Source organism: Coenobita brevimanus, chromosome 63 (genome assembly GCF_032717465.1).
Source record: "Coenobita brevimanus isolate Jiangsu-jjx chromosome 63, ASM3271746v2, whole genome shotgun sequence".
Taxonomy (NCBI): Eukaryota; Metazoa; Arthropoda; class Malacostraca; order Decapoda; family Coenobitidae; genus Coenobita; species Coenobita brevimanus.
In genome coordinates this window covers 37,518,109-37,570,734 of record NC_137016.1, presented here as the reverse complement: position 1 = coordinate 37,570,734, position 52,626 = coordinate 37,518,109, and the positions used below count along the sequence as shown (strand labels likewise).

Genomic DNA, 52,626 nt, shown 5'->3' with positions numbered 1-52,626 from the left:
CACACACACACACACACACACCAACTCTCTTCCTTTTATTCATCAATGATCTTCTAAGCTGTACATCTAACCCTATCCACTCATACGCTGACGACTCCACCCTTCACCTTTCCATTCGGTTCCCGCAACGCCCATCTCAACAGTTACTTCAACAAGCAAGGGATGAGGCTGTGGCACACCTAATGTCTGATTTGGCTCGTATCTCTGATTGGGGTAAAAATAATATGGTTGTCTTTAATGCATCTAAGACTCAGTTCTTACACCTATCAACCCGACAAAATCTTCCACAGGTATACCTCCTAATGTTTAATAATATTCAGCTTAATCCTGCATCATCCTTGAACATGCTTGGGGTTTCATTTACTCGCGACTTATCTTGGAAAGATCATATTACATCTCTTGTAAAATCTGCTTCCAAGAGATTGGGTGTGCTAAGCCGACTCCGCTCTTTCTTTACCCCTGCACAATTGTTGACTCTATACAGGGGTTTTATCCGCCCCTGTGTGGAGTACAACTCTCATGTGTGGGGTGGCTCCCCACATACAGCTCTTCTCAATAGGGTGGAGTCAAAGGCTTTTCGTCTCATTAACTATCCTCCTCTTACTGACTCCCTTCAACCTCTGTCTCTTCGCCGCACTGTTGCATCTTTATCTCTTTTCTATCGCTACTTTAATGGTCACTGCTCCTCTGAACTGTCTGCTTGCATTCCTCCACCTCTACGACGGGCGCGTAGCACCCGTCTGGCAGCAAACTCTCATCCTTTTTCTGTCCAACTCTCTAATGCAAGAGTTAATCGTTACTCCCAGTCTTTCATTTATGCAACAGGTCAGCTCTGGAACTGTCTCCCTCTGTCTGTATTTCCTGCTGCCTATGATCTCCAGTCTTTCAAACGCAGTGTGTTCAGGCATCTCAAAATGATCGGATCTTGAATTTGGCTCTATATTGTATTTTGTTTTTCTCTTGGAGGGAACTGTTACTGCGGGCTCATGGCCTTTGGTTCCTTCTTCCTCGCATAAAAACACACACACACACACACACACACACATGAAACACGTATAATTAGGCACAATATTTACTAGAAAATAAGCACAAACAGCCACGCGAGAACAATTTCACACACACACACACACACACACACACACACACACACACACACACACACACACACACACACACACACAGTCACATGAGAATAATTTTAACAACACACACACACAGTCACATGAGAATAATTTTAACAACACACACACATACAGTCACATGAGAATAATTTTAACCACACACACACACACACACACACACACACACACAACCTCATTGACTGGACCTGCTACTCAAAAACCAGTGGTCCCAGCATACTCGGACTCATACGCAAGGACCAGTTATGTACAGATCACAAGCTTCACCCTCACTTAAGGAGCAAGAAAGCACAGAAAAAAGAAACGATGGGGGTGCAGAGCTGCTTGTGAATCATCGGCCCTATTAAAAAGGTGGCAAAAGTACACATGATGCCACACAAACATGCACTACAAAAACCACCACCACCATCACAAAAGCATCCTTACTAAATGAGGCAGCACAAGCATGTACTCTATGGACTGTGGGTATTGGTGCAAAATGGTGGGGAAGGTGTGTAGAAATAGAAGGACCGCTGAGCCTCGAGAACGACTGTGTTCAATGTCAAGAGCCAGTTTCATTATATACACACATACCTATACAGTACATACACACATGCATGCATACGAGTATACACACACATACCTATAATGCCTACTTACACGAGTACACACATACATACCTATAATACCTACTTATACAACACACATACGATATGCATACATACATAATAACGGTACATATAAATGACAACCCTTATTCCCACCTACTCTTAACCAAACTCACACCACCACGGCCACTAAACGCAACAATGACAAGAAATAACGTATACCTTTTGAAAAACTAATGCTTCCAAAAATCATAAAATCTGTCAACAGGATGTCAACGGATATTTTTTCCCTGTTTTTGGACCCCACCCATCCCATATATGAGTGGGTGACAGAGTTAGATGATGATGATGATGATAAACATGGCGTTAATGGTGATGATGATGATGTAAATGATGTTATTAATGACGGTGATGATGATGCTAAACAAAGGTGATAACAACAATTACCTATAAAACTCACCCAACACTAACTGTTGTTGAATCTTCTTGCATAATCAAAGCAAAAAAAGTATAAAGAAAACTGAGTACCTATTATTACGTGACGTCAGTTTTCAAAGTCTGGCAGCCTAACCTTTGTCCATATTGGATAGGAGGAAGGGAGGGTGGGAGGGTATGTGTTTAACCCTTTCAATCCGACAACGTATTTTATATTTAATTCTTGCTACCAGTCGATAAATAATGAACTTTAAAAAATGACTTCCACACCCATTTTACCCTAACTTGGCCTAAAATTGCCATCTCCATCCTGACTGCTGAGTCGTAACAAGAAATTAACACTCGAATATTATGCCAGTGAAGAAAGTACTGTGGAAAGGATGTACAGCTGTAGTACTGTTTTTTTCTGCCGCAGTGTTACGTGAAACGGGATGGAAAAGGAAGAATCTTTAGGCCAATTTAGAATAAAAACAGTATAGTAGTGAATAGCTCAAAGGAGATTTTACAAATAAATTCCCTCCTTTTCTAAAACTCTTTCCTGAGCTGAATCCAACATTTGAGAGCAGAAAAAATATAAAAATTACGTCCTCGACCTCCAGTGGTTAACAGAATATCCGTGTTGTTTACGTCATATTCGCTTACAAACTGTCGACTTAGATTCCTAATTGGTTACCTGGGCGTTATATTAAAACATTAGGGGATTTGAAATTACAAGAGGCGGAACGCGTGACTCAATGCAACTTTCCCCTGCCCCTACCTCTCTCAGGGCAAGGATATGACCCCTACTCCAACACCCCTTCCCCTTACTACGCACCAACCACCACTACCATAACCACCATTACAACTACTGTCACCATGCACCACCATTAACACCACTGTCCATTTGGGGCGTTCACGGTAATTTCCCTAACCATGACATTCAAAAACAATAATTCAACGAAGGTTATAAACACGAAATGCATGACACGTGCAGCAGTAATTATTATATTTTTTCTTTAGTTCTTGCTGTCATGATCATTTTCAATGAAATTTCTGGGAAAACACGTCAAAAGTATTGAAGGCGTTGTTTCAGGCCGCTAACCCATCAGACAAGTTAAACCTCCCTCCCTTTACAATGCCACACCTCCCTCCCTAAAGACTGCCACACACCCCATCATAAAGACAGTGCCATACCCCCTTCCCTTTAGACAGTGCCACACCCCCTCCCTAAAGACAGTGCCACACCCCGTCCCAAAAGACAGTGTCACACCTCTCCCTTTAGGCAGTGCCATCTCCCTCCCTAAAGACAGTGCCACACCATTCCCTTTAGGCCGTGCCAATGTAAAATACTTTCACCCTGAAGCACCATACAACTTAGGATTAAAACGAAGATTATTCTTACGCGGAGGCAAACATCACACTCTTTCTAGCCCTTGAAGACATGACAACTTTCTCTTCTATTCATTCAAACAAAAGACCACTTCATTTAGCTATCGAAAGAGTCTTCCACAACAAGGACTGGCCACAATACTCTTTTACTCTAACCTGGTCTAAAACTGCCATCAGTCCACCTTGAATGCTGAGTTATAACTGCTGATTAAACTTGAATACGATGCTAGTCACGAAGAAGTATGAAAATAATGTAGAGTATTTGCCAGATCGTCCACCTTGAATGCTGAGTTATAACTGCTGATTAAACTTGAATACGATGCTAGTCATGAAGAAGTATGAAAATAATGTAGAGTATTTGCCAGATCTGCAAGTGAGATACGAGAAGAGGCAGAATTACGAAAATCTGGGCCAAGTTAAGGTAAAAGGAGCAAAGTAACTCCCCTCAACACCTTTCCTATTATAAACCTGCTACTTCCAGACAATTTTATCAGCTCGGGAGAGATTCCCGGTGCAAAGAGATTAATTCCTGATCACTCGCAAAACTCGTTACTGATCGCCAAGCAATGAATGGATATACAAAATTTGGGGCAAGTTACAGTGAAAGAATAATAGTCAGTGGCCGTAGAGGGCACAACAAACCTAGCCCAAGTGTGGTCACTTCCGGCATTGGCCCTGCGTGGGGGAGGAGGGATGACATTGGAACTAATCACCCGCCTCACCTCACTATTATTGGCATGATAGTAGGAAGGAACAGGATCAGATTGCGCCACGGGGAGCTAATCAAAATAATAAGCCAGCCTACTCACTGCATGTATCAATGTGTTCTGGCTGTGAGTAAAGCATTGTATTCTTTTAATTATTCCGTATTAATTAATAATTAATTTAAACGAAAAATGCACGTAAAATATATACCTGCTTTGGCACTGCTGTATATGAGTGTGTGTGTGTGTGTGTGTGTGTGTGTGTGTGTGTGTGTGTGATGAGGGATGGAAAAAAAAAATGCCCAACTCAAAAGAAGGATGCCAGGAAGGTTAACTATGTAAGACAATTGAAAGAAAACACGGAAGGGGAAGGGAGGGGGAAGAAAGAGGGAAGTCTGAAGACAATGGAGAGGAAGCAAGGAAAAAAAAAAAAAAAGGAAGGAGGAAGGTCGAGTAGGATGACAGGATAGCATGGAAGGAAGGAAGATACGGAAGAAAGCATGTTAGGGCGTAGGTACGGTATACGAGTGGGGAGGCAAGAAAGCAGGTGGGTAGGTAAGGTGGAAGGAAGACGCCCAGGTGGGTGTGGAGGGAGGGAGGTAGGCAGGCTGGTAGGGAGGGTGGGCAGGAAGGAGCATAGGGAGGAGGTTTGGAAGATAGTCACACGACCTTACACACATGCCTTGCACTGAGGTCACACACACACACACACACACACACACACACACACACACACACACACACACACACACACACACACACACACACACACACACTGAAAAACTGACCTTAGAAGCCACCTCAGGACTTCACTGCTCATTTTTGTTCCTTACCTGTGTGTGTGTGTGTGTGTGTGTGTGTGTGTGTGTGTGTGTGTGACCTCTTCAATGTTATGGCGTTTGTATTCTTATTATCGTTAAACTACTATTTTTTTCAGCTTAGAAGAAGTATTTATAATGGATGAACTTTATAAATTAACTTGTATTTTTTTTTTTATTCCACAGAACTTCGTATTGAGAAAAAACAATATCGGCATCGTAATGAAGGGGTTAAAACCATTCATGACCGCTACAAAACGAGAGAGAGAGAGAGAGAGAGAGAGAGAGAGAGAGCGCGAAAGCACCTTTCCACCCTGAGCCACATTCTCAACCATCCATACACACACCCATCCATTCATTCACTTACTGACCTCATCCATCCTTCACCATTCCACTTCAGCTACCCCTCCCCCCTCTCTTTCCCCTTCCTCCTTCCCTCCCCCTCCACCCTCTAACCATTCCTCCCCCTCTACTTTATCTATCCCTTCCTTCACCTATCTCTCCTTCCATGCTCTCGATTTCCCCCATCATCCCCTCCATCCTCTCTCCCTTTGCACCCTTTCTATTCCTCCTTTCCCACTTTCCCTGTACCCCTCCCCTCTACCCTATCTATCTATCTATTTATCTAACTAACCCCTCTTGACTCAATTTCCTCTACGTATTCCTCCCTCTCCTGGACAAATCAAGGAAGCATCTGAAGTTATAAACCCATCCCTGAGGCAGAGGTGCGGTGAGATAAGGGAGGAAGAAAGCTTGAGGGGGGAGGAAGAGAGGGGTGGGGGAGGACACAGAATGAAAAAGGGAAGGGGAAAAGAAAGCGAAAGAACGGAGGAGGAGACAGACGAGGGAGGAGAAAGTGACAAGAGAGAAGAGGGTGAAGGAAAGAGAGATGAGTGGAAGAGAAACAGGAGAATGGAGAGAGGAACATGAGGAACAGCGGGGAGGAGCTAGGAGGAAGGAAAAATAGACATCAAGAGAGAGAGAGAGAGAGAGAGAGAGAGAGAAGAAAAAAGAAGTGGTGACCTTGCCTGGCTTCTTACAAGGGTTGGAAAAAATAAACACAGATCTGGTGAACTCGGCGCGCTGTGACATTTCGGTGCAGAGGTCTGGGGGTATATAATGGGAGGCGCGGGCAGAGTCGGCATCAGTTTCTCATCAACTCTACAACCATGAAGATCATAGTAAGTTGCAGGGGGAAGTGAAGGGAGGGAGGGAGGGGGAGTGAACAGAGTGAGAGGGAAGCTGGAGGAGGGAGTGAAAGATGGGTGGGAGTTGGCATCAATCCTCATAACTCCACACCATGAGGATCTTGGTAAGCGGTAGGGGGAGTGAAAGGATGAGTGCGTGAGCGGGAAGGTAATAGGGAAGGGTTGTAGTTTTTTAACTTGCCCTATAACTGTTGTCTCCCCATCTTCAGTGTTGAGCTACAGTAAGAAATTAAAACTAAAGGAGATAGTCACCATGAAGTGCTATGAAAAGAATGTAAAGCCGCAGTATTATCGGAAAGTTGCAGAAAGACGAAAATCTGTCAGCTTAGTGTGTGCGTGCGTCATTAACACGAAGAGTTCCAAGAGTTCCAGATGTTTTAAGTAGTAGTGGTTAACGTGGCCCTGACTCATCTGAACGTCAACCCTGCCTTTCTCTAGGAGTCCCTCCTCCTCATTTCGAGGGATGTGGAGGGAAATGAGACATGGCTTCAATAGAACCCTCATATATTGATGGCACCTCGTAATGGCGTCCCTCTCTAGTTCTACCTTGGAATCTCGTGACGTGTTTTAAAATCTGTTCTTGCTACTATACCAAGATGAATAAATCACCAGGACACAAGAGTGAAAAAGACATCCCACGGCTCACTGGCTTAATAATTTGGTCCTTGGTGTTGTTGTAGTCCAATGGGCAACCTCACAGACGCGAAAACCCAGGGTCCAACACTTGCATCTTAGCGAAAAAATAAATAAATAAAAAAAATCCCTCGACCCCCAGACTATAGTGCATTTACTCTGAACTGACAAAGATCTCAAACCCTTCTGCTTCGTTAATGACCAAGTGTCGTCAGATTGAAGAGTAAATTTGACTAGTAACCAAAGACATGCATTCCTACTTCACTAAAGTTCAAGTTTTTCAGTATAGGTTGGGGGGAGGGCAGCGAAATGGCAGGAGGCAAGGCGACATGAAGGCGATTTGTTTGTGGCCACCCCTCATGGGATTAAGGCGTCTGGCTATAAATACTGTAGATTGTTTCATGCAACCACGACAAAGAATGCCAGTTGTGGGAGTGGCCTAGTTCTCTCACATGAAAATGTAACTATAGTCTACCACAACGACCTGAAGCCAGAAGGCAGAGTAATGAGACTGTCTCTTTGTAGAGTCTTTTTCCTAGCTTGATGAAGAGCCCTGACTCCTTTCCCAGTTATGTGCGGTAAAACTGGAGGGCCCACTTGACCAGTAACACAATTCCTGCTTTAAACCAAAGCCTCATCAACTTTCATGCAACCACGACCTAACATTCAAGTTGTAGGAATGAACCAGTTTTGTCAGACGAAGACAATTTAGCGTAAGGCAGTGGGAGCCAATTTCTGTAAGTACTGTAGCTAATGCTATGAATACCGTACTACTGTATTATACTCGTATGCACGGTAATTAATCAGAGGGTAATTTATTACACAAGATTACTGCTGTCAGAAGGTGGTGGTGCTGATGCCACTGATATTATTACAGTGGTGATACGGATGATGATGGTGTGATGTTTATGGAGATGGTGCTGGCAACAACAAAGATTATGACTGCAATACAAATTATTTTTTTTTAATAAGAAATAAATAAGAAAAGGCAAGGGAAGAGTACAGAATTGCAGATGAGAAAATGATGACACTAAAGGCGACTGTGCCCCATGCAGGTGTGCCTGTTGGTGGTGGTGGGTGTTGCCTATGGCCAGTCTGCTAATGGTGGGGCTGCTGCCCCCGCCGACCCTGCAGCTGCCCCAGCCGACCCTGCAGCTGCCCCCGCCGACCCTGCTGCTGCCCCTGCCAAAGCCGCCCAAGCCGCTCCCAAGCCCACCAACCCATATGGACTTAACTTCTTCGGTCCTGGCCTGAACAACCCCAGAGCCCTGACCCCCAGCCCTCTGCACGTCACCAGGGCACAGACCATCCTCACACACAGGCCCAACCTCCGTGCCGTGAGTTTCGTGGCATTGACGTTGTGTTCTTACCACACCCACGCACACTTCTCCCAAAATACCCACACCCACACATTCCACCCATCCACCACACAGCTCACCCCACAATCCAACCACACCCACACTCACTCCTACCCACCCACACGCTCCCTCACTCCCTCCCACCCACCCACCCACACCCACACACTCCCTCCCACCCTCCCACCCAACCACATCCACACACTCCCCCCCCCCCACCAATTTGACATCAACCTCCCCATACACACTCAGCCACCATAGTAGTCCCACATACATGACCATGCCTGTCACTTTCTACTTATGACTGAATAAGATATTTGTCATATTATATCTTCCCCTGGCCACATCACTCCTCCTAACAGCTACGATTTTCCCTTTAACTTTCTTGGCATAAACAGACATAAATGAAGGGGAAAATACACACAACAAACCAATCACATCAACGTCAAAAAAGTAAAAAAAAATCAGCTCACATTTGTATCCTCTTATAAAACCATAAAATGTTTTGTGCAACTAGAAGGCAACCCAACTTTTTGCAACACTATGCACCTCTAATGACTCTCTTAACCTGCAGCTCGTCGATCAGTTTGGGCAGATCACCATTACAGACCAGTTCGGACAGAAATCCGAAGCACTTGACTCCCTAGGCCGAGAGCTCAACAGCTTCTTTGAACCAACCCCTGCTCAGAAGATCCAGATTGAAAGACTTGAACAGGAACAGGAGAGAGCAGAGAAGCTCCTGGAGGCACGCATTGAAGCTCAGCTGGCAACTCTGTCCAACGTCCAGGCTGGTGATGCTGTTTTCGAAAGGATCAGGCAAAATCCATCAATGCTCGAACATCTGCTCCGTACCCTTGGTGGGGCAGGGGCTACAGGCGCTGGTGCTACTGGTGCTGGGGCTACTGGTGCTGGGGCTACTGGTGCTGGAGCTACTGGCGCTGGGGCTACTGGAGGTGCACAGCCCGTTGCATCCCTCACCGACCCAATATTCTAAGTGTTGTTGTGGTTGGGTGTAAGTAATCTATTGGCCATCATGACTAGCCACTTGCCTTGTGGTTCTATTCACTCATACATCCACTCACTCCTCCCAAATGTTCTAGTTTCCTTCTTCAACTTTTTCAAGGGCGGCCACGGGTGTATTTAAGGCCATTATGTAAAGACTATAACTTATTTAATAAATGAGATAAGTGACGATGATTCTCTCTATCCATGCAATTATCCAGGTGTATTTTCCAACACATACACACACCCACACAAAAAAAATGCGTTTTGTGGCTATGTGAATTTTGTAGGCCAGAGTAACATTCCAAATGATTAACTGAACAAAACTCGAGTCTGCTGGGGCCATTTGGCAATAATTCCAAAAGAGGGGTGGGAAAAGAAATGTAACTATTGAGAAACTACAAAAAGAATATGCACACCGGTACACAAAAGAAGAAAAAATCAGATTTCAAAAAGGGTATCCCAGTGGGTAAGAAAAGTTGTGACAGTCAAGGAAAAGTGTGACAAGATTTATACTGAACACCAAAAACGGAAGGAGGGTGACCAGGCTGAGACAAAGAGGAACGGCATGTTGACATGGAATGGCACTGAGTGGGCAGTCAAGTAAATATGATGACAAACGAGACTGACAATGAGAACAGCAAAGGGGAGACACTTCCCCCCTCTCCCCAACATATAGGTAAGGGTAAATCTGCAATGACCAATCTGAAGACGAGTCAGTTTCCCACCACCGAATACAATGACCTGGGAGAAATAAAATGTCGACTGACTGCAATTGTCGACATCACTCGAAGATCAACGGGACAATACAACGATGGGCTCAATGACAACTGACAAAGACTCTTACTAAACACTGTCGTTTCGGTTGTCTACTTTCCACACAGTCTGGGTTCACCTGATAGCACTCCACCTTCAAGCGTTGCGTCAGCTCTCTAGTATTGCTGCTAGATCTGAAGTCAACAGATGTACATGCATACAATGCTGAAGTCACGCCAAAACTGTCGTATCTTCTCAATAAACACGTCCTAGTTGGGGACACTTTTCTACCTCAATAAGTAATGGCACTGCAGAAGACACAGCTTTGATATTCTATTGACTCATACACAAGCAATGTAGATTTCCTTACCTGTATGATGATTAAACCTTGAGCTGCAGTCTAAGCACTGCTACATTTCTCTTTTTACAGAAGTTATGTGCAAGATCCTCTGTCCTCTTAAGGCACGTGACAAACGGCAGCAGTTGAGATGACGTAGCTGAGTAACAGGCTACCAAGCTGAATGGAACAATATTACTGGTTAGATAAATAATGATGAAAAAATTTAACTTATTTGCCAAACATGGCGGGGATCATGTCATGATATCTATATTCGTTCATTCATCACCTAATCCAGTGTTGCCCCATGAGAAGCGTAAGAGGCCGGGGTTAGGCAAGATGGTCCTGACATTTGAGTGACCAGCCTCTCATCCCTGAGTGGCATTACGTGAGCAACAGACCCCAACCACCCCTTGGTTGTAAGCCTGCACTGCCTCAATCCGATTGGAGCACTGTACTTGCCCACTAAACCACCAGGCACTGAAATTTGGTTATATGGTTACCATCCAGCATACTAAAGGGTTTCTTGGTGTACAGTACAGGAAACCATTTGGCTGGTATCTTTAAATTCCTCATTTCCCAAATACCGAAGACTAATTTCATGTAATCAAGAAAATCTGTCACTCAGCTATTAATATCCATATATTTTAACAGTATGGACAACATTACATCAATGCTGGATCACTAATTTCATTAATGCACTCTCAAACACGTGAAGTTATTATGCAATCCCTTTACTTCCTTGGAATATTCTCTTGCATTTGATAAATTTTTTTCCAGTATAGTATGTAAGTCCTTTAACACTGGGGAATCACTGGACTAAACACTGGTTTGTTATTATGATGTGAGAAATATCAAAATTATGATAGGAATCATGTGTAAAGAAGACTGTGAAAGAGATGATGAACAGTAACATAGCAGATGTTGAGGTGCTGTATAGGCAAAACTGGTAAAAATGTGATGTAATAACCCACCTAAGAGGAATAAGAATGCAAATTTTGATGAATGGAGTTGCAAATGACTGTGACTGCACCCCTGTACAAAAAATGAAGTTGGCTCAAGTCATGAAAATTAGTACAGCAAAACTTCATGTCAAAGAAGTCATGAGTATTAGTGAATTACAGTACATCTAAGTTACTGATGTTAATAGCATCTTTGGTGATAACTGTTATTGTCATACATACAGGAACACTACACTATATTGTTCTTTTTATATTGGTCACCTTTAACCTACTGGACAGTCTTTTTTTACATTGGGCTCCATGCAATATTACTGAAAAGTCCAGGTATGTAATGGAAAACTGTAACACTGTATTGCTGGTACTGATTTTTCTAAGCTTCAATAACAAGCATATAATTCCTTTTTGCATACAGCACAATGTTAGTACGCATGCTTTACTTTGTTGTGTCTCATAGGCTATGGCTCAACTCCCAACCCCCCAAATAGTATACTGTATTCAAGTGTATCATGAAAAATGTCCGTGCATGTACAGTGTAAGCCTGTTCATACGGAACTTAAGCTTTTATAACTAGGTCCACCCACAAAATCTAATATAGTGAGATTTTACTGTATTGTAACTATTCGGTGTAGGCTACATGCTGTTAGTAGTATTAGTAGGTTAAACAATCACTAATTTCAACTAACACTTTTTTTAATCAGAGTGTAATCTCACAACCACTTCTTGAACACCTGACCCCATAAATCCCAGCAGTACTGCCACTGGGCTTGGATGCACCACCATGCCACCTCCTTAGCCCCGGATACATTGGGTTAGATTTGATCAGGGTTAAGTAAAATATGGCTCATGCAACCCCTTCAATTTGATGATGTACTGTATTTTGTATTTTATTCCTCCTATTACTTTTTTTTTTTTTTTAACAGGAGGTTAGTATTCACCCCTTCACAGTAAGATCCTTTCCAAGTTGAGTTAAAATTGCCTGATATTTGCAAAAATAAACTAAAAAATATATATTACCATATTCAAGGGGTTAATATGTAACAAACAAGGTCAAACAGGATCATCTTATGACACAGAGAGGAGGATTGTAAGTAGAAAATGGCAAGGTAAGTTTGGTCAGGCAAGGATAAAGAAATAATTTCCATGGAATTATCTTCTTACAACACTTACATATATGTACACACACACATCTTCAACTATGAACACTAATGAAATACTGAACTGACATTCATGAAATATAATCTTTCACGAACTACTAACTCTAAGCTCTGCCCATCAGTATTCTATACTTAGCACACAGCTCAACATTCAGTATATATCGAAGATATTAAACCCTCCAACCCGAAGATGTATTCATTGTAGCTACTGTATTTTTACTACCACCAAATGATTTTATTCAACTTCAAAAGGTTCCTAAGGGGCAAAGGAGTTAATGCGATCTCTACCATATCTAACCACTTCAACTCAGCCTCTTCTTCCATCCATCCATCAGTCAATCCTACGTTGCCCCAAGAGGAGCGTAGAAGCCCGGGGCTAGGCAGTTGGTCCCGATATTTAAGATGAGAGTGACCAGCCTCACTCATCCCTGAGTGGCATTACATGAGCAATCAACCCCAACCACCCCTTGGATATAAACCTTCACTGGCTCAATCCGACTGGAGCGCAATAATTACCCACTAAACCACCAGGTGCCAAAATTTGGTTATATAGTTACCACCCAGCATAGTAAATGGTTTCCTGGTGTACAGGAAACCATTTGGTTTGTTTACTCAGTGTAGAGTCACCCACAGGCTGAAGGAAGAGGAAAAAATGAACGAAAGAAAGACAGAAGAGGGAGAGTCAAGTTACCCATAGACAGAAGGACAAGGAAAGAATGAAGGAAAAGAAGGCAGAAGAGGATGGAACAAAGGAAAGGGCAGACACCCAACAGCAGCACTACATTGAGTGTTCTTAACTAAATAAAATCACCTGAAGGTAGCAAGAATACAATATAAATTACATAACCAGAGTAAAGGGGTTAAGCTCCCTGCATCACTAGTTCTCTAACAGAGTTTTACGTAACAAGAGATCTGAAAATCAGGGGGGGATTTACTACACATGTATGGTACAGTTAAAAAGGTATCTTCACAGCCAGGTATAATGGACATCAGAATTAGCATCATGGCCCTCAAATTCCCAACATCTGCTTATTATTTACGAGTACATTATGTCATCAGTATTACAACAAGGTCTGCTTTTGTTTAGACACCTAGTAGGCTGGTGGTAGGGCTCCAGGGTTGGAAAGGTTGTAATGCACATACAGTACTATGGTTCAATTTCTCAAGGTGCCCTGAGATTTTTTATTATTTAAAATACTATTGGGGTATAGGTCTGTCTCCTACTCTTAAAATATTTTGGACTACATTGGTCTAAACTTGAACCCCTACCCTGGCTGCATCTTTTTTTTTTTTTTTTTTTTTTTTAAATGATGTGTAAAACAAATGACAGTGAAAATCTGACAGCATTAATTATGCTTCTACTAAGAATAAGCATCAAAGTCACCATTAAAACCATACTTTTCAGACAATGAAGAAATACTCAGAAAACAAAACTTACAAAATCTTCATGAGCTGTGTCATACTATATAATACTGATAGTATTGTATATTTTTTCTTGCCATGAGTGCTTCACAGCATATTTCTTATGCTGTTTACATTCTACAAGCTCTCATATCTAACTTGTATGCACCTACTCTACTGTCTTTTACTTTCTACTCTCCTCCACTGTTTTCTTTACATATTTGGTAAATCATAACCTTAGTTTCTTAACTTCACCTGGTCATATCTAATACTATACTAACACTAATCTATGTACACATTAGTTCAAAGGATAAAAATAGTTAATGTGCTTCTCCTACGCTACTTTATACACAGAATCACATACAAGACTACCATTACCAATGGTGAAATGACAATAACTGCTCTAAGGAAGGTTGACTGAGAGGAACTTCATAAGTTTCAGCAATTTTTTTTTTTTTTTTTTTTTTTAACTCAAGTTCTTGATCCTTACTTCTGCACAGACACACACGCAATTGAGAGTTTCAACAGGACATCCATACATTCACAGAGAATATGGGAATATTATTAGTTATTCCCAACTGCTTGTTTCTAACGAATGGACCAGATAATTAGTTACATGAGCAACTAAGTCTCGATATGTTTAGGATATGCATGTTTACTTAATAAACAAGTACAGTATACAGGATGTCCAGTGTAACCTTTCTTGTCATCATCATAATCATCATAATCATCATCCTGTGTTGCCACATGAAGAGCATTGGCTATGGAAATTGGTCCTGATCTTTGAGACAGTGACCAGCCTCACACATCCCCGAGTGGCATTATGTGAGCAATAAACCCCATCCCTTGGATATAAACCTACACAGGCTCAATCCAGTTGGAGCACCTTAATTACCCCCTAAACCACCAGGTGCCATAATTTGGTCATATGGTTACCACCCAGCATAGTCAATGGTTTCCTGGTGTACAGGGAACCACTTGGTTTGTCAATCAGTGTAGAGTAACCTGTAGACAGAAGAAGAAAGAATGAAGGAAAGAAAGACAGAAGAAGGAAGGAAGGAAAGAATGAAGGAAAGAAAAACAACTTCAGCTTAAGCAAAACAGAAGCTGAATTACGAACACTTACACTCTTGCAATTTAAGGATAAACCCTGTTTTCACAACCACACAACACAATATCAAGCACACTACAATATAACTTCTACTCATTTCACATCATTATGTAAGCCAACCAGACACACTAGTTGTTTTAAATAAGAATCTGAAAATGAAATGACTACTTCAGTTACCCCCATGACCAGATGACAAATTTTCTTTTTATTTTGTGCTGTCACCAGATGATTTTACACAGCTTGCGACTTGCTAAACTTCAGGGGTTTGAGATAGCATTTATGAGCCCCTGCAATACAAATGTGAGAGGTCTTTCTCCATCCAATCCTTCAGAGTGCCTTCAGGAACATAGGGACCTGGGGCTAGGCTTCTCAGTTCTGACATCAATGGTTATGGTGAGGGTGACCAGTCCCACCTGCCCAACTGGAATTCCATGAACAATATACTTCAATCATCCTTTGACTATAAACTCCTGAAGGTCTCATCCTGTTGATACCTGGATACATGGTTATCACCAAGCACAGTAAATGGTTTCCTGGATTACAATAAACCATTTGCCTGTCACTCAATGTAGTAACCACAAGTCTGCACTACATCAAGTGAGTGGGTAGTGGGTATCCCCAACTACCACAGAAGTCTGCACAATATCAAGTGAGTGGGTAGTGGGTATCCCCAACTACCACAGAAGTCTGCACTTTATCAAGTGTGAGTGGGTAGTGGGTATCCCCAACTACCACAGAAGTCTGCACTTTCATCAAGTGAGTGGGTAGTGGGCATCCCCATCTACCACTATTGGGCTCTATATAACATAAACCCAAGGATAGCATTAATAAAATTCAAAATAAATCCTGCAACTGAAGGAGTTAAAAGTAGCATGCTATGGAACTCGTGAAAAGCCACCAATCAAGATATCTTGGAGTAATGTTCCACCATATTCCAAATTGCATGAAACTGTGTGAAATCTTTTGGTGGTCACACACAGAACCTACGTTTGCTTTTATATTTAGCAGAAAAAGCTCACTGAACCAGCCTCAAACTTTTACATCCAAGCCAACATCATACATTTGTTGTCCCTAATGACATTTCAAGCTGCCCTTAATGACATTTCATACCCAGTCATTAAGTCTGGTATACAGTGCAGCATTAATTCAACTAATCCCAGCAACCCTACACAAGTTACACAGTAGTAGATGAGTTGACTGCACCTACATTCAGTCCTGGCTACATCAACTTAAAGATTCTGTACATGAGAAGTTAGATAAAGATTCTGTACATGAGAGGTTAGATCACATCTTACTTCCTACAGCAATGTAACATGCAAATTCATGAGAAATCCCATGAATGAGGACAAAGTTTCCAAAATACACAACAGATATAGAGTGCTCTTGTTCCTCAGTACATCATGTATTATTCCAGTGTTCTCGTGCAATTAAGTACTATACTACAGTTTCACCATCTGCACCCTCAACTGTTTATGGTTAGTAAAGTACAAGTTTGCAATACAACATTCTATCCTGCCACTCTACCCTCCTTCTCTTCTAGCACCTCTGAACATTCCACCTGGCACTACACTCATCCACAACATTCCTTCACTATGAAATAAATATATTCAGCACAATCACTGGGACTGCCCACCTGGCTCTCTTTGTTATTAAGCTTACAAATGAACCTTTAACAACTGTCGTTAGCTGGATGTCTGTAGCATCAATGTAGAAGAATAATTTATGTTAGTTGACTACCTGTACTGGATTGTTAGTGTAATCAGAATACTATATATATACGTTCAAGAAATCTGAGTGAGAGGGAGACACAGGATGCTAAGCCTTCTTCAGAACTAAACTCATGTAAAACATCTGATATCATAACATATTTGCTAGATTGCTGTATGTCTCGAACAGATTACTGCATATACCGGCACAGTATAAATGTAATCAGTCATTACATATCATACATTATATACATGAAACCATAATACCTTATAATACTTTATACTTCACTTTCTCCAGAAGTATGATTCAACTGTTTCCCATGTAAATGCCAGAAAATTCTGTGATGATAGTAATATGGTCAGAAAGAAAAGCATCCAGTAACCTCCAACTCTCCTCCATTTCTCCACTATCATGCTTTGGTGTTTACAACCTTAATAATACCTACAGAGTTCTGTGGCTGGCCGAAATGGATCATTCTTCAAATCACAATGACGGCAGCAGGTTCATTTCTGGGAATCCTTTTCAGGAAAGCTGGCAGAGTAGTCCAGCATCTAGTGACAGGTTCTCTACTTCCTCTTGGATGCACTTGCACTGTAGTAATGACTGATACAAATTTTACTTTCCCAAATTATCAGACTAGTTTTGTGGCAAAAGAAACATAGGTCACAGCAACATCTGAGGCTTGCTTAGGTCCCTACAGGTCCAGGTACACCACTTGCGTTGCAGTGAAGGAGCCACAGGCTGCAAGCAAACTGGCAGCACACACAACAGCTGTTGTAGACCCAACTGCAGAGACAATGGAGCCCATACATGAGGAAAGGATGAACTGTGCCAAGAATACCATCGAAGACACAATGGCCACATCTGTTCCTAGGCCTCGTACCTGGTGCTCTGGTCCAGCTTTGGATAAAACATTGGACCCCTCACCAGGCTCACTCTCAAACTGCCAAAAATAGAATAAGAAATGACTTGGGTGAAAACAAAGACGATATCAGTACAATAAATACAGTATTGTAGCAGCAAAAAAGAAAAAAGAAAAAAAAAGACATACAAAAAAAATTCTACCTCTGCTTAGTTTCTTCTTAAATACTAAATTTCCAGGATGGAAGCTACATGTTAAAAATGAGGTAACTCTTCTGAAATGGGACTCATTCATCCATCATCTAATCCTACATTGCCCCATGAGGAGCATAGAAGCCCAACTCATGACCAATAATCAGACCCAGACATTACTACAGCTGCAAGAAAAACCTTTAAGACAGTGTGGACTACTCCACAAAACTGGGGATGATAGCATCCTGAGAAATTATTACTCGAGTTTTACCCCATAAGTATATCCTGTAAAAATATGGAAGGGTTTACTAGTTAGTTCCAGTAGGATATACATTATGCTAACAGGTTAACAGTAAACTATACAATTGTATTTCACTTCGGTATGCTGCTAGGGCATCTGCCTGGCTTAGGGAAGATGGATTCCCCTGCTCTGCATAGTCCCAGGTCACCCATGGGCAACGTGTAGCACCATTTAGCCCACCAAAAAGATAGTGGGCAAATGGTTGCCATTGTCCAGGGAGGTACTATCATGCAAGTGATGTGGGACCATGGCCCAGTAGCTGGCCTTACACAACACAGCCAGGCAGGGACCTCAACAACATTTACCAAGCAGTCAAGTCCAGGTTGTAGACTAGTAGTCATATATATATATATATATATATATATATATATATATATATATATTTCTCCTATACACTGCCCATCCTCTTAGGGACTATGCCTCCTCCATTTTCCCTGCAACTAGTCCTGGGGAAGGACCCTGTTTGGACCTGGCAAGGTGCTGTATGCCACAGGAAGATGGCTGCTTGCTTGTCGTCGATGAGACAAACCAGGGTGGAGCAATAATAGTAGTGATTTCCCTATAATCCTTTTACCTTAACCTGGCAAAGATTTCTCCTTTTACAGCTTATTTCTGTCGCTTAATGGCAGAATACAACAATGTTATGGCTCTACTGTATATCTTTTCCATAAAACTTCATGATTAGTCTCATAATCCAGTACTAATATACGATTACAACTCAGCATTCGAAATGGAGATTTGACAATTTTTGGCCAGTATTTAACTAACACAATATCATGTATGAAGATTTAATAAACAAGAACACTTCAACATCTACTCTTTGCTCCTCCTCCACTTTTACCCTCTATTTGTCCCTCCAGTAACCTATTACAGTATGCCACAATAATGACTTTCCCTCAAGTTTTCCCTCTTTCTCTAGTCCACCAATCTCACCTTGTCAGCAGAGCGGCCACAGCAGTATCCCCACAGCTGCCTCACTTTTGATATCAGCCAAACGTCCTCACACTTGATCTACAGGAAGACATAACTACTGCAGCAGCAAGAAGGAGGCGAGAAAAAAGTGGACAAGAAGCAATAGGTGGGACGTGGAGTACAGGATGTAGCAGTTAAGAATACACAGCAAGTTTACAAACCAGACCCAATAAATGGAACATACGGGAACAAAGCAGGCTGAATATAAGGAGAAAAGGCCAAGGACAAAAGAGACAAAATTTAAGTAACAGTATGGCAAAACACTGATAAAAAAGACAACTGAACGTAAAGGGCATGAAATCCGGGACAAGGATGAAAGCTAAGCATAGAAGATAAAAGACTATATACTATACAGGTATGGATGGATAAAAACAAGAAACCTTATGAAAAGGTTGGTGGAATGGAAAGCAATAATTTTCATAGTAATACACTGTACTGTGGTTGAACTTAATGAGTAAAACTACTTAATAAAATATTCCAAAAGTATCAGCAACAGAGACTTGATAACAGACTATCAATTATTGTACAGTACTTTACTGTTTATCTGGCTAATGCATCTGGCATATTAATATTTTTGTGCTATGCAAATTCAATAGCTACATTACCTTACAATCATCACCACTCATCCAAATCATCTCTACCATCACTATTATTCACTTTATCCATCATTACAATACACCCTTTTTACTTAACTGTGGCCTAGATTTTCATCCTTTAGCTGCTTTTTTGATGTACCAAAGCTCAATGGCAGAATAATATAATGCTAAGACTCAACATCCATTCCACAGCAGTTCTTTGTGACCAGCATCATATTTACAGTGTTAATCATTACAGCTGAGCAATAAAGATTCAGAGATGGCAAATTTAGGCCAAGTTAAAGTGACATGAGTCTGGTTCTCTACCACCACTATCATCCACTCTCCTTATCCACCTACCATCTGCTTAGCATGGTAGTGTGCAACCAGGAGGTATGGCATGGTGAAGAGTGTTGAGTACATGACACCAGCACAACAGGAAAAGATGATGACAGCTGCAGGATGTCTGAAGGCTGCCATAAATACCATTCCAATACTATACACTAGTTGGCCATAGATGTAGACTGGTCGTGCTCTGAAGATGGGAGAGATGTTACAATAATGAAGAAATCAGAAAATACATAAACTAGGTAATGAATACTGTAGTGATTATAAAGATGTTAGGATGAAATAATGATTATGATGATGATAACACTGGAGCAAATAGTTATGATACAGAAATCAGTGAGGTAGAACTACTTTTACTGTATTAGGATATGTGTGGATACACTGTTAAGCTGACTAAATGTAGCTATATGATGCTGAATATTCTATTCAGATTAAGACCCCTCCAACCCACTTTATGAAGACTGCAAGGTGTAGATAAGACAACAAATAGAATAAGAAAACATCAAGATTTGACAACTAGAACCTATGAGAGACTATAATACCAATTAAGTCTAGAAATAGTGTTGGACAGATAAATTACAAGGACCTGTAAGAACTACCTGTAATGCTTTCACTGTACAGTATATAAATACATGGACATAACAAATACAGTACAACTGCCTACCCAAAGCGCTTGACAAGCTTTTCGATGATAAATGAGTAGAAGGAACAGGAAAGTGAGTAGAGTGCCATCCCCCAGCACCCAAACCTCACGCCTTCCTCATACAACTCCTTTTCACGTGTGCCATCTTGGGCCTGCAGAACAGAGTTGAGGCATTAGAAGTAGGTTGTGGAGTACAGTACAAACAAGTTCAAAGATGTTGTTGTAGTCCTATGTTCAGCTAAAAATGAACCCAGAGCACTGCAAGAAGTTGACCTTTTTACAAACTAAAGTTGCTCTTTTCTCCAGAAAAACATCCTCCCTCAGCAGAGAGAATGGGAATTGAGGAATGACTGTATAAGCTGGCAGCTCTCCACCACGCAATCTATCAGTGCCAACATATGAAAGTACAGTATGTCTCTCCAATAGCTACCAAGGGTGCAATGAAAGACAAAAGTTGTGCCATGGTTTTGTGCAAAGATTAACTGTAGCACATGAAACATTATGAGGTCTACCTTAGTTACATATTCATGGCTGGCAAGCCTGACTTCCTCAGGCTTCATATCTGCTGCTGTTGAGATGACAGTATAAATGAAACCATGAAATTCTGAAGCCTTAACACTGATCTGCAAAAAGTACTGTGTCCAAGGACAAGATGTGAACCACTTTTGGTCACGCAATGATTGCCTGGTCTTCATTTTACAACTTACCGCAAAACGTCATGTAGACCTAGCATATACCTGAGTACGAGGGGTAAAGTAACATGTATCTAACTGCTAGGGATATAAGAGGTAGCATGATATCTCTCTATTTAGGGAGAGAATTCCTAACACACAGTACAAACATTCGGTGTAACCAAAATCACAGAAAGCTGGATTAGGCAATTTTGGGTGCAAGGCACAAAGAAAAAGTCAACATTCACATCATGATTCATGTTACCACACGACTAGAGGGCCAGGAAATAATCAAAACAAAGGAAGACAGCACCTGCAAGCTGTGTTTACACCATAAGAGCCAAGTTGCACCTACAAAGAAGTACACAAACAGTTGTGAGCAAACTTCGGTCCTCTGCATGGGTTGTGTGTTCAAACTCCAGCCTGTGGGATTCATTTCACCACTCAACAAAACATTTGATTATCATTACACAAGCTCTAACCTCGTATGCAGAATAGCTTGGACAATTTTGTTGGATAACACTGTCAGATACTGCCAAAAATAGTTCATGACTATCAACCTGAAAAGCTAAAGTTACATTAATAAAGAAGGAGAAGTGACTTCCAGACTTCTTTAGCTAACTGAATTGCAATGTTGTTGGCATGGCAGAAAAAACAAGAACAAGTAAGAAATATTTCATATACAGGTGGGTCACATTACACGAGCATCTGCTGCACGAGAAACCAAAGATACAAGAATGGGCAATTCAGACCCATATTCAGTGATACGAGCACAAAAATCCGACGCTGCTGTGGGGGTCAGTTGACCTAACCCATTTTCCTCATTAGTTATGTACTCTGTTATTTGAATTTTGCTATACCACTTTTCACTCTGTAATAGGAGTTTTTCCTATCCTACTGTATATTCACAGCTGGGCAGTAGCACACAAGTAGCGTGTGCTACTAGTAGTGCTACAATTTTTTGTAGTGGCAGTCACAGAGCCGCTGCCTTTTCGAACATGTAGTGATTTCAGTAGCGCCGTTACAATCATTGTAAATTTTGGCCGCTCTGGCACTACAGCTACTTTTTTAAATAATAAATGGTAAAACATGGCATATTTGGCTTCATTAATGCACATTTTGCTGAATTTGGCAGTTTCTGGACCCCCAAACCTGGCAACCCTGCTTGTGACTGCAAGTGTGAAGTGCGAGGCATGACTCATATCTTTTGTTAACCTATTACATAATCCAACTTACAAGAAGGACAGATTCCTTAAAGCTGGTTCCAGCCATGCCAACGATAATGTGGACAGTCATGAGGAATTACAGTCCTGCCAGTGGGCTGTGGAGTTGAGCTCATCATCTTACATATTGACTGCTGCTTTAAGCTCATCTTCTACACCTACCACAGCTACTAACTGTGACACTACTAACCCTGGGCCTTTCATGAATAATTAAGCTCTGTTAGTTTCACTGGTGTCAAAGAAAACAACTTTAAGTGCCTGATATGTACTCCCAAAACAAAGTTCCTGTCTGTCAACCACAAGTCGATGTACAATCTTAAGATGCATGTAGGGCCATGAGCATCCATGTACAGTATCTACAACGAGGTCAACAAATGTACTGCCATCGGGACCATGGAGTGAAAGAGGGAGAAAACTACCACTGAAGAAGATGAAACTCCAAAAAACCTAGATGGCAAACCATCAAGAGGGCAATGGCTAGCCACTGCAGTCAAGTTGTCACAGAGTCTTGCGTGGGCAAAAAAGTATTTGTGGAGAATATGCTGCCTCCGGAGGAATGTAATTTATTCTGCTAATCTGAAATGCTAGTGTTCTTGAAGGGAAACAAGTAATGCTTAGAGGTTGCAAGCTGTAATAGTTTCATAAAAAATAAATTCTAGTCACAGATTCATTTTAGGGAAATTTTAATAATTATTCCTGGAGAGGAGGGAGAGGGAAATTTTAAGAATGGATGAATATAAATAGCCAAGTAGGAGAGGATACCCCAGTAATATGCGTTTACAAATACAGCAATCACTCAATTATCCGGAAGCTCCGTATCCGAATGTTAGGCCTTGGCTCTAATATACAGTATCTATATCCGGATTTATCTGTCTGTATCGGAACATAAAATTTCCGACATCGCTGGGTGGGCGGCCTACAAATTCAAAAAATTGGTTTGGTGGCCAGCTGGCCTCTCTGACCAAGCACGGGTAATAGATCCTAACCTGCAGGCTGAGCAAATATGGCCGTCCGGTTCCTCACCGAATGGTTAAAGGCCTCTGGCCGCCCAGATCACTTGAAGGCTACCGGCCAAGTGTGAGTAATACAGGCCCTAACCCACAAGCTGAACAAATATGGCCGTCTACCTCCACACCAAATGGTCAAAGTCCCCCAGCCTCCCAGATCACTTGGAGTTAACTGACAAATGTGTGTAATACAGACCTTAACCCACAAGCTGACCAGCAATGGCTGTCTGCCTCACTACCAAATGGTCAAAGTTGCCTGGCCCCCCTCTTGAGCCAAGCCATGAGCTGGTAAAAGACCATAACCCACCAGATTAGCAGAAATGGCTGTCTGCCTCCTTATCGAATGGTCACTATCGCCTGGCCCCTTCTTGAGCCGAGACACGCTGGTAAAAGAACATAACCTACCATCTGAGCAGAAATGGCTGTATGCCTAACAAATGGTCAAAGTCACCTGGCAGGCCAGTAGAGACATGATATCACTGTGTTCAGTGGCAGTTACCACACGTCCCCACTCTGTCCAGCTCCAACGGATGGAGAAAGAGGAGTTTTCTGATATTTGTTAAGTTATTAGTAGTGATGGGCAATACCAGTGATTAAATTTGGACGATACCGATTACTTTGTTGGCCAGTATTGGTGGTATTGATTACCAATACCAACAGCTACATAGTTTCGTAATTAATATCTTTTCAGTCCAATGAACTACCTAAAAAGTTAAAAGAATTACTCAATGGGCTCAGACTGGGTTAAAATAATTATATGGCCATTGTTTTGGGGGGGAAAGTGAGCACCAAAACTGCCATTCAGTGCACTAATAAATCTTAAAATCATCACTTCCCAATGAAATAGAATTTCTGAAAATACATTTTCAGCTAACTGGAGTCTATTTTAGTACTCACACTAATCGATATCTGGCCATCAGTACTGATACTTGCTGAAAAACAGTATCAGAAGTATCAATATTTTGTTATCGATATGCCCACCACCAGCGATTTAGTCACTAAACCATACGGGATTACTGTGCACCAACTAGAGACTACAGGTTTATGACACCTGTCCACCATTCACCAACCTTCCTCTTCTTCATTTATTTATTTGTGGATTTTTGTTGCATTTGCACTGTTTTCCTAGTGTCTAGTATTACACTGGATATTCCCATGTGTGTTTTAATGTCTAAATAACTGAAAGACTGACACAACTAGGTGGGGTACTGTACATATAGGTTGCATAAGGGTCAGGTAATGGTAGGTGGCATACTGCTCCTTATGTGGATTTCATCTGTATCCAGTTACATCGATGGCTCTATTATGTTGGATAATCGAGAGATTCCCATATTTTTGTTACATTTTTTGTAGCAGTAGTGACCATTACATTCTATTTGTAGTGGTAGTGGTGCTACATGTTAGGGTGTAATGGTAGCATTAGTGACACTACATTTAGAAGTAGTGGTGCCCACCTCTGCCTGTTTTCACTCTATTATATATACGAGTTTTCACCATCCGAGAAGTCCTCCATTAACACGTCCCACTCATATACAGGATTGGCCTGTACAGCACAGTATACCAAAAGTGGCAGCTGGAAAGATATAACGATAATATATAGATTAGCTTCATCTAGTTGCAAAAATATACTCAAATCCACACTTACCACCTGCGGCAAAAGGCAACTCATGTCAGTGTTACCAACTGTCTATATGACAAAGCTGAGTGCACCACAACTTTAGCCTTTCAGCAGATGTATTCACCAAATTTCACAGCATGACATTTATCTTCCACTGTACACTGCAATACATTAATCAGCATCAGCAGACAGGGTTAAGGAAAGGTGGTTGTCTAATGATAAGAGAAACTAGCTGATTTCCAGTACATGGGATAATATCTTTGCAGTTTCTGAAATTCTGAAAAATTATGTTTATAGTTAACCTAACTGCTCAACTGTCCCTTGAGATACATTATCACAATATGCTGGTATGCACGTAAAATTATAATGTACAGAAGATGGAAAGCTGTATATATTACAGTATACAGTATTTCACAACTGTACGTTCAATCAACGCAACAATTTCATTTACCATACCAAAGTTTTAATATGCTGGTGTGCATGTAAATTTATAAAACAGATGGAAAGTTAAAAAAAAAAAAAAAAAATAAAAAAAGGGGGGGGAGAAATTTCAAAATTGTACTTTCAATTAATGCAACTACTTCATTTATAAAAGTTTTGACATGACAAACTAGTGTTGGAGAGGGACTCCATATGGTCGCACTAACATAATGGACTGCAGAGGGCTATCATGTTATATAAATGTTCCTGAAGTTCAATAATATCCCATAAGAGAAAAGGATGGTAGATGGCAGGAGAAGGGCAACTCCAGCCTGCAGTCTATCGGGTTCGTGTAAAGATGTCTTGTGCCACAACAGCAAACACGACAAACTGTAATAATAACTGTCCATATGAGGCCCACTGAACCACCAGACATTCTCCTCACAGACAGAACCTTTTCCCAAACTGATAGAAGAGGATGATGTGTCTGCAGCAAGAGCACAGTAACCATCAGAAGCACGGGATGCCTGCGTTCTACTCCAGCTACAGCCATACGCACTATTTAACTGACAGCGAGTCATAGTAGCTACTGTCTGGATGTTAACCCCCTCATGCGTCAAAAGTTTTCTGTAAGTGTGTGTGACATGTTCAGAGAAAATGCCACGAGAGCAGGCTGGACTCGCACACAAAGGAAAACATTCCTACATATTTTATTTGCCCCAGAAATTGGCTATAATGGTATTCCCACACATTTTACTACCCCAGATATAGGTTATAATGGTATTCCCACACATTTTATTTGCCCAAGAAAATGGCTATAATGGTATAAATTGTATATCAACATCATCCCTGATGTTTATACTATACAATAAGCTAATAAAAATACACAAAACTGATGAGTAAAAGTACTGTGAAAGTACCATAATGAGGTGAAAATACTGTTGTTCAGCAATGAAAATAATTGCCCTACACTGTAGCACAAAATTTGCCTGCATGATGCCAGAGCTCAACAAATGTCTAAATGCAGAATTTCACGAGCTTTCACGAAGTATTGGTGGGATTCTGAGACGACCAATAGTTTTCAAGTTAATCACCAAAAATTGCGCGCGCACCCCCTCCCCCACTGAACTAAAAAACGAGAGAATGCCAACTATTTGAGAGTGCTGGCATGGAAATAGACACTCTCCCCTATGATGCACCAAATATTAGAGCTTTTCATTCTAAAACATAAGTTTTGGTGAATATATTCCAGAATTGCCTAATCAGCATCCCTTCATACTGCCACTGGAAGTGCATCATCAGTTCCTCTTCAGACTAAAACCATTCTGACTCCTACTGAGTCACGGCACGCAAAGGGGTTAATACAGTCAGCAATCACGCTCATATTCCTACTAATGTTATTTTATTCAGCTAATAATAAACTGGAGGAGCCGATACACTAAACTTTATGAATCTGGTGATTTTACCTTTTCTAGCTGCATCCAGACGATTTTAAATATTCAGCTTAGTAAAGTCCTCCACCTGTGATGGTGTTAATGATGGCTATCTGTGTATGACCCCTTTAGTTTGAGAATTCTGTCCTACACTGAATAATTTAGTATGGTACTAGCAAGAACAAACTACAGTGGCCATCACCTGGATTCAAAGTACTGTAATAGGTACCTACCCCTGGATCACCACCAAATACAGCCTCTCCCACAAAGTCAGTGAAGTAGAGGGAGTAGCAGACAAGTGACATCCAGCAGAACAAATTGGTTACACACAGGATCCGCAGCGACTGTAAGTGGGAAAGGGCATGTATCAGCAACAAAATGAATTTTAAGACAAAAGTTTTAACGGGAACCATTGATCCCATTTTGTCTCATTTGGAGTGTAGGGGCCCATGCCTTGGCTACTGTAGTCTAGAACATTTCAAGGTAAGAGGCCAACCTTTACCTCTATTAATGTTAATATGATGGAAAAACCTCTGGCCACCTCTGGGGCATGTACAGGCCTCAGGTTCAGCACATTCCCAACCAAGAGCTCTACCATTATGTTAATTACATTGGGAAGAGTATTTTTGTGAGATACAAGCATTTTTGCTCACCTCTTAAGTCATGTGAATATCTAATTAAAGCTGATTTACGTCCCCAGTAAAACAGCTTTCCCAAATGTGAGTGTAAATCGTTCATTTCAAGCCACAGCAATAGCGAGGGGAAAAAAAAAAAAAAAAAAAAAAATCAAGATATGACTGGTGGGAGAATCTACACGTAGCAAAGTTCACTGGGCATGCTGCTGGCAACGTTGGGTCTGGTTAGTACTTGGAAGGGTGACTGCCTGGGAACACCAGATGCTGTTGGCATAACGTTCTTCCTACGTGTCAAGTGAGGTTGGTGGAGGATTAGCGCCCCTCCCTGTAAAACAATTAACTCTAAGCCGTTGGTCACCCCGTTTGGGATACATGGCGTCTGGCAATGAATGAATGAATGCTGCTGGCCCTACCTCACACCATCCTTGAGTTAGGGTGGCTTGATGTGATATGACTGGTGAGAGAATGTATATGCAGCAAATTTCACTGGGCATGCTGCTGGCCGCAGCAAATTTCACTGGGCATGCTGCTGGCCCTACCTCGCACCATTCTTGAGTTAGGTTGGCATGATGTGACTGGTAAAAAATGTAACTGGAAAATCATCATAAAGAAGGGGATTACTACTTCCATGCATGAATGTGGCTATTTTTAAAGCTTATTCCTGCTATCTCCACACGAATTTCTTCGCTAGACTGAAACAACTTGTGAAACTCAATGGGATTAGACCGACTCGTCGGACAGCCCCTACTTCCGCGATGCTCCCGCACATGCCGTGTACGGCGAACTGTCAAATATAATATAAAGGTAACCGATGCGCCACTGCTGACCCTTGACAGTACAAGCATTTGACCAGAGCTCATAGTTCTTAATTATTCAACTGGAAATCCAAACTTAGGCCATTACTCGCATATCTAGCTTAGGTTAAGAAGTGTTTAATTACCAAAACTTAAATACTCTGTTCAAAAGTTATTCCTGGTCACCACAAACAAAGAACAAAATTACTGGCAAGGGTGAAGGAATATACTTAAGACCGTTTTTTATTTCGCTCTCGGGAGTTAATACGAAACTGCGCAGGTGGTTAATTCCGAATTCTTACCAACCTTAAACTGTTAATCAATTACTGAATCACTGCCCATGAACCTACCTGGTCCCGAAGATTTAACTAGGTTTCCGACGGCCAATAAACACAGGTATTTCTAATTATGAGGTAAAACAAAATCACGAACTCCACCACCTTGGCTACCCACGGCGGACCCACTAAGCTCCATGGGTGGACCCCGTAGTTCCAATAATGAACGTCAACCTTTTTCGTTTACATCAATGTTTATAGCACTCATATAAAAAAAGAAACTATGATGCAAGTAACAAAATGAACAAACAGAATAATAACCGGTAATTAATAACAATGCAAAGTAGCCAAAACATTCTGTACTGATATTATTATTAGTGGACATTGCAGTCTTTCACATCGCCATGTGAGTTATAACCCAGCGCTGTAAACAAGATGCGTAGAGAAAAATTGCAGTTTCCTTACAACATTAACTGCATCATACTGAGCGTACTGTACCTTCAAATTCTTCCCCAACATTAGAATGGGCATCTGTAATAAAATCAACGGCATAAAATCCCGTGCCGTTGCAATGAGGTGGGGGAGGAGTGAGACCTCGTCAGACCCTTCCCCTCCAACTGAATTTTTCTATTACCTGATTAATGAACACCGTGTGTCCGTGAGCGCCCCCTGAATAGGACATAGCCCCATCTCCCCACCCCCCATTTATGGAGAGGTGGCCACGCCACTGCCACAATGAACAACGTTCATGCTCGGTAAATAAATACATTAATAAATTCGATGAGGTAGGCTACTCATAAATTTTACGGGTACTGCACTCAAATCTGCCCAAACTAATTTAGTTATCCTAATTAAACGTAACAGCCAAATTCAACCTATCCCAAACAACTCGACTAACATCCTAAAATTCAATAGAACTTTCTTTAAACTGCTAAGCACAGTCTAGCCTACCCAGACCCAATCAAATGTCTAGAAAAGAAACAACACATCTTCTTGAAGTCTGGTTCTCAAATCAGTACCGCAAACCGAGCGCGGAAGTAACTTACACTCTTACCCCAGCCATTGCAAATGAGATTAGACATATACAAGGAACAAAAAGTAGACGGTGGGTAGCGTCAGAGACAGCAGCCTCCTCCCTCAACCCTCTCTTCCCTTGCCCCTTCTCCTTCCCGTTCCTCCCCCCCCCCCACCTCGCCACAGTCACCGCATGAGTACTGCTAACCTTAGGCATGTAGACAATGGAGAGGAGGTACTGCCGGAGGGTGGCACCGGGGACAGCAGCCTCCTCGCTCACACCTTCCCCTGCACCTTCACCTGCCTCGCCCCCTTCGCCCTCTTTCACCACTTCCTGGGGCTCCTTATAAAAAAAAAAAAAAAAAAAAAAAAAATCAGTCGTTTTCCATAATACAAATAGATTTCGAAGCACTTTTTTTTTTTTTTTTGTGGCATACACCTTAACCCTTCACCATGATCACTGATTTTATACACTATTCATACTTTCAAAAGACGAATTATCTCAGCGTAAGAGAAATTTCGTACTGCGGGTTCAACATAGCCTTCACTTACCCATTCATTACATGTAGATACCATAACATTTTCAATACGTTACGGATTTAACCTCTTGACTCCAAGGACGTATTTTCTTGTTATTCTTATCTCTAGACACACATAACTTAAAATTCTCTCTCTCTCAAACGTTGTATCTAACCCCTCTCGTTCGGGAAGTATATCCTACGTTCTGTAAAATCGTTAGAACAGCAAATATAATATGAAAATGAGTCATGGGACTGAAGGGATTCAATAAGTTAACACTAAAAGCGAGACAAAGGATGAGAAGGTGGGATGAAGTTGAGAGATATCTGAGAGAGGGCCGAGTTGAAGGAAGGACAGTCAAATGCCAGAGGACACTGTGGCCACCCATTACGGAATTAAGGCGTCTGGAGAGAGAGAGAGAGAGAGAGAGAGAGAGAGAGAGAGAGAAATATTACGGGTCATAATTATGACTAACCTGCTGCGTGAAAGAAGTCTCCTGTTGCACTTCAGGGTCCGCTGCGCAGTCCTGGTCCGCCTCAGCACCGTGACCGTTCTGGGGTGTGGGGGAGGGGGTTAATATGCTCACATCACCACAGTTAACATTACTATGGCCGGTCTGTTTATCATCGTGCAAAGATCCCCAACCCTTTTCAGCTCAGTTGATGACCAGGTTAGACATACTGGAGGGCTGATTTGACTGGTAACCAAGGAGATTCATTTGTCTCATAACTAAGACTCAATTTCATGCAACCACAACTCAGTATTCAAGCTGCAAAAGTAGCTGTCGTGTGTGTTTTTTTTTTAAGTCCATTTCTTGATTACTGTCATATTTCTGGGCGATGACTGGAATCTGGCAAATAATTTAACTATACTCATTTTTATCTTAACCTGGCCTAAAATTTCGTTCGTCTTTTTGCTGCTTATTTTACGTACGTCAATAGCAGCAAATGGTACTGCTACAGCTCCTTCTACCTCCTTTCCATAGCACCTCTTCACGACCAAGACCATATTCCAATATTAATCTCTTGTCACAGCTCGGCATTAAAGACGGAGAGGGGAGACTTTTAGGCCAAGTTAGAGTAAAACAGGTATATTCTTTTTTACTCTACCGTGGCTCAAATTTTCGTCCCTTTGCAGCTTATTTTCACGTAGCTCGATGGCAGAAGACAATGCTATGGCTCTACATCTTTTCCATAGCACTTCGTGACAAGCATCATAATCGTGTGCTAATGTTAAGTAAAAATATTTCAGATCTGGGCTGTTCTGTAGAAAAGTTACAAGTATTTTAATGTAAGGATATGCAAAGTATAAGTTATGCTGGAGGTCCCCATGTGACCCTCCTGCCCTGGGCCCCCCGAAGTGTAAGGCCATTGCTGCTCTAGAGGATACCCTTGAGCCAAACCTGGCCCAAATTTTTGTCCTCTTGCTGCTTATTTCACGTAACTCAGTGACTTACAGCAGAGCCCCATGGTTGTGCAGCCTTTCCATAACACTTCTTCCTGTCTAGTATTAATCTCTTTATATAATTCTAGGTTAAGTTAAGGAGTGCATAGTTGCCTTTATGACGCTTCGTGTGGCTGATAGGCTTTAATCTACGTCTTGCTATATAATAAACATGAACACATCCGGGCCAGACACCGCCACTCCATTCCAAGCCTACCTTTTCCGCCACCACACCACCACCACATTACCAGCAAACCTCGGGCGGGAGCAAGATAAATAATGAACGCATCTTTCTGCCCGCTGGGAGCCCAGATGAAAAGAAATCCTGTGAATCATGCCGGATGAGAAGGCAAGATATGGAGATCTATTTTCTGGCGCCATCAGGGAGACGGGAACCAGAAAACGGGTGCGGAAATTAATAAAAGAAAACGAAAGAGGTTGAACATAATACGGGCTAACTTAAGTAAATAATTCAGATTTCACGAAAGCCTTCTATTAAATTAAAGGTTGAAGAACGGGTAAATTACCTCAAATGGGGTATATATATATATATATATATATATATATATATATATTGGGGGGGAGGAGTACTGCGTGCGGTATGAGAGGTAATGCGTGCGGTATATGACTGGTTTTTCAGATAAAGGATGTAAATTTATTGAACATGGTGTACAAACATGTATCATGTAAACTATACCCTATGTAACAATTTTTGGAGCAAATTGGCTTGCTTTTGTTTACTTTTTAGTCGGCGTAACTTTATTTTACTCAAATAAATTTTGGGGTAATACCCTAAAAGTTCCTCGACCCTTGTATTAACAAATACATTACTTATATGGCTGTTCAGTTTGCAGTAAAATGGGATGGATATCAATGGGGCTTATGTAAAAATTTTACTCCATGAACAACTTAAAAGCAAACTATATAGATATGGCCATCAAACCTGAAAAAAAAAAAAAGGAAAATTATCAGAAAATGAAAAAACAATCAACATATCACCAACAACCAACCACAGTGTGTTCCTGGATGGTAATGACAAAAACTTCACATCTTTCACAGAAACTCCACTTCACCAATCCATCTTCCCTCACGAATTCCACCTTTTCACCCCGTTCTCGGTCTCCCCTCCCCCATTCTCCTACATAAAACTAAAGAAGCTATGGAAATTCTGTACTCACGATGATGGGAAGGGAGCTGGGTCGACTAGGGGGTTTGTCCATGGTGCCATACCCTCCCTTACCCTCTTCCGCAGCGCCCTCACAACCCTGCTAGAAAAATGCACCCAGTAACAGAAATACAGTATTAGTATAATAGTAGTAGTAGTTGGTAGCAGAAGTAGTAGTAGCAGTAGCAGAAGTAGTAGTAGTAGCAGTAATTTAATAATAATAATAGTAATAAAAATAATAATAACACTTCGCCATTAATAAAAGGCCATAAAGGTAGAACACAGAGCTCCATATTACCCCTTCATGTGTGTGTGTGTGTGTGTGTGTGTCTACAGTCTCTTGGGAAGGAGGGCTGGTGTTATTAAAGTCGTAAGCACACTGTCCAAACAAACAATGACACCTTTATGTGTCTTTATTTCTCTCTTACTTCTCATCTTCCTTCACCCAGTCTCTCATCTCTTTTCATTCAGTTCCTCTCTTTCTTTTTCTCTCTGTCCTGCCTTCCTTCACTCCCCTTCTCCCTTCTTTCTTTTCTTTCCCTTCCTTTACTCATTTCATGTCTTTCCTTCCCTTTCCTTCTTTACTTCCTTGTCCCTCCTTGCTTCCTTGTCCCTCCTTGCTTCCTTCCTCCTCTTTCCTCCCTACCTTCCCTCTCTTTCCATCTTTTCTCTTCTTCCTTGCTTCCTTCCCTTCCCTTTCTGATTTTCTCTCGTATTCCCCCCCCCCTTTTTTTCCTATCCTTTTCTTAGCATCAGTTCCCCCTTCTCCTTACCTTCCTTCCTCTTCTTTAATCTCTTCTTTTTTTTTTTTTTTTAAATCATCCGCCCATTTCGTTCCCTTTTCATTCATTTCTCTCTCATTCACTGATTCACTTCCATCCATCCACCCATTCATTCACTCATCCACCTAGCAATTCACACTTTCAAAAAAAAAATATTGATCTATCCATACACTGTACTGTATCAGCCCGTCTATCTGTCCAACCTCTCTCTCGCTCTTTCTCTCCACAACCTTTCACCCAATTATTATCTGTGAACCTACTTTTTAGCAATGCCGCTGTGTTGAGCTCTGCAGTACGTCTAACAGTATCTTTTATCTACGAATCTATCTACCTACCTACCTATCTAGGACTACCTATCCACGTATATATCTATCTATCCACGTGCCTTCTGCAGCGCTGTCTTGGTCGTGCTCTGCAGTATGTCTAATGGTATCTTTTATCAACTTATCTATCTATCTATCCGCATATATATCTATCTATCCACGTACCTTCTGCAGTGCTGTCTTGGTTGAACTCTGCAATACGTCTAGCGGAATCTCCCTGAATGAGTACAACGTGCTTAGAACACACCCGATGAAGATGAACGTGACGAGGGTGAAGACGGCGCGAACATGACCACCCAGCATACTCCCTGAGGATAGGAGGAGGGAGAAAGTGAGTCAGTGAAGGGAGGGAGTGAGTCAGTGAGAGTGGGAGTAAGCAAGTCAATGACGGAGGGAAAAGTAAGTCAGTGAAGAAAGTGAGTCAGTGAGGGAGGGAGAATGAGTCGGTGATGGAAGGAGGAAGTGAGTCTGTGAAGGGAGAAAGTGAGTCAATGAAGGGAGAAAGTGAGTCAGTGATGGGAGGAAATGAGTCTGTGAAGGAGGGAGAAAGTCAGTAAGGGAGGGAAAAGTGAGTCAGTGTGGGAGGGAGAATGTGAGCCAGTGAAGGACGGAGAATGTGTGTCGGTGAGGGGAGAAAGTGAGTCAGGGAGACAGAAAATGTGTTAGTAAGGAAAGTCAAAGATCATGAAACATGGTGAAGAAAACAGATGAACAAGATGACGATTACGATGAAGAAAGAGATGATGATGATGATGATGATCATGATGATCATGATGATGACGAAAAATGATGATGATGATGAAGAAAAATGATGATGATGAAGAAGAAAAATGATGATGATGATACTTGCCCACCACCAGCACACTTACCGATAACCGTTACGTCCCAGTTGATACCGCCCATAACGTAGCCAAACCCGCCACCGAGACCCGCCATGATGGTGAATGTGGATAGCCCAACAGCGTGGTCCTCTGAAAAAAATAAATAAATAAATAAAAGAACGAATGAAGTAAAAAATAATAATTACACACACACACACACACACACACAAATTTGATCTATCTATACGGTCCATTACGAAAGCAAAAGTAAAGAAAAATATCTATCTCCTCTCGTGAAAGTCCCGTGGGCGAGATAACCTGAGGAGTGGGCGCCATTTCGGGATTGTTGCCAAAGCCCACCTAACTCCCAACCCGAATATGAAGCCCCTCTGATGGGATTTTGTTTGGAAAATTAATCGGGAGCTGAGACGCGCGGCTATACAGGGGCTGGGAGGGGCAAACTTTTGGGGAGGAGTTTTGCTGGGTAATCAATTTTGAGCCGGGGAAATCCCTGTTGTGGTGAGAGGCAAGGGAGACGGTGGTGCATTGGTTAGGCTGCCCATCTTGCAACAGAAAGAACCCGAGTTTGATTCCCGGACCTATCAGACTCTAGGACAAGGTCTGTTTCCCCCTTGTCCTTATTCACTCAGTAGTATACTTAATGAACTTAATGTAAAATTCACTACTTAATGAAAACTGATAGTCTGCCTTCTTCTTTTTCCTCTCTTCTTCCTCCTCTTCTCGTGTGAGGGACGTGGTGAGACAGCGCGGTGGGGTGGGGGGCGGTACGAGACTCTCTATAATATGTAAATTGTTCTACACTCTTTTAACTTTTGTCATAGCTATGGTAATTCTAGGGGGGCCATGGAACTCATCAATTATTCGCACAAATAGCCTAAATTGTCGGCTGATGTAAACATGGCCTTGATCACCGGTCTTCACAAACATCAGTAACTATAACACGCTCACCTCAACATCATTTAGCCAATACTAACAGTAACCTAACATGACAAGATACCACATCCTAATCTAACTACTGTATATACATTTATCGACATCCAACTAACCTAACACACTCTGGCCTAATTTCACCAAACGTAATCCAACCCGGCCTAAACAAACCCAGTCTAACCCAACAACCAAACCCTACCTGACCACACCCCTGCTAGAGCATACCCAATCTAACCTAACACATCACAACCTAACCTGATCACACAAATTCTAACTTAACCTATCGTAATAAATCCTCTCGTATCTTAGCCTCCTTTGACCTAACCTAAGAGGCGGTGGCTCAATCGGTAGAGAGGTGGCCTGTAGTCCTTACGGACCCAGGTTCGAATCCCGGCTGGGGCAGGGAACAGTTTAAGGATTTGAATTTCATTAAATCAGGCTTTACTGATCTACCAGAAGACCCGCCGACATGTCGTAAAAATACCCCCGCTAATACCAATACACCAGTCCTGTATGAGACAGCCCTAGCATGTATTCAATATGGACAGTGGGTGTTAGCGCCGAAGTGGTGACATGTAGAGGTGTATGGTATGTAGGAGGACTGCTGGGCCTTGATAGCAGGCTGTGAAGCCTATGCCCAGAGTCGGACACATAAAAAAAAAAAAAAAAAAAAAACTCCCCCTTATCTTAGCCCCCTTAATCTTACCTTATACACTTCTTTACCTTAGCCCCCCCCCCCTGCCACTACACACCTGGAACCGTGACGTCCAGCAGGTAAGCACGTGATGGGCTCTGGCATGCGTCTGCGTCGAAATCTAGTAGCATGGTGCCCACGATGGTGAAGAAGATGCCCCACGGGTGATTCCCCCCTCCTCCACCACCACCGCCATCACCATCACCTTCACCGCTGCCCTCTGGTGGGGAGAGGAGACGAGAGGAGAGATTAAGTGTGTGTGTGTGTGTGTGTGTGTGTGTGTGTGTGTGTGTGTGTGGAGGAAAGACTGCCCTGAGGTGGCCTGAAGACGATTTAGAGGAGATACTGCATGGAGACCTTCAGTATAGGATTTTGAGAAGGGAAATGACAGGATCATGACACATCAACAACTCCCAACAGAGATACGCGTATTAGCATGTTCCATGGTACTTAAATGTAATAATCCATATTGTCACCCTTTACACAACACCACAGCACACAAAACATAACGATACATATTGCCACTCTTTACACTACCGCACAACACACAACCCAACCACCACAGCACACAGTACAACCATCACAGCACACAACCCAACCACCACAGCACACAGCCCAACCACCACAGCACACAGCCCAACCACCACAGCACATAGCACAACCACCACAGCACAACCACTACAGCACACAGCACAACCACCACAGCACACAACCCAACCACCACAGCACGCAGCCCAACCACCACAGCTCGCAACTCAACCACCACAGCACACAGCCAACCACCACAGCACACAGCACAACCACCACAGCACACAGCCAACCACCACAGCACACAGCCAACCACCACAGCACACAGCACAACCACCACAGCACACAGCCAACCACCACAGCACACAGCCAACCACCACAGCACAGAGCACAACCACCACAGCACACAGCACGGCCAACCACCCACCGTCAGTGATAATGGTGAAGTTCTCGGGGTTGTCCATTTCGCTGACCACTTGGGTGATGGTGGTGGCGTTCAGAAAGCCCGGTTCGGTCGCTGTCATTAACTCACTCACCTGGAGAGAAGAAACAAGAGATAGACACACCTCTGGCTCACCTTCACACTCACTCATACTCCTACAGAAAGTGAGGCAGACACGTGCTTGCTCACTTTCAAACCCATTCACTCAAAAGCACACAGAAATCAGAAGTACCTGTCAATTTTAACTCACCTGAATAAATAAACAAATGCACAAGTAAAAAAGAAAATACGTCCTCATTTTCTCTAGTGGAACATATCTCTCTCTCTCTCTCACCTGTTGCGTGGTGAGCGAGGATGGTGGGGTGGGGGACGCCCAGTCATCGCCAAGTCCTATTCCCATCGCCTTCCCATTCGGCACCAACAAGAGACCTGGAGACATAAATAAAATAAATAAATAAATAAATAAATACTCAGGCTCCTATGGTTCGCTCGCAGTTGAATAAATCGCTTGGTGTCAGCTATTAGGGAATACTGGAATAAGCCCACACGTCACATTCTGCTGGAAGGTTGACACGTGTAATCGTCTGATGGATGAATGGATGGATGATTACATGGTTGGTTGTTGGATGGATGTATGGATGGTTGGATGATCAGTCTGTTTTTCTCTTCGTTTCGTGGTTGGATGGATGGTGGCTGGAGAGAGGGAAGGAATGAGGGAAGCAGATCAAACATGGAAGAAGTAAATGCGCTACAATTATTATTATTATTACTATTCTTCTTCTTTTTATTATTATTATTATTATTATTATTATTATTATTATTACTACTACTTCAAAAGCAACAGGTAAGGCCCTAGCACTCCTTGATATCTTTACGCTTCACCTCTCCTGCCTCTCTCCTCTCCCCTCCCTCTCTTTCCTTCCGGTATTACCCTTCCTCTCTTATCACCTCCTCTCCCCCTCTCTCTCTCAGCGTCATCCAAGCATCCATCCATGTAACTCTGCTCTCTCTCTCTCTCTCTCTCTCTTTCTATCCGTCAGCCAGCCAGCCACCCGCCTTTACCCAAACAACTTCACATGCTATTTTTCCAGACAGTACATCATTCTACCAGTAATCGTTTCGTTCACTCCACTTAACCTTCCATTCATCTATCCATTATTCAATTCCTCCATCTTTCCATCCATCCATCATTCCATTCCTCCAGCTATCTGTCTACCCATCCATTAGTCCTTTCCATCATCTATCATTCCATCCATCCATCCATCCATCCATCACTCTTTTCCTCCATCTCTCTCTATCCATTCATCCATCCATCATTCCTCCAATTATCTTCCTATCCATCCATCCATCCATCTTTCTTTTCCTTCCTCTATCTTTGTATCCACCCATCATTCCTTTCCTCCATCTACCTTTCTATCCATCCATTCATAAATATCCATCAACCAGTCACCTCTGTCCATCTACCCATCTACTCAACGTTACCTGCATCCATCTACCTATCCCATCCATCCATCCACCAACCCGTTCAACATTACCTCCACCCATCCATCCATCCACTCACTGTTACTTCCATCCATCCATCCATCCACTCTACGTTACCTCCATCCATCCACTCTACGTTACCTCTATCCATCCACTCAACGTTACCTGTATCCATTCATCCACCTATCCACTCTACGTTACCTGCATCAATCCATCCATCCACTCATCCACTCTACGTTACCTGCATCAATCCATCCATCCATCACTCTCCGTTATATCCATCCATCCACTCTCCGTTACCTCCATCCACCCATCCACTCAATGTTACCTGTATCAGTCCATCCCTCCACTCTGTAACCTCCATCCATCCACCTTTGCTGTATCTTCCTATCCATCCCTCTATCCACCAACCTATCCAAGCTTCCCCCTCTTCCTTTGTTCTCGCGTCCTCCTGATCCAAAAATCCTTTTACCTCTATTTTCAGTTTTATTCTTTGAGGGTCACTTTCGCAGGCGTGTGTGTGTGTGTGTGTGTGTGTGTGTGTGTGTGTGTGTGTGTGTGTGTGTGTTTCAGAGAGAGAGAGAGACAGAGACAGACAGACAGACAGAGAGATTCCCCAAACCCCCGGCTACTCGGAATCCACACACACACACACACACACACACACACACACACACTACTCCAAACTCTAAATATAGAAAAAAAAAAAAAATGCCATCTATACGAGCCAAGAACTTAAAAACACCAAAAATATCTCTCGAGTCATAAGAAAAATGAAGAGGAATGAAAAATATATATATAAAGAGTGCGATGGGAAAAAAAAAAGAAAAAAGTAGGAGGCAAATTTGAAAGAGGTGAGTGTATAGGAGTGAAAAAAATACATAAATACACAGCTGGGTTGTGTACTTCTGGATAGTGTAGTGTAGTGTAGTGTAGTGTAGTGTAGTGTAGTGAAGTGAAGTGAAGTGAGGTGTAGTGTAGTGTAGTGTAGTGTAGTGCAGTGTAGTGTAGTGTAGTGTTGTGAAGTGTGGTGTGGTGTAGTGTAGTGTAGTGTAGTGTAGTGTAGTGTTTTGTAGTGTAGTGAGGTGAAGTGAAGTGTAATGTAGGGTTGAGTAGCGTAGAGCAGTGTGATACTGAGATGTACTGTCAGTTTATGTAGTATGAGCTGTATAGGTAAACAGTGTGTAGTGTCAGCACAGTGTGAGTTTATGTGGTGTAGTGTAGGTGTAAAGTAGTGTAGTGCAGTGCAGTGTAGTGTAGTGTAGTGTAGTGTAGTGTAGTGTAGTGTAGTGTGAGTTAGTATAGTGGCAGTGCGTCTTCGGCCTGTACAAGGAAACTCACTCAAAGCCCCAGAGGAGGTGATGAGGAGTGAGCCGGGAGGAGAGAGGAGGAAGGAGAGGAGAGGAGGAGGGGAAGGAGAGGGTGGGGAGAAGAGAGGAGAGAAGGAGGGAAAGGGGTGAGAGGGAAGAGGAGAGGAGAGGAGAAGGGGAGGGTAAGGGGAGCGAGCGGAGAGGGGAGGAGAAAAGGAGGGGAAGGGGAGGGAGAGGATAGAAGGAAGGGAAGGGGAGGGAGGGGAAACGAGGAGAGGGAGGAGGGGAATCTGAGGGAAGATGGAAGGAGAAAACTATTGTAAGAAAGGGAAGAGGGGTAGAAGGGAATGGGCAAAGGGGAAGGGGAGAAAAGTAGGGAAGGGAAGGAAGGAGGAAGGAAAAGTGAGGGAGAGATAGGAAAGAAGGGAAGGGGAGAGAGGGGGAAGGAAACATGATGGGGAGGGGTAGGAAAGTAGGGTAGGGAAGAGAGGAGGAGGGAAAAGTGAGGGGGAGGGGGAGGAGAGGAAGGAAGGCATGGGAGGAGGAAGGAAAAGTGAGGTAAAAGGGGCTGACGAGAATATATGAAAAGTAAAAGGTACAAAAAACTGATTATGACAAAAAATGACACACACACACACACACACACACACACACACACACACACACACACACACACACACAAGGAAAATGAAAGCTGGTATACTGGAGATGGAAGAGAAGGTAAAAACTGGGAAGAAGGAAGGATAGAAAAGGGGAATGGGAAGGCTCAGTCAAAAATGGGAATGGGAGCTGAATGAGGGAAAGATGAAGTGAGGGACTGAGAGGAGGAGGAAGCAGAAGGGGAGGGGAGGAGAAAGAGGTGAAGAGCAGAGCAGGTAAGGGAAGGGAAAGAGCGAAGGGAAGAAAAAGTGAGTGAGAGAAGAGTGGGAGAGAAGGGAAGGAAATGGGGAAGGACGGAGGGAGGGGAAAGAAATAACTGAAGGAATATAAGATGGAATAAAAAAAAATAAAAAAAAAAAATCTAAGGAAACAAATAAGAGTTACCGGAATAAAAACAGCGCAAGAAAAAAATCGAGAAAAAAGGGTAAATCAAAGGGAGTCCGGGAAAGTCAGAGAAGGTAAATAAAAAATAAATAAAAGGGAGTGAGAAACAGGCAGAAAAATGAGAGGACCATGGAGTTCATTTGCAAAGAGTGGGGCAAAAGGTGTGAAGAGAGGGATGGAGAAAAGACGATAAAGAAAGAGGGAGGGAGGGAGAGGAGGCGTGAAAGAAAGGATTACCCGAGAATGGAGGTCATAAAGTGATGAAAGAGGGGGGGGGTGAAGGACGGGAGATGCAATAAAAAACAAGAAAATCCAAAATACGAGTATATAACGGCGTGCATCATAATAATGGCATTTTTTATGGACCTGGTGTTGGAATAGGAGGCTTTCACGTGGCGACTCTGATATGGGGGTGGTGGAGCTGCCCGATTAGCTATACACACATACCTCAACTCCCTATCCCCAAAAGGAGGATTGTGGACTTCCGGAGTAGAGCAAGTTTAGCACGTAGTCCACCGGGTTCGCATTTCAGATACACCTACCTGTAAGGCTATAACATCAACTACTACTACTACTGCTACTACTGACTTGGAAAATTTCGTTAACTACTACTGACTCTGGAGATTTCATTAAGACCTCTTAGTTAACGATTTATTCTGAACATTACACATCAATATCCTCTTGTATTTTAATTTTGCAAACAATGCCAATCTTAAAACGATATAAAAAAGGATAATGTTAAGTTGTAATATGCATAAAAGTACTATAGAGGGGAGCATTACCAACCAACCTGCCAAAAACAAAAACTGTAGGACAAAAAAAAAAAAAAAAAACAAAAAAAACAATCTGGGATAAAAAAAACAAAGCGACCGAAGTCCATCTATTTCCCACCACCACAACAAAGCCACTCACCGAGGATAATACCAATGGCTCGGGCGATGGATTTCCCGCCAAAAACAACGCCCCTTAGCGAGGATGACATCGATTCCGGGGAGCGGCGATATTCTCCAGCCACAACAAAGCCACTCAATAAGGATAATACCAATACCGCAAGAGTTATTTCCCAGCCCAAGCAACGCCACTCAGTAAGGATAATACCAATACCGCAAGAGTTAGCCCAAACACCACCACTCAGCGAGGATAATACCAACACAGCGGGCGTTATTTCCCAGTGAAAACAATGCCACTAAGGACAATACCAACAGGTCAGGCGATACTACATTACACACTCACCTAGGATAATGCCGATGGAAAGGAGTATGATGAAGGGGCGCCGACGACCGAGCTTGGACCTGCAGTTATCCGATAGAGAGCCGAGGATGGGCGTGAGGAAGAAGCCGATGAAGGGACTGAGGCACCAGATGAGCGTCATGTGGCGGTGACTGACGCCGATCTGAAGGAGGGTTGGCGAAACAAAGGCGGTCTCGGCGGCGTAGCAGAACTCGATGCCCATCACCGCGGCGGATATACGCACCATCTCCAGCCGGGTCTTGCGTCTGAAGGGAAGAAAAAAGTTGAGAGAGAGAGAGAGATGGTATTATGCTAGAGCTGAGAGGCCACATAGAGGAACCTGGCGTTGAATGCTGTCTCCCCCACCCCTCACACCCTTCCTCTCACCCTCCTTCACCCCTCCCCTTTCTCACCTCACACCCACGCCCTAAACCATCTTTTCACCCCTCTCTTACATCACCCTGCCTCTCCCCTCTCTTACTGTCATCCCCCTTTCACCCAGTCTTCTTTACCACTCCCGTCTTACACCTCTCTCTCGCCTCTTCCCTACCCCATCCCTCCTCTTCATTCTTCCGTGCCTAACAAATACAACAAATTGCTAAGGAAAAGGTATTAGGGAGTTTCCTTCGCTGACGAGAATACCGCCCTTTCTCACCTTAATCCTGCTTCTCTAACTTGCAAGCTCAACACTTCCTCGTTTCGTTTCATTCTTTCCTGTCCTGCCTCATCCTTCCTTTCCTAATACTGCTTCAACTTGTACCCTTGTTTCATCTATTCCAGTTTCACCTGCCACCTAGCAAAGTCCCTTCTTGAAGCTCAGCCTCTGCCTTATCCAATCCCTCCCTCAAACCCTCTCTGCCTCACCCCACCCACACCTACCTCACCCCAGCCCTGCCTCACCCTGTCTACCTTCTGCCTCACCTCTCTCGTCTCAACTTGGAATTGAACTGTCTCCTTCCTCGCTCCTCTTCTTCGTGTTCATTTTTAGCTCTTTTTTTCTTTTTGCAGTCTCTCTCCATCTCTTCCCATCTTCAATCTCTCTCTCTTCCTCTATTCTCCTCTTCCCTATGCCTTTCTCCAATTTTTACCTCCTCTTCCCCCTCCACCCCTCTTCCTCTTATCCTTCGCTCATCTCTCTCTCTCTCTCTCATTCCTCTTCTTTCCGTTTTCTTCCTCCCTTCTTTCTCTATCTCTTCTCTTCGTTGCTTCTCTCCTCTCTAGCTCTTTCCTCCCCTATCCCTTTTTCCTTCATCTCTTTTTTTCTCTCCTCCCTCTCCCTTTTCCTCCTCACTTCCTCCCTTCTCTGCTCCCCCTTCTCCTTTCCCTCTTTCCCTTTTCTCTCCTTATTCCTCCTCCCTTCTCTGCTCCTCCTCCTCCTTTCCCTCCCACTTTCTCTCCTTCCTCCATAAATCCTTCCATCCCTCATTAGTGTCTTCAAAAACATCTATCTTTTCTTCCCACCTCTTCACTTTTCCTTCGATTCTCTCTCTCTCTCTCTCTCTCTCAAAAAATCCGTGTTTCTCCTGGCTTTATTTTCCTTTGCTCTCTCTCTCTCTCTCTCTCTCCCTAAAAATTCGTTTCTCCTTACTTCATTTTCCTTTGCTCTCCCCATCTCTCTCTCATTACTCTCCCCCCCAATTCTTGTTTTCCTCCCCACCTCTCCACTTTTAACCCCCCACTTTAATAACCTCTCCCCATTTTTACAGCCACTCAGTATTACAATAATTTTACAAACACATTCCAAGTCATCTTCCCACATATATTTAGCGGGTCTGGTAAGAAAGGGGAAATTTTACTGAAAGTAGTGTTATTAATTTTCAGTCTTGTTTTTTGTCTTTTTGTTATTATCTTTTTCTTCGAGTTTCTGTTCTCTCTCTCTCTCTCTCTCTCCCCTGTGTGTGTGTGTGTGTGTGTGTGTGTGTGTGTGTGTGTGTGTGTGTGTGTGTTTAATCTCGATGGTTCACTGACTCTGTACATCCCATATATATTCAGTGATAACACCCCCCCCTCATCTCATCTCTCTCTCTCTCTCTTATCTTATCTTGGTCTTTTTTCTTTTGATGTTCTTTCCCGGTCTTTCCTCTTCTCTCTGTTTTTTCCTCTTGTAGAAGACAGAGTAAAAAGTGAGTGGGTGCAAGTAAAATGGAAAAGTGAGTGAGCGAGCGAGGGGAAAACAGGTGTGAGAGAGATGTGAGGAAGTGGAGTGAGCGAAATAAGGAAGTGAGAGTGAAGTGAGCGAAGAGTGAAAAGGAGATAAGGAAGTGGGAGAGTGGAGTGAGCGAAGAGTGAGTGAGAAAGGGAAGTGGGAGAGTGGCGTGTGCGAAGTGAGTGAGAAAGGGAAGTGGGAGAGTGGCGTGTGCGAAGAGTGAGTGAGAAGGGGAAGTGAGAGGTGGAATGAAGGAGTGAGCAGGGGTCAAAGTAGGTGAGTAAGTGAGAAAGTGAGTGAGACTATTACCACAGGTCAACAATGGCGCTGTATCTTGCTGACTCAGGCTCTCTCTCTCACTCTCTCTCTCTCTAAGTACCAACATTACTACCTCTCCCTCTCAGTCTCTCAGCTACCAATATTTCCATCACAACACGCACTACCATTAGCATAAGCCTCTCCTACTACTACTACTACTATTATTATTGCTACTACTACTACTACTATTATCAGAAACATCACTACGACCACAATTACAAATACTGTCCCTAAAATATCGTACCTACCACAACTAACTACCACTGCTACAACAGCTACCACAATCAGTCCTACCACAACTACTATCATTCACCACCACCTTCATCATAACCACAACTACCACCATCACCACCTTTCGTCTTTCTATGAGAGAGAGAGAGAGAGAGAGAGAGAGAGAGAGAATCAGCTGTAATGCATATTCATCTCCCCTTTCTCGACCCCTCTCCCCCCAGCCCACTCTCTCTCCCTCCCCCCCTCTCTCTCTCTCCTCTACGCAAAGAAGCCATATTTGGGTGTTAGGAGGGGGAGATAAAAGTGTGTGTGTGTGTGTGTGTGTGTGTGTGTGTGTGTGTGTGTGTGTGTGTGTGTGTGTGTGTGTGTGTGTGTGTGTGTGTGGTTGTTTCACGCACGCTGCCCCACTTAATAACTCCCCCACCCAATCACACGGAAGGGGGGGGGGGATGTACGGGAGGGGGGGAAAGAGGGAGAGAGAGAGGAAGATAGGGGGAGTGGGAGAGGAAAGGCAAAGAGGGAGGAAGAGGGGGGAGGAGGAGGTGGGGGATGCGGGGGGAGAGAGAGAGAGAGAGAGAGAGAGATTAAACCACGACCCACATACAACAAATAAGATAAACTTTGATTGGCTATATACGGGGAGGGGAGGGGAGGAGAGAGGGGAGGGAGGGGTACGGAGACGAAGGGAGGGGAAAAAAAAAGGAGAGAAAAAAAAAAAAAGAGAATGAAGAGAGGGATGAAGGAATAGATAGATGTGGGAAACAGGAAAAGAGAGGAGGAAAAGGGGGAAATGAGGCGGAGGAGGCAGAAAGAAGAGAGAGAGGGGTAATAAGAAAAGGGAGAGGGAAGAAATGGGGAGGAGGAAATGTGAGGAATGAGGGAGGAAAGAAAAGCACGGAGGGAAAAAGAGGGGAAACAGGAGGAAACGATGAAGAAAGGAAGATGAGGAGTGAAGAAACAGGAGGAGGATGGTGAATGGAAGGAAAGTGAACAAAGGAAAATGAAAGGAGGAAGAAAAGTGAGAAAACAGACAAGAGAGAGAGAGAGAGAGAGAGAGAGAAGGGAGGGTAAGAGGAAGAGCAAACTGCTGGATGAAGGGAGAAAAGAAAGGGAATGGAGAGAGGGGATAGGGAAGATGGAAGAGAGAGAGACGGTGGGAGGCAGAAGAGGAAAAAAATGGTCAGAGGTTAGAAAATGATAACTGAAGAGCAAAGTGGACGACAACAAATTAAAACTCTCTCTCTCTCTTTCTCTCTCTCTCTAAAACATTTACCCCTCCTTGCAAATTCAGTCAAGCTCCTCAGAATATCATCTCAGCAAGGAAGTTCCCCCCTTGATTAACTTATACCGAAATACTTAAGTTCTTTTATCCTTACGTTATATCTTCGCTAGGTTTAATAAAATGGAATAAAATTAGCAAGAAGAAATGAAAATGAGATAATTGAGCAAGGATGGTTAAAAGTTCATGTTGAAATACCACCGTCTAATTAACAGCGCTGAAAGGTCTCAAGGGGAGGAGGAGGAGGGGAAGGAGGGAAAAAGGGAGAGGAAAGGAAAGGTGAGGTGAAGAGAGGAGGGAAAAGGGAGGCAAGGGAAATGGCGAGAAGAGGACACGGGAGGAGAGGAACGGAAAAAGGAAGGAAAGGAAAGTGGAGGTAAGAAAAGAAACTGAGAGATGCGATTTCCGATGAGGGGGAAGGGAAACGAGGAAAAGAAATTGAGATTAGAAAGGGAGACAAGGGGAAATGAGAAAGGGGAAATGGAAAGGAAGAGAAGGGACAGAAAAAATGAGATGAGATGAGAGGTGAAGGATGATGCTAAAGAGAGGAAAACTGGGGGAAAGAGGAGAGAGGAAATGAAAACGAAGAGGAGAGGAAAGTAAAGGTGAGAGGAGAGGGAAGGTGAAAGATGATGGTGATGATGATGGAGTGGGATGCGGGCAGTGAATATGGCACCCAGAATACCTGTCACAAACGAATGATAAATAAGGAAAGGGTCCTAACAGGTGAAATCAGACTAGAGGTAATACAGGTGATCCCAGATGAGGAAAGGTGACCCAGGTACGCGTGGTTGGAGTCACTTACCGCCTCTCCTGGGCCTTCGTTACCACACCACCACACACCAACCAGTAACTACACTCAATTTACATTCACTTGACGGAACAGGGCTAATCACAACTTAAATACCAATACACACATCGGGGAATTATTGTCAGTCTGTTTACACTTGAACTGGGAAACTTCATATCTTAAATACCACTACACACCAAACCTTAACTATAATTGGTTTGTTCTCATCTAAAGGAAATGGGCCAATCTCAACTTAAATACCAAGTGATGAGCCCTAGTTATTGAGGTAAGAATGAGTCTCCTTGGTCACTAGCCAAATCAACCCTCCCATCCGATTACACGTGACTATCAACTAAGCTGCTAGGTTATAGGTATCTTTGTCAGTTTAGAAGATGGGAAAAGGGGAGGGGATGCGGGGAAAACAGAGGTGGGGAAGGGGAATATTGGCAGAGAAGGGGGGGTGAGGATGGGTGAAAAGAAGAGAGCGGAGGAGAGGTGGGGAAGGAGGCAGATGGAGTGGAAGATGAGAGGAACGGAAGAGGAGATGAGGTGAGGGCACTAAAGCAGAGAGGAAAGGGAAGGAATGGCGAGAACGAAAGGAAGGAAGGGACGACATGGGAAGAAAGGTGAGAGGGAAGGGGAAGTGAAGTGGGGCGACAGAGGGAAGAGGAAGGAGAGGAGGAGGGAGGCGGCGTGGGAGGAAACGTGAAGAGTCGTGAGGAAGTGAGGGGAGAAATTGGACCCCCTTCCATCTTCATTTTCCCTTTTCCTTCTATCTTTCTTCGCTTCCTCCTTCCAGTTTTCTCACTCCTTCCTTTCTTCCACCCTTCATTTCTTTCTCCCTCTCACACTTATTCCATCATCCTTCTTTCCTTCCATTTTCACTTCTTCCTTCCCTCATCTCTTCCATTTTCCCTCCTTTCATCCTTTCTTCACTCTTTTCTTTCACACACACACACACACACACACACACACACACACACACACACACACACACACACACACAGTGCTAAGGAAAAGGTCAAGTCTCTGTACTTGTGTGTAATTGTTTTCCTCTCGCGTCTGTCTCCCACAATAACCTTTCTTTTTTTTCCCCACCTTATGTATTTGTGATGATGATGATAATGATTTGCTACTATCTAATGTACCAGTAGTGAGAGAGAGAGAGAGAGAGAGAGAGGGGGGGGGATTTCACGCTAGCTCTACCTTTAATATGCTCACTGTGAGTTGGCCTCTATTTTATTAAACTTACCTCGGCTTTGTATATGTGGGGAGGGAGGGACAGGGAGAGAAAGGGAAGGGGAGGGGAGAGTGGGGAAGAGGAGGCAGGGAGGGAGGGGAAGAGAGAGTATGAAGTGAGGAGAGAGGAGTGAGTGGGGAAGAGGAAAAAGGATGAGAGGGGGAGAGAGAGAGGAGAAGGAGAGGGTAAATGGTTGGGAAGAGGAGGCAGAGAGAGAGGAGAGGAGAGAAGAGGGACGCAGAGAGGAGACAGTGGGGGAGACGAGCAGAGAGGGAGAGGAGAGGAGAAGGTTTGATCCTGCAATGGGCCACATACTAAACGCAATGAAAAACTGTAAAGGTAAAAGAGATGGCGCTAGTGGGAGTATATAACAGTAGGCCTATAAAACGCGTAAACAAGGATTAGGTTAACAATTAGGTGCCCTTCTGTCTTGTGTGTTGCGGGAACGGCTCAGTCTGCTGGTGAGGGGAAACAGACATTCTAGCTGCACCGTGAAAAAGTTAATCCACAGTGGCCGAAAAAAAGTTACTAAAAATTATGTAAAGGGTCATGGGAAATAGAAAATGACACAGGGTACACACTGGTAAAGCTGACAGAGCCTTTATTGCAACACACGAAAACTGCAACTCAATTTTTGTGGTGCAGGGACGGCCCAACGTTACAGATGGTACCCTACATCATTCTGCACTTCCCATAATCCTTTTCACACTCTTAAGGGTCTGTTTTTAAGTCCATTGATTGGTTAGTAAGTCAGAGAGATGGCCAAGAAATCTTCGCTCCTTAAAATAGAAATTAAAGCCGTTCCCGCAGTACACAAGAATGGACAGCGCTATATCTGGACAACCCTGGACATCAACTAACCTGTATATATGGGAGAAGTCGTCGGTCTCGCCCTTGTTGAGGTTGGAGATGGCCTTGTCCCTGATGTGTCCAACCTTGGTGCCCGTGGTCTCCTTCAGCTGGTGTAGGGTCCCCGCCGCCCCCGCCTCCCGCACCGTGCCCCACTTCTCCTTCAGGTAGTTTTTGAAGACGTGAAGCCCGCCCGTGTACGAGGCCACTTTCTCCTCCATTTTAATTTTTTTTACTTATATCTACCGTTATCGTATACGTAAAGGCTTAATAATCCCTCGCCTTTTTGAGAGACTGGTTGTTTCTGCACCCGTTTGTTATCGCTTTTTTCTACTTCATTTTATAGCCTTTCTCACCTATTTACTGACTGGTTATTATATCTTTCATCTACTCATTCATTATAGTTCTTTCTCTTGATACTGACTGATACACTTGCTTTAAAAAGGGGTTTAGAATTGATATCGTAAAGCCAGATAATGTTGCTAGTAATAAGCTGTATACCGGAAGTGTACTGCAATCACACGTATGGTAGATAATGTTGCAGGTGAAGTGTCTGTATGCATCAAATAGGCTATACAGGTATGGTGTAACCTATGACCTGGGTCTTTAATGGCATACAGTAATTTATGTCGGTGTATAGCTATTAAGTTATCTGTATTGCCGCTGAAACAAATGACGATCACAACTAAACCGTGTGTATTGCAATTAACTTGAACCGTCTATGTTCAGTATACGGCAACTGAATCACCTGTACATTGCAGTTATTTATATCTATCACACTTAAACCATCTGTGTATCGCAATTAAACAGTTTATCTATTGCATTTAAACCGTCTTACAACTGCAATTTGACCACCTACACACTGCAATGAAACCGTCTGTATATTGCAAGTAAATCGTATGCAGCTGATTCTGTTTGTGGGATAGAATCTGTATGATGACTGTGACGATATGGTTAAGAGGAAGATTAGCAGGATTTCATTATGTTTGCGCTGTTCACGTTTATAATTGCTGTTATTTTTTTACTTCCTGTGTCTTTTATCAGTCCTCTCTTTTTCTTGTGACTGTCCTTTTCTTCATACGTACCTTATCCTTGTCTTCCAATTGTAAATCTTTATTTTCTTTAAGGTCCTTTCTTTTTTATCTTGGGTCTATTTCAGTTCTTATTAATCTAGCTATGGTATTCTCCTTTTCTCCTGTTTTTCTTCTATAGTTTCTCTATGCATTTCTCTCTCTCTCTCTCTCTCTCTCTTACACCTGTTTTTATTCGTACCTCAGTCTTTATTCAAGATATATTTCACTCTCCGTATTCCCTCTCTTGTGTCTTTTTTTCTCTTGTATATATTTATTCTGTATTCTTTCTCATCTGTCGGTACTTCTTCTCTCTATTTCTCCAACATATTCTTTCCTTGTCTTTCTTGTTCTTTCTCCGTTCCTCTCCTTGAGTTCTCCTCTTCCTCTATGTGGTCTCCCCGCCTTCTACGTCTTTTCTCCTTGTGTCTTCTTTCTCCCTCTGTGACCTTTCCTCTCCTCGTGTCCTCCTCCTCCTCCTCCTCTTCTAAGCAATCTCCTCTTCGTCTCTTAGCTTCTACTCTTCGCCTATCCTTTCCTCTTTCCTTCCTGTTTCCTGTTTGCTTCTTCTACGTCCTTTTCTTCTACTGGTTGATCTTGTACTTCAACTTCCTTTATTCTGTCTTTTTTCCTTGTTGTTTCCTCTTCCCAGTGTTTTTATTTCCTTCAACTCTTTTCCAGTGTTTTTTTTTTTCCAGCTCTTTTCCTGTGCTCTCTTCTTTCAGCTCTTTTCCTGTGCTCTTTTTTTTTTTTCAGCTCTTTTCCTGACTCTCTAATCTTTTCCTTTCGATATTTAGGACGCCTCAGTCAGCAAAATAGCTGTGCCAACGAGTATGGGTTCGATCCCGAGAAGTGACTGGAACTTTTTCGACTATAATGCTACCTGGGGAAGTAGGCTGGCCATCTACCCATAAATATACAGGATCACAGCAGCCTAGCCTCGGGACCCTACACCTCTCTCTCTCTTTCCTTTTTCGTGTTTATATTTTATCCTTTACGGTAAATTTTCCTCTTTTCTATAATTCTGCATAATTTACCTCCATTTTCTTTCACCCCTTCTTTTCTTTTCTTTTTTTATCTCCCTTGCCTATTCCACTGCTTTCACTCAACCTTTGTGTTATCACTCTATTTCCTTATCTTTCGTTTGATGCCATTCGTACGCCAGATCTTTACGAATCAGTCTCTCTTCCTTTCAGTCACTCAAAACCATTTCATTACACAAGTTTCTATCATATTCTGTCCACACCAACTGAAAAATTGCCAACACAACTGAACTTTGCTTTTACCCGCCTGAGCTGGGCATCAAATATTTCAAAGTCTTCTGCTTTTTCCTTCTTTTCACTAAGCGTCGCTCAGACTGTCTTTTATTCTCAGGTTTTCAATGATACTCTGAAATATTAACCTTTTTGGCTGTCAATTACGGAGTTTTTTTATATTACTTCAGCCAATATCACACGAACTTATTATATTCAGAAAGAAATACTAAGTGGTCGTCGCTCAAAACTGTCTTTCAGCCTCACAGTTTCACATACATTCACCAAAATATCAGGTTCCTGGAAATTATAAACTCTGCATTATATTCCCGCTAGACAGACCATTTTTCCATGTCCAAAACGTCAAACACCAAACACTGTCAACGTAATAGCCAATAACAGAAAACTTCGGAGTGTATCGAGCAAGTTTTCAGCAGTCAATCGTAGCAAGATACGCTCACTTTAGCACCGGATCTTCCAACTTCGTAATTTTATACAACAAACGATTTTTTATACAGTAGAGACACTCACTTCACCCCCAAAACTTTAAGACACGCCACATTTCCTGTCATATTAACTCACCCGCCACGATAATGGCTTATAAGTGAAGCATTTTTGGAGGAGTATGTGCGGGCGTCACTTTTTACTTGCGTTACCCATTATAAATAATTGCCTGGCGCGTTTTCTGTGAAGTCTTGGTGAGGCGTGAAGGGCTGGCGACTTCCTGGAAATAGAGAAAAAAGAAAGCTGTTTATGTCAGTTGTGTTTTTAGTGTAAGTTTGAGGTAATGACAGTAAAATTGAAAATAAAGGTACACAGACAGACAGACAAACAAACATATACGAATGGGTAGATAGATACACTCGTAAATAGATAATTCTCTCTCTCGTATTCCCCACATACCTTAGTTGTCCAGATCTTTTAATCCTGAGAGAGAGAGAGAGAGAGAGAGAGAGAGAGAGAGAGAGAGAGAGAGAGAGAGAGAATAGTATCCCTTGAAATGTTCCATATTTCCATTCACTCGTCAGTCAAACCTTCCAACATTCCCCTTCGGCCT

At 42.8% G+C, this 52,626-nt stretch overlaps 2 protein-coding genes across 3 annotated transcripts; one reads left to right on the top strand and one right to left on the bottom strand.

Annotated features, from left to right (window-relative positions):
• Window positions 1-6,211: 6,211 nt before the first annotated feature.
• Window positions 6,212-9,390, top strand: LOC145404370 (uncharacterized). Its single transcript, XM_080275893.1, has 3 exons — window positions 6,212-6,232; window positions 7,948-8,229; window positions 8,822-9,390. Exons 1-3 carry the CDS (start codon window positions 6,221-6,223, stop codon window positions 9,239-9,241), a joined length of 714 nt encoding a protein of 237 aa, XP_080132019.1. The 5' UTR covers window positions 6,212-6,220; the 3' UTR covers window positions 9,242-9,390.
• A 7,943-nt stretch (window positions 9,391-17,333) lies between these two features.
• LOC145404330 (membrane-associated transporter protein-like) lies at window positions 17,334-49,467 on the bottom strand. 2 transcript variants are annotated; one of them, XM_080275849.1, is made up of 15 exons: window positions 49,259-49,467; window positions 42,397-42,659; window positions 37,662-37,756; window positions 37,313-37,421; window positions 36,416-36,577; window positions 34,761-34,862; window positions 34,057-34,199; window positions 32,800-32,886; window positions 30,654-30,731; window positions 29,868-30,002; window positions 27,175-27,285; window positions 20,591-20,721; window positions 19,939-20,113; window positions 18,965-19,042; window positions 17,334-17,620 (listed from the first exon to the last, which is right to left on the bottom strand). In XM_080275849.1, exons 1-15 carry the CDS (start codon window positions 49,465-49,467, stop codon window positions 17,372-17,374), a joined length of 2,127 nt encoding a protein of 708 aa, XP_080131975.1. In that variant the 3' UTR covers window positions 17,334-17,371. The 2 variants fall into 2 exon arrangements, with proteins under 2 accessions (XP_080131975.1, XP_080131976.1); XM_080275850.1 differs by lacking the exon at window positions 18,965-19,042.
• Between the last annotated feature and the right edge of the window lie 3,159 nt (window positions 49,468-52,626).

Bases quoted from the DNA above. Each gene is read 5' to 3' on its own strand.
- LOC145404370 (XM_080275893.1), top strand. The intron at 8,230-8,821 runs GTGAGTTTCGTG...CTTAACCTGCAG, and splicing joins ACAGGCCCAACCTCCGTGCC to CTCGTCGATCAGTTTGGGCA.
- LOC145404330 (XM_080275849.1), bottom strand. From the start codon at position 49,467: ATGGAGGAGAAAGTGGCCTCGTACACGGGCGGGCTTCACGTCTTCAAA. The intron at 37,422-37,661 runs GTGAGAGAGAGA...TCTTCTCTCCAG, and splicing joins CCTCGCTCACCACGCAACAG to GTGAGTGAGTTAATGACAGC. The intron at 20,114-20,590 runs GTAGGCAGTTGT...TCCCATCTTCAG, and splicing joins AAGCTTGTCAAGCGCTTTGG to AGCACGACCAGTCTACATCT.